At 44.9% G+C, this 70310-nt stretch overlaps 4 protein-coding genes across 9 annotated transcripts; all 4 read left to right on the top strand.

Annotated features, from left to right (window-relative positions):
* Positions 1 to 11655: 11655 nt before the first annotated feature.
* On the top strand, positions 11656 to 18202 carry LOC308676773 (apoptosis-associated speck-like protein containing a CARD; the record flags this gene model as incomplete). Its single annotated transcript, XM_081342794.1, has 3 exons — positions 11656 to 11932; positions 14225 to 14284; positions 15300 to 18202. The coding sequence occupies 3 exons, from the start codon at positions 11656 to 11658 to the stop codon at positions 15569 to 15571; spliced, it is 609 nt and encodes a 202-aa protein (XP_081198920.1). The 3' UTR covers positions 15572 to 18202.
* Positions 18203 to 21667: 3465 nt separating this feature from the next.
* LOC308676719 (apoptosis-associated speck-like protein containing a CARD) lies at positions 21668 to 36122 on the top strand. 5 transcript variants are annotated; one of them, XR_014028354.1, is made up of 5 exons: positions 21668 to 21964; positions 22709 to 22768; positions 33106 to 33191; positions 35077 to 35172; positions 35390 to 36122. XR_014028354.1 is itself a non-coding variant. In XM_081342720.1 (4 exons), exons 1-4 carry the CDS (start codon positions 21688 to 21690, stop codon positions 35536 to 35538), a joined length of 447 nt encoding a protein of 148 aa, XP_081198846.1. In that variant the 5' UTR covers positions 21668 to 21687; the 3' UTR covers positions 35539 to 36122. The 5 variants fall into 5 exon arrangements, 4 of the variants coding, with proteins under 4 accessions (XP_081198846.1, XP_081198845.1, XP_081198843.1 ...); XM_081342720.1 differs by lacking the exon at positions 33106 to 33191 and having other exon boundaries at positions 35525 to 36122; XM_081342719.1 differs by lacking the exon at positions 33106 to 33191.
* A 2992-nt stretch (positions 36123 to 39114) lies between these two features.
* On the top strand, positions 39115 to 45206 carry LOC308675970 (uncharacterized protein). The gene is made up of 2 exons (XM_081341661.1): positions 39115 to 39306; positions 42517 to 45206. The coding sequence occupies exons 1-2, from the start codon at positions 39252 to 39254 to the stop codon at positions 43710 to 43712; spliced, it is 1251 nt and encodes a 416-aa protein (XP_081197787.1). The 5' UTR covers positions 39115 to 39251; the 3' UTR covers positions 43713 to 45206.
* A 5621-nt stretch (positions 45207 to 50827) lies between these two features.
* LOC308676594 (histone acetyltransferase KAT8) lies at positions 50828 to 69039 on the top strand. Of its 2 annotated transcripts, XM_081342488.1 has the most exons (11): positions 50828 to 51323; positions 55110 to 55184; positions 56109 to 56284; positions 57192 to 57245; positions 57588 to 57752; positions 58526 to 58615; positions 61717 to 61857; positions 63298 to 63391; positions 64130 to 64280; positions 64866 to 65020; positions 68629 to 69039. In XM_081342488.1, the coding sequence occupies exons 1-11, from the start codon at positions 51059 to 51061 to the stop codon at positions 68691 to 68693; spliced, it is 1431 nt and encodes a 476-aa protein (XP_081198614.1). In that variant the 5' UTR covers positions 50828 to 51058; the 3' UTR covers positions 68694 to 69039. The 2 variants fall into 2 exon arrangements, with proteins under 2 accessions (XP_081198614.1, XP_081198615.1); XM_081342489.1 differs by lacking the exon at positions 61717 to 61857 and having other exon boundaries at positions 50830 to 51323.
* The last annotated feature ends 1271 nt before the right edge of the window (positions 69040 to 70310 follow it).

Raw genomic sequence — 70310 nt, 5'->3', positions numbered from 1 at the left:
CAACCTTCGCAAGAAAGCGAAGGTTGGAGACTGGACAAAAGTTATTTAACACAGCCGGGTCCAAGGCGGGCTTCTTGAGGAGAGGTCTCACCACCGCCTCTTTCAAGGCGGCGGCGAAACTACCCTCACCCAAAGAGGCAGACATAACCGCCTGGAACCAGCCTCGTGTCCCTTCCCGGGCTGCATAAACCAGCCAGGAAGGGCACGGGTCCAATAAACATGTGGTGGAGCTCAGCCTCCTCATAATCCTGTCCACTTCCTCCGGAGTTACAGGATCGAACTCCTCCCAGGTAACATTGACAAGACCACCCGTGTCCTGATCGTCCGACTCTGCCCAGTCGGAGTCCAAACCGGTCCGAATCCGAGCGATTTTGTCCGACAGATGTTGACTAAACTCCTCGGCATGTCCCTGCAAGGGTTCCTCACTCACCTCCTGATTAAGGAGAGAGCGGGTCACCCTAAACAGGGCGGCCGGGCGATTATCTGTGGACGCGATGAGGGCAGCGAAGTAGTTAGACCTCGCCACCCTCATCGCTGTGAGATAAGACCTAATATGGGTTCTTAGTCACAATCGGTCGGATTCAAATCGGCTGGACCTCCAACCGCTCTCTAGGCCCCGTCTCCGACGCTTCATCTCCCGAAGCTCCGCGGAAAACCATGGAGCCCACTGGGCTCTGCGCCGGGTCAGGGGCCGCAAGGGTACAACTCGGTCAAGTGCCTCCGTGGCCGTCCTTTCCCACGCTTCCACTAAGGCATCTGCCGAGCTGTGAGCAGAGAAGGCAGGTGGGGACCCCAGTGCTGCCTGGAACCTCTCAGGGTCCATTAAGCGCCTGGGGCGGAACCATCTAATTGGCTCAGCACCCCCACGGTGGGGAGTGGCAAAATGGAAGACCAGCCGCAGGAGATGATGATCGGTCCATGACAGGGGCATAACAATTGGAGAGCCCCCACCAAGATCATCTAACCACCATCTAGATAGGAAAACCAAATCCAGGGTGTGACCTCCCACATGAGTCGGTCCATGAATTACTTGCGTCAGGTCCATGGCCATCATGGAAGCCATGAACTCCCGAGCTAACTCAGATGCTCCTCCCAGGGATGGTAGATTGAAGTCACCCAAAACCATAAGTTTGGGGAACTCAATCACCTGCCCCGAGAGGATATCGAGAAGCTCAGGCAGGGCTGCTGCTGTGCGACTAGGCGAAAGGTACACCAGCAGCAGGCCCAACTGCACCCTAGGACCACACCTCAGTAAGAGAGATTCACACCAGACTATCTGAAGAACGGTGGCCTCCTGCGGACATAAGGTCTCCCTCATAACCACAGCCACTCCCCCACCCCTACCCTGAGTCCGAGGCCGGTGTAGCACCCGGAAGCCTGGTGGGCAAAGATCAACCAGGGGGATACCACCCTCTGGGCCCAACCAGGTCTCCGTGATGCAGGCCAGGTCCGCATGCTCACCCTCAACCAGATCCCGGACGAGAGGAGCCTTATTAACGACAGACCTGGCGTTGAGGTACACTAGCCGGAGCTCAGGTGGCTGCATATCCTCGCTCCCGGAGCCTTGGGGTGAAGACAGAGGGTCGGAGCGCCTCACCGCTCGTAAATAGCGGAGATGCCCTCCCGGACATCGATACGGCCCTCTGTTTCTACACCTGCTGCCATTCCCTAACGTCGTGGGAATAGGAAGTCTTATTATAGCTTATTGTTTAATAAGTAATAGCTAAGATAGCAAAGTGTTTCCTTATCTAGAGCTAAAACAGATGCCTCCTTATTTACAGTAAACCATATGTCTTTATCTCTTGGTTAAAACAGATATCCCCTTAAACGAGCATTTATTTTTTATTTACTTGAACACCGGGCCCTATCGAACAAAATGAAATTCAGTATAAAATAAGGTTTTACACTGAGGCAGGAAAAACCAAATGTTAACATTTGTTAACAGCAGTAGCTGAGAGGGATCTTGAAATCCTAGTGGACAATTACTTAAATATGAGCTAGCAGTGTGGAGCAGCAGCCAAAAAAAAAAATGAATGCCATCCAAGGTTGCATTAACAGAGGGATAGAATCAAGATCGTGTGAAGTGTTAGTACCACTTTATAAAGCCTTAGTAAGACCGCATTTAGAATACTGCATCCAGTTTTAGTCACCATTTTATAAAAAAGATGTAGAGATAATTAGGGGGCTGGAGGCCTAAACATATGAAGAACAGTTGCAGGAATTGGGCTTATCTGGTCTAGTGAAAAGAAGGACTAGGAGGGTGACATGATACTAGTGTTCCAATATTTGCACAAAGAAGAGGGGGTCAACCTATTCTCCAAAGCACCAGAAAACAAGACAAAAAGCAAGGGATGGAAACTAATCAAGGAGAGAAGCAAACTAGAACTAAGGAAAAAGTTTCCTAACAGTGAGAACAATTAACCAGTGGAATGATTTGCCCCCAGAAGTTGTGGCACTGGAGGCTTTTAAGAAGAGACTAAACAACCACTTCTCTGGAATGGTATAGGGCAGGGGTGTCAAACTCAATTTCACCGAGGGCCGCATCAGCATTGCGGTTACCCTCAGGGGGCCGGGTGGGTATGGCCAGGGTGGGCGTGGCCTACTGGGTGGGCGTGGCTATAGTGCGTATGGCCTACTGGGTGGGCGTGGCCAGCTCTACATCGTTGGCATCAAGGGTGCCTATGGGGGCCTGGGCAGGAGTGGGACAGATCTGAGGGTCTCTGGCAGGAGGAGGGTCTCTGGGCCCGGGCCAAGGCAGTGGGGGCCGTTCCCTCCCTGTTTCCAGGATGGCTTCGCGGGCCACATGAAACCACTTCGCGGGCCGGATCTGGCCCCCCAGGCCTTGTGTTTGACATGTCTGGTATAGGGTTTCCTGCCTGAGCAGGGGGTTGGACTAGATGACCTCCAAAGTCCCTTCTAACTGTTATTCTGAAATAGTATGTTATAGTAAGATACACGGTTTCTTTTATATAAATTTTGCTATATGAGGTGCTCATTTGTTTATAATGGCTTTATAATTAGTTATTAGGTTCCCCCCCCAATGGGTTTAGAACTCTCCTTGGTGCTCTGTGAACTTGGCTTTGTTGCTTGCAAATGTTTCATTACCAAATTAGGTAACATCATCATTGCTAGTGGGTGTGACTTCCTATTTATTTGCAGTAGCTTTCTCTGCCAGTATCGGTTGGGCTGAGGTTTTCTCCTTGGTAACTCCTAGATTAGGGTATTGTTTTCTGCTTAATTAGAAAATTTCTATTTTATACCTCTATTAAATGAGTCACACTAATAAAATTGTTTTAAAGGCATTCACTGCACCAAGGGACACTTGCTTGCATGATTTTTTTTTCCCCTCCAGGTTTTAAAATTTTTGCAATGAATTGTTCCAAAGACCTTGAAGTTGCAAGTTGGTGCTTTTTCCCATAAAAGAAATAAGATGCATTAAAGCTACTTTATCCAGTCGGATGTATGAAACTACACCTCTTATATTCCATCCTCTACGGCCAGGCAGGATGAGAATTTTATTTAGTTCGTAGTCGTTAAGAGAGGCCCAGAGTGCGTTTTTCCGTGGTGGCCTCACGCGTCTGAAGAGGCAACGCGAGGCCAAACGAGGCGCTAACATTAAATTACGCGCGCTCTCAGACAGCCTGAAAAATTCAAGCGTCGCCCAAATGGCACGTCTGAATCCTTAACTCTGCGGGACACACACACACACAGAGACACACACACACCCCGAAACCTCGAGGATCTGTGTGAGCGGACAGGCAAAGCACGAAGCAAAGTGACGTTCGACCCACGCACTTTGATCGAGTCCTCCCAGTTCCGAAACTTCGCGCTTTGCACCTCCGCCCACGGACACGCAGGACGGACACGGCGCCCTTTTCTTCCGAAATTCAGCCTTTCGGGTTTTCGTTTTGTTTTGTTTTGTTGCAGAAGCAGCGCCATGTCCCTAAGCGTCCGCTCCTACATCAGCAGAGTCCTTCAGGACTTGGCGGACGACGAGTTCCGGAGGTTCAAGGCGAACCTCCGCGACTACCAAATCAGGCCGGGCTACGAAAACCTCCTCCGAGGGCAGCTGGAGAGAGCGGACGCGCTGACACTGAGCGACCTGCTGATCAGTCACTACAACGAGCGCTACGCCACAGAGGTGGCGGCCGCGGTGTTGATGGCCGGCAACTGCATGCCCCAGGCGCAGATGCTTCTCGGCCTTCTAGAAAGGTAACGCGCAGGGGATGGGGCGGTTTCGGCAGGGGAAAGAAGACTGGACCGGTGGCGGTGGAGGGGTGGGGGTGTGTGTGCGGTTCTTCTCTAACCTAGCAAGCCCCGGATGGGTTGTGTGCCTCAGTTCCCCATCCCGAGCTCCTTGGAGTAGTCCAGGAGGACCGTAGCAATAGCACTTAGACTTATATACCGCTTCGTAGCGCTTTCCAGCTCTCGCTCTCTCTAGTCTAGCGAGTCTAAGCGGTTTACAGAGTCAGCATAATCTGGGTCCTTGTTTTACTGACCTTGGAAGGATGGAAGTGTAGCGTTACACCCCCCCATCAGAGGCCGCCAAAGCCCAGGCCCTCCCAGCCCCGCTCTCAAGGGGTTAATTAAGCGTCTTTTCCAGCAAGGAGCTCACGCCAAGTGAGGAGGTGACAGATTCTCATCCTCAAGGGCGGGAGGGGGGAGAACCCGGCTTTCAGGAACAAAGATGAGCAGCCCCTAGCCCTGACAGTCAATGCGTGGCGTTGTTTAACAGCTCCAGGCAGTCGTAGCAGCAATAGTCAAATGATTTTACAGCAACCCCGTTTGGAAACGAGAGGGTGGGGGGGGGAACCCCAGGCTCCAGGCAGCAATGGAAACAAAAAGCGAAAGTAGTCAGCGTCCTGCAGTAACAGGGAAACTCCCTACAACGTCTACAATTTTGCACAAGTAAGAGTAATCAAAGTTCGGGATGGCCGCTGGTCTCCAAAGCAATAGCGACCACCCTCTCCTCTTCTTTCGTCGGCTCGCAATCTCAGCTCTCGTTGATGTCAAAAACCCCTCCTCCCCCACTTTCCTTTATTGTTAAAAAACTGAATTTAGCAACTCCAGCAACTTTCTCTCTCCTCACTCTTTCTCTTGCCTCCGCTCAGGATATCCCCCCCCCCGCCGCCCCCATGAAAGAAGCAATCAAATTCCACCTTCTCACTCTCTCCTTCCCTCTCCTTCTGAGAAAGGGATGAGCTAAAACCTCGAATCCCCCTTCGGCTTCACCGGGTCTCTCCCCGACAATAGCAACAGCAAACCTTCCCCCCCTCCGCCCTTTCTTTCCTCCTTTTTCTTTCTTTCTGCCCGATCCAAGCCCCTGCGCTCAAAACCGGCAGCAGCTGTCCGAGCTTCCCTCTCCTCCGGCGGGCTCCCGCAAAGCCTTTCAGCCAGACCAGCTACAGAAGGCTGAGTCAACCTTGAGCTGATCAGAATTAGCCTGCAACAGCTCAGTCTGGACCCCCACCATAGCTGCCACTGGCTTAAGTCAGTTTGGGGGGGGGGTGTCTTCAAACTTGGCAACTTTTAGACTTGTGGACTTCAACTTCCAGAATTCCTCAGCTGCTGGCTGAGGAATTTTGGGAGTTGAAGTCCGTAAGTCTTAAAGTTGCCAGACCCCTGGTTTACAAGAACACCTCATGTCCCAGTCACCTCCTGTCTTGGCTGCTACAGCATGCTCCGCATGGGGCTGCCCTTGAAAAGAATCCAGAAGCTCTAATTCAGGGTCCCCAACCCCCAGGTTGCAACCCACTACCGGGCCTTGAGATGTTCAAAACTGGGCCAGGGGAGTGGCGGGCAGCAGCAGGCAAGCACATGCATGTGCGCTCCATTTGCACGAGTGACGGACACATGTGCCCGCCGCTCATGCAAGTAGAGGTGCACTTGTGGGCTTGCCTGCTGCTCACACAGAACCATCCCTTCTCTCCACCAGGTTGCAAAGCCAGAAAGCTTGGGGAACTCTGCTCTAATTGGTTCAAAATGCAGTGGCCCGCTGTTGCTAAGTGAGTTTTGCCCCATTTTATGACCTCTCCTGCTGCAGTTCTTAAGTGAATCACTGCAGTGTTAAGTTAGTAACATGGTTGTTAAGTGAATCTGGCTCCCCCATTGACTTTGTTTGTCAGAAGATCGCAAAAGATGATCACATGAGCCCGGGACACTGCAATCGTCATGTTGAAGGAAAAGTCTTCATCATGGTTCAGTCCAAGCCAGGAATAAACAACATGGCAACTGCTTTAGAAAGAAGGTTGTAGTTTGCTGAAGAGGAGAGCCAGACAGAAATATGGCTCTGGAAGAAAAAAGAGAGAGAGCACATGTAGAGAGTGGGTTTTTATATCCTCTTGGGCTTTTGTTTGGAGTTGTTCCCTCTTCCTGTTTGAGGCTTTGTATTTCCTGTGTGTTGCACTTTGACCTGAGTCTGAGTGTGCGCCTTTGGTATCTGTGGGTTAATTCTGTTATGTCCTGTCTTAGAGTTTGGGTGGGGTATGTAGATTTTAGGTATCTTTCTCTCCTAAGCTTCTACCTGAAGGGCTATAACCTTCCTGAATGGGTTATCACATCTGCATTTCTACAGAGCTGGTTTCTGCTTGGGAGAGAGAGACTTGGGGCTATTAAGAAAAACTGGGCATGCTTTTTTACCTCTTTAAGATCCTTTGAGGAAATATAATATTCTGCCCTTTTAATATTTCCTTCTCGGGTGGCGGGGGCTGACTTCCCACAGTCATAAATGTGAATCAGTTGCCAAGCATCCGAGATCACATGACATGGGGATGCTGCAACAGTTGTAAATGTGAAAAATGGTCAGAAGTCACTTTTTCAAATGTTCACTACCCTGACTGTTGTAAGTCAAGGACTACCTGCGCCGTTTTTCTGATGGAAGTAAAATAATTTTGCTTTTTCCCTTTAGGGCCCAAGAATGAAATATAAATCATCCAGAGTCCTTTGGAGTGGAGTGGCTGTAATAAAGCTATAAAATAAAATATAAAGACGTTCTAGTCAACATCACTCTTCCATCAATCAGAGTCTTTGCCTTTTACTAGATAACTCCGTTTCCGAGACTACCGCTTCAACCATGTTCCATTGTTTGGACTCAAAAGCTGCCTACCAAGATGACCTCAAATTCCAAGCCTTTGAAGATCCTCTGCTTCAAGCAACCCAGTCTGGATGGATCCGAAGCCTTCAAATTCTAGCATGGCGTGATTTTGAGTTATGGGTAGTTTGAGTGAGCTTTGTGGCCTTCAAATCCTTAACACAGGAAATACGTTGCAGTTTTCTTCTGTCTCATAATTGAGAGATGAACTGTGTTAAAAACAGGAAATACCGATTTGTAACTACATGCCATGAAGTTGTTATCCACCCTTAATGATCACATAGATCAGGGGTCTTCAAACTTGGCTCTTTTATGACTTGTGGACTTCAACTCCCAGAATTCCTCAGCCAGGCACACTGGCTGAGGAATTCTGGGAGTTGAAGTCCACAAGTCATAAAAAGGCCAGGTTTGAAGACCCCTGACATAGATCTTCTCCAGGAGGTTCCTCCATCTAGCTCCTCCAACAAGGCAGCCACCATCATTCTAACTACATCCATCCATCTTGCTGCTTCTTGTCCTCTTTTTCTCTTCTTCTCTTCTCTGAGCTTGGTTGTTTTCTGGCAGACATTTCGTTATCCAAACTAGGCAACATCATTAGTGCTAATGATGATCATTAGGGCTAGCACTGATGATGTTACCTAATTGGGTAATGGAATGTCTGCAAGAAAACAGCTAGAAGTACGGTACCAAGTATAAGTACCTTATTTCAACCCTGAGCTACAAATACTCTTCTTTATTGATCTTCTTTCCTTCCACCTTTCCCACCCATTAAAGCTTTCTCCATAGAGCTGGGTCTTCTCATTGTGTGACCAAAGTAGGATAATTTGAGCCTAGTCATTTGACTCAAATCACCTATCATGACCAAACTCAACTGCCTTTGGTTGTGCCAGCACTGTAAGATTTCCTCATATGAATCTTCTTGCCAAGACACTTTTTCTTTAACAAAGTGTTCCTTTCCTACTGTTTCTTTGTATTTCCTGAATATTCCGATTCTCAGGGGACCAAACATGAAAAGAGTCACAGCTACCAAAAGTGATTGTTTTTAAAACCATTAATTGCAACAAGAGAACAATTGTTTGCATGACTTTTTTTGTCCAGGTTTTAAAATTTTGTAATGAATTGCTGCAAATACCTTGAAGTTCCAAGCCGGTGCTTTTAATTTTCATATAAAGAATTAGGATACATTAAAACTTCTTTATCCAGTCAGGTATCCTACAGGACTACCTGTATGCTAAAGTATTATGCAAGTGGGACCATTGCTGGAACAAGGAAAGGTAATGTGGTATTTTGCTTAAGCCATGGCCAAGGAAATTTGGGCAAAGGTCCAGAGGTAAAAAGTTTTATCAGTAGCAGGTTACAGAAAACACCCAGAGCTCAAGAGCTTATCAAGTGAAGCTTCCCTTACTTATTATGGGATGTGAGTCATGCATGTTTTCAATAAATCGAACAAGTGATGAAATATCTGGAAATTCTTTATAATGTGGTTTTATGGTATTAAAAACAATTTGTTGAATGTCAACAACTCATGCTTCATTTGGACTTGGGTCCCAAGCATCAATTTTACCTCTGCGCAGAAATAAAACATTAAACCCCATTTTTCTCTCTCAGCGTGATTATTGACTCAAATTGTACCGGATAAAACGAACACAGTATTGGACTGGGCTAATAAATAAACCGGACTTATTTATTCCTGTTTATAGATAAGACTCAATTTGCATTACTGTCTTTTAGCTCCACGCATCTGAAGATGCAATGCGATGGGTACCCGAAATAAAGCATTAAACCCCAGTTTTCTCTTTCAGCATGACGATTGGCTTAAATTGTGCCGGATAAAATGAACACAGTGTTGGATTGGGCTGAAGCAAACAAACTCAACTTATCCCAAAGGTGCTTTTTTTCCACGAGGCAACTGGACTCAAAACGCTTGGTGCAACATAGAAGAAAAAACCCGTCAGGACAAGATGCAGCAGCCCATCTGCATTTAAAAGGCAAAGGCCACTCTTTCGAAGACAGCAAAGTCCACATTTTGGACAGTGAGGACCGCTGGTTTGAAAGAGGGGTCAAAGAGGCCATCTAGATCAAAACTGAACAGTCGTCTCTTAACAGAGGGGGGGGACACTAAACTGTAGGAATAGCCAACACCCCAGAAGAGAAACTCAGGATCCAAAAAGAACTTGACAAACTTGAATAATGGGTCCTATCCACCAAAATGAGTTTCAGTGTGGAGAAGAGCAAAGTTTTACATTTAGGCAGGAAAAATCAAAGGTATAACTACAGATTAGGCAAGACCTGGCTCAAAAACAGTAACTATGAGAGGGACCTTGGAGTCCTAGTGGACGATTACTTGACTGTGAGCCAGCAGTGTGCAGCCGCCGCCAAAAAAAGCTAATACAATCCTGGATTGTATAAACAGAGGCATAAGAATCAAGATCACACAAAGTATTAGTACCGCTTTATAAAACCCTAGTAAGACCACACCTGGAATACTGCAACCAATTTTGGTCACCGTACTACAAAAAAGATGTTGAGATCTTGGAGAAAGTTCAAAGAAGAGCAACTAAAATTATCAAAGGCCTGGAGACTAAAACATAGGAAGAATGCCTGCAGGATTTGGGTTTGGCTAGTAGTCTAAAGCCTAGGGACACGGTGGCTCAGTGGGTTAGGACACTGAGCTTGTCAATCAGATGGTTGGCAGTTTAGCGGGTCGAATCCCAAGTGCCGTGTAACAGAGTGAGCGCCTGTTACTCGTCCCAGCTTCTGCCAACCTAGCAGTTCGAAAGCACGTAAAAATGAAAGTAGAAAAATAGGGACCACTACGGTGGGAAGGTAACAGCGTTCCGTGCACCTTTGGCGTCTAGTCATGCTGGTCACATGACCATGGAGACGTCCTCGGACAAACGCTGGCTCTTCGGCTTTGAAACGGAGATGAGTTGGAAACAACTGGCACGCATGTGCGGGGGAACCTTTACCTTTACCTAGTAATCTAAAGAAAAGAAGAAACAGGGGTGACATGATAGCAGTATTCCAGTATTTGAGGGGGTGCCACAAAGAACAGGGGGGTCAACCTATTCTCCAAAGCAACAGAGGCCAGGACAAGAAACAATGGGTGGAAACTGACCAAAGAGAGAAGCAACCTGGAATTATTTTTTTTATTCCATTTATATCCCGCCCTTCTCTGAAGACTCAGGGCGGCTTACAAGCTTAGCAGTAGCCTTCATTCTATGTATATGCCTGCTTATTAGGGCTTTCACACACACACCCCAAGCGGCATTATTACAAAGTCAGCTTATTGCCCCCAACAATCTGGGTCCTCATTTTACCTACCTCGGAAGGATGGAAGGCTGAGTCAACCTTGAGCCTGGTGGGACTCGAACCTGCACTAATTGCATTAAGGAGAAAGTTTCAGACAGTGAGGACAATCAACCAGTGGAACAGCTTGCCTTCAGAAATCATGGGCACTCCATCCCTGGAGGTTTTTAAGAAGAGACTGGATAGCCACCTGTCTGAAATGGTATAGATTCTCCTGCTCGAGCAGAGGGCTAGACTAGAAGACCTCCAAGGTCCCTTTCAGCTCTATTTTCTATTCTATTCTATTCTATTCTATTCTATTCTATTCTATTCTATTCTATTCTTCTGTTCTAGTTCTAGTTCTATTCTAGCTTCTCAGAGGAGAAGCGAAACGTCTTCAAAAAACCCCGAGAAAGTCCAGTTGCCTCGTGGGAAAAAAAGCACCTTTGGGACAACCGTGATCTGGATGACTGAGAAGCTCCACAAGCCGAATTTATTTGCAGACGGAGCCAATTTGCATTAAGCTCTGTTATAGCTACACGCACCTGAAGAGGCCGTGCGATGCCAAGCATGTGAAATGGTCTCACGAGGTCGATGGATCGTTAAGGTGCTTCCAAGTGAAAAGCAGAACGCAGAGATGCAATCATATGAAGCTTTATTCAATGATAGATTAGAGAGAAAGAATTACTTGGCATGGAGGCATCCATGCCTGCATGTGAGAGAGAACAAAAGAACAGAGAACAAGCTAGCATAGCATAACTGGAACAGAACAAGAACTAGAAGCAGAACAAAGAGCAGCCCCTTGAGCAGAGGTATTTGGGGGGGGTCTCAGCCCCTCCCTAACCATAAAACTCTCTCGCCAATGGGGCTGCAGGGGCCTGGGACCCCTGACTCATCAGTGGAAGCAAAGAAGCCTCTTTGCTCCCATCTGATGACCTTTTTGGGGAACTGCCATGGCTGGCACAAAACATCTAACAAAGCAGGCTACCAGTGCTAATTACACTCTCGCGGCCTCTTCTCAGTCCCTCCCTGAAGAACTCGCGCGTTGCCCGAACTGCGCGTCTGAATCCTTAACAACCCTACCAGACCCTTCCTCCGGAAATCTCCAAGAGGTCTCTGCAGCGAGAAACCAAGCAAGCCCGGAACGGGAAGCCAGAAGCAAAAAACCGAAAGTAACGTGGATCGAGCGCCCGACCCCTCCTACTACTTGCCAACCTTTACCGCGCTTTCCTGGTTGCTTTTTCTTGCCAAGTTCCGTTTTCGGGGAAAGAGGCGCGATGGCCAGGAGCGTCCGCAGCTGCCTGGCGGAAGCCCTGGAGAACTTGGAAGACGTCGAGCTGGAGAGGTTCAAGGCGAACCTCAACGAGTACAGGGTCAACCCGGGCTTCCGAAACATCCCCCGGGGGTCGCTGCAGAAGGCGGGCGCGCTCAAACTCAGCGACCTGCTGGTCGGTTACTACTGCGAGGACTACGCCGTGGAGGTGGCGGCCGCGGTGCTGCTGGAGAGCAACTGCAGACCTCAAGCCGAGGGGCTCCTCAGGGACACCGGGAGAGGTAGCCGCAGGGCTTGGGCGCTTTCAACCGCGGAAAGAAGGAAGAGCGGACCGGGGCTGACCCGGGGTTTTCTCTAACCTAGCATGCCCCAGATGGGTTGGGGGCCGTAGTTCCCAGCCCCGTAGCTTCTTGGGGGAGTTGAGTGCGGCCGGAGAACCGTAAAGCTGTGGGGGGGAGGTTGAGCTGCTTCAACCTCAGTTGACCAGCCAATGGAATGGGAAGAAAAAAGAAAACACGTTTCCGTTTCCAGAGAGAAATTCTTTGCTAGGATTTTGCTTTCTCTTTCCAAACGTTGGGTAGGAAATAGGTCTAACCCCACCCCCCTGGCTCCCTTTCTCATATTTTATAAGTAAAATATATTTTATAATTTCTATGGGAACCAGAGCAAGTTTTATACATGTTTGCTTACCAGTTATTCAGTGCATGCCACCCAGCAAGCGCACGCACGCACACACACACACAAATTTATATATATATATATATATATATATATATATATATATATATATATATATATATATATATATATATATATATATATATATATATATATATATATATATATATATATATATATATATATATATATATATATATATATATATATATATATGTATATATATATATATGTATATGTATATATATATATATATATGTATATATATATATATGTATATATATATATATATATATACATTTATATATGTATATATATATATATATATATATATGTATATATATATATATATATATATGTATATATATATATATATATATATATATATATATGTATATATATATATATATATATATGTATATATATATATATATATATATATATATGTATATATATATATATATAAATGTGTGTGTATATATATATATATATATATATATATATATATATATATATATATATATAAATTAAAATGATCTTTTAGCAGTAAAAACTGTTTTAGTTTTTCTTATTTCATCCCAGTGTTCGCTTAGTTTGTTAATTTTAATATGCTTGGGATTCGCATTTTTAATCTTATCAAGAAATACACACACACACACACACACTTTCTAATATACTTTCATTGTTTAGAATTTATGGCTGTGCTGGTATTTTGTGTGTGTCTGTACTTGCACAGCCATAAAACCCAAGCAATGAAAGCATTGCTAACATTTCATATCTTTTACAAAAGATATGAGACATGAAAACACCATATATAATAAATATAATGCAATAAAGTGTAACCCAGTAACAGAAAATAACAGCAGTACTAAAAAGTTAGAAATATCAGGGCGCCACTAACTTATCACTGTATTAGGAGGCCTGGAAGAAAAATGTGTTTTTCCGATACTGGAGAGGGGACAAAGACCGCTTTGGGTGTTTCTTAGCAGGGTGGGGGTGCCCAGTGGTTTGGAAATTGTTAGGCCTGCGATATTTTGATAGGATCAAACTGTTGTATTTGGTTAGGACAGAGGTAAGAGCAGAAATGAAGGTGGATTTTCTTTAGATGCAGTCATCTCAAGCCACGAAGGGTTTTATACTTTGTGTCTGAAAACAAATGCAGAGTGAATGAAGATGAACTGATGCGATGCACTCATTTCATCCAAATCTAGTCTCTGGTTCTGTTGCAGAAATTGTGCTAACTGGAGTTACAAGTCACCTTCAGGGACAGAACCAAGCTTAAATTTATCATGACATCATTTATCATAGCAAGTTTATTCTTATCCAGGTAGAGCTGTAGCTGATGTCTCCATGCACCGTGGAGACACCTTAATCAGGTTGACCTGAACAGAGCTCCTGGCCAAGGGTCAGAGGACACAATATGAGCAGAGGAACGAAGTATATTTTGCTGTTCTCATCAGCACAGTAATAAAGACTCTTGTCTGTTTCTGGTCAATTTCACTCCTTGTTTTCCTCCAGCAGCATTGTAAGCATCACCTTCTGGAGGCCCTCCAAAAACCAGAGAGTACAGCAGAGTCTTCACATAAAGAGAATCTTCCTACATGCAGTCCAGTCTAACGCTGCCAGCACAGCTTCATTCTAGGTGGAGAATAAGAACTCAATCAAAATGTGTGCGAGAGCCTCAGGTACAATCCCAAACTGAAACCCAATAGGGTCCATCAAGATGATTATACTGTATAGCTCCAGCTTCCATGGGAAGTTCACTTGCTACCATTTTTCCAGCTTCTCAAGCTGATCTATGCACACGCGGTCTCTCAGAGAATATCAGACAAAGTTTTGTGCGTTGTCCATTTATTGGTGGTTTTGCACAGTAACCTTTTTTTCTCTCCTTCCAGATGCCCGCAATGCTGCTCAGAAACCTGTGCCTCGGCTCAACACCCACTCAAGACAAACTGGTGAGTCCCATAACTTCTCCAACAGTAGGCAGGAATCCACTGTTTGGGTGACTGTTTGCTTAGTACAAATTTAAGCAAATTTCAGTTTCACAACAATATCTGATTTCTCTCTAAAACCCCAAAGAACGGTAGGGAGATTATATTAAAACCTTGGTAAAGGCAACGTATTTGCATATATTTATAAAACATGCAAAGAAAGATGGGCACCATTTTCTCTTCAGCAGGCAGTTTGGGAAATCCGTCTCTTCCCATTGTTGAATTAAAAGCCTGATGTGAAAGGTGCTGATTGTGTTGGTCATATTATTTTATAAAGACTCATTTCACCTGTTAGCTTTCACTTCGTACCTTGGATTTATTTTTTTCAAAGTTGTTTGTGTAGAACCGTGGTGAACCTATGGCACGCGTGCCACTGGTGACACGCAGAGCCCTCTCTGTGGGCACGCGCGAGATCACCCCAGTCCCAGGCCTTCAGCTGGGCTTTATAAAACCTTTTCGCTTTAGGCCTCTGCCGCCATTTGCAAAAAAAAAAGGTTCAATCAATCATTTCAACTTCTTGCGGGGGAAAAAAAGATCTCGCAAAGTTGGAATTGATTGATTGAACTTTTTAGTCCCATCCAGTCTGCCGTTACCACTGCAGCCATGCCCACCCAATGGGCCACGCCCACATGGCACACGACGATACATAAGTGGGTTTTGGGTTGCAGTTTGGGCACCCGGTCTCTAAAAGGTTCGCCACCACTGCTATAAAACGATACAAGCTTGACAATATTGAGTCTACTACAACCAAGATGTTTGTTGTTCCCCAAAGTAGTATTCATAGGACCCCACAATTAAATAAAAAATATTTTTGTTTGATAAATTAAATGGTTGTAACCTTGCAATTTATACAAGCCTTTGTATAATCTCCTCCGGAGACCGAGAAGACAGTTGGCTCCTAATGGAGCACACGTTTGTTTTTTTATCAAATATTCTGTGCCTTGAATTGTGAAAAAAAAAAATTATTTTTTTTAAACAGAGGTTCAGGCTCCAGAAGTGCATTTTATTGAATGCCATCGGGAGGCCCTGATTCAGAGAACAACCACAGTGGAAGAAATTCTGGATCAGCTCTACGGAATTCTCCTGAGTAATGAGCAATATCAAGGAATCATGATAAAGGGAACAGAGCAGGCTAAAATGAGGGCGCTCTTCAACCTGATGCCCGGCTGGGATCGCCATGGCAAAGATTTGCTCTATGAGGTTCTGAAGGAAAAAAGAAGATTTCTGATTGAAGACCTTGAAAGGCAGTGAGGCAACAGAAGTGAAACACCACCTCACGGCATAAAATATCCAGTTACACAAGTCATAGGCATCCCACAGAGGTGTATCTCTCTCTCTCTCTCTCTTTCTCTCTCTTTCTCTCTCTCTCTATGTATGTATGTGTGTGTGTGTGTGTGTATACTTTTCTTGCCACATTTCTTAAGTCAATTACTGCACTTGTTAAGCTAGCAACACGGTTGTTAAATGAATCCGGCTTTCCCATTAAGTACGGGCAGTCCTCGACTTACAACCACAATTGAGCCCCAAATTTCTGTCACTAAGCAAGGCAGTTGTTAAACGAGTTTTGCCCTGTTTTATGACCTTTTTGCCACAGTTAAGTGAATCACTGCAGTTGTTAATTGAGATTTCCACATTTCTTTCTGAGGAGCATTTTCACTATGTAATAACAGAGTCGGAAGGGACCTTGGAAGTGATCTGGTCCAATCCTTTGCTCAAGCCTAGACCATTCCAGATAAATGGCCATCCAGTCTCTTCTTAAAAACCTCCAGTGTTGGAGCATTCATCACCTCTGGAGGCAGGTTGTTCCACTGGTTAATTGTTCTCACTGTTAGGAAATTTCTCCTTAGTTCTAGGTCGCTTCTCTCTCTGATTAGTTTCCATCCATTGTTTCTTGTCCTGCCTCCCGGTGCTTTGCAAAATAGATTGACACACACACCCCTCTTCACATTCACATTCTTCTTGCCTACACATAATTTTTGATTGCATTCCAAATCAAACTGCTCTTTATCCAAAGAAGCTTAAGCACTTATGTAACAATAACAAGTTTTGTCTAGATGTTATGGACTGTAATTCCCCCCCCCCAATCCCTTGTCACTGGTTATGCTTGCTGGTGTAATGGGAACCCACAGCTGGTGCCCCCCAAGACACCTATCTCCTCCTTCAAATAATTGGTTCTAGCCTCCAACGAGAGACCAGAGGTAGGGAAGCGGTAGAACAGTTGTGTCTCAATCTCGGACTTCAACTCCCAGAGTTCCCCACCCATTAGGCCCGTGGTGGCGATCCTATCGCACGCGTGCCACAGGTGGCACGCAGAGCCCTCTCTGTGGGCACGCGTGCCGTCGCCCCAGTTCTAGGCCTTCAGCTGGGTTTTATAAAACCTTTTCGCTTTAGGCTTCTGCCACTGTGTGCAAAAAAAAATATGATTCAATCAATGAATTTCAACTCGCGGGGGGAAAAAATGATCTTGCAAAGTTGGAATTGGTTGATTGAACTTTTTAGTCCCACCCAGTCTGCCTTTACCATCGCAGCCACGCCCACCCAGTGGGCCACTCCCACCCAGTGGGCCACGCGTACCCGGCACCCAACGATAAATAAGTGGGTTTTGGGTTGCAGTTTGGGCACTCGGTCTCTAAAAGGTCCGCCATCACTGCATTAGGCAGATGAAGTCCACGCCTCATTGCTGAGGTTGAGAAACACTGCTATAGAGAGCAAGCGAGATGATTTTGATAGAGATATACAGAAGCTGTTCCCTAGTCAAAAGTGGCTGAAGTGTTATGAAGTCCAGAACATCCAGATAACATTCAGAAATATCTCAGAGAGACCGCCTTCTTAATATACTGAACTCTAAGAAGGAGGCGTCTATGGAGATTCTCACGGTCACGGTTGTCCCAAAGGTGCTATTTCCAAAAAAACCAACTGGCCTTTCTTGTTTTTCTTTTTTCTTTGAAAACGTTTCACTTCTCATTCAAGACGCTTGAGCTGAAGAAGCTTCTTGGATGAAAAGTGAAACGTTTTCAAAGGGGGAAAAAAAAAGAAATGGCCTGCGTAGCAGGGCTGACAAAAACTCATGAAATAGCTAGATTCCAAACGTTCCTTTTACTGAACTGGCAGTCCCAAAGCTAGCCCATTATTTTTTATTTAGAAAATTTATATAGCAATAGCACTCAGCCTTATCCTGTATATCTCTTCATATAGCTGCCTACTTGCTCACAGTGACTCTAGGTGGCTTACAAACAATAGAAATAGTAGTCCTTGTTATTCCTGATATGGTATGAGTATCATATGTAACCATGATTTATGATTCTATGACCTATCACTTGTTTTTGTCTGATTGAGAGCTTATGCACCAGAGACAAATTCCTTGTGTGTCCAATCACACTTGGCCAATAAAGAATTCTAGTTTAGTCTAGTCTACTGTAGTCTAGTCCATTCCATTCCATTCCATTCCATCTCCTATTCTATTCTATTCTATTCTATTCTATTCTATTCTATTCTATTCTATTCTATTCTATTCTATTCTATTCTATTCTTTACAAAATGTCTAGTATTTTAAAATCAAGGTAGCCCCAGTGCAATTCTAAAAGAGGTGGAAAGAAGAAAGGTCAGAAAAAGGGGAACAAGCAAACTGAAATACCAATTCCTAAAGTTTCCAGTTATTATATGTCAGGAGGGATGAAAAAAAAATCCATCTTGTCTCAAATAGCCAACCTAGAGGAAAGCATAACCAAAATGGCTGTGAGTTTCAATGGAGTAGCGGATGGACTTCCTTTGATCCTGATCTCTGTCTGAACATTCCCATTGTTGCCTTTTATCAGACAATCTTGACAAAAATCCCAATTCACGCCTAATTGTATCATGACAAAATAAAGCATCTTCTAATCACGTGCTACTTTGTTATTTCAAAAAACAGAATGAGATTAAAACAGGGTTGCAAGCAAAGGAACGTGTATGCATTGTGGAATGTTTTAGTTAATACATGTTCTGTTTTGATTTACAGTTTTGAAATATGCGCATAGATAAACGATGGGATGGAGTAAGTTGGCATATAATCAAAATGTTACTATAGCCAAAGGCCAGCAAGACAATGAGATAATTAACTGATATGGGAGACAATCTTCAAGATGTCCTCATCTGCTGCATTCTTGAGGCTAGATAACAAAATTTAGTGACCTGATAAATCTCAAAGGTTTTTTTAGTAGGAAAACTATGTAATAATCATCTGCCTGCTCTGGCATTACTTACAAAAAAAGGAGAGATTAATATCTAGCACTAGTGTAAAAATTGTATGTATATACACAGATATATAAGTGAAAGTTGTAGCAAGATTAGCAATACAAGACAAAAAAAAGGTCTAAGCAAAGTACAATGCCAATATTTAAAGGAATCAGAGGGGTTGTGTTTTCACAGAAGCTGCAGCAAATGAAAAATTAACCTTGTCTGAAATTTGTGTAAATGTTTATTTAGACAGAACAAACTTACGATGGTAATACAGGTAGCCCTTGATTTATGACCAGTCTCTTAGGAATTGTTCGAAGTTACGACAAAACCCTCAAAAGCTAGTCATGACCCAGTTTCAAGTTTTGACATCACCACCACCCCTCTTTTGTGGTCCTGTGACTGTGTTTTGGTCACTTGGCACCCAGCCTGCATTTACTGCAACGTACGATGTTTTTTGCACAAACCTGAAAAAGCGCCAGGTTATGTTTAATACATTCACCAACGAAAGAAAGAAAAATTGTATCTGGAGAAGAACTAGATGTAGTAGACCACTACCTATACCTTGGCCAATGGATCTCAAGGGAAGGTGATACAATAAAGCAGGGGTGTGAAATTGCCGGCCTGCGCCAGCAATGAAAAAAAAGTCACGATACGTTGTGACACGTCACATGACGTAAGTCGTAAATGAGGCAAAACTCAATGACTGTCCTGCCTAACAGAAATTTTGAGCTCAATTGTGGTCGTAGGTCGAGGACTACCTGTTTAGTCTTTACATCAAGGTAGGTGTATTGTCTGACGGGAGGAACCACCTCTGAGCCTCCACTGCTGCATCTAAAGCAACCTTAACCAAAGGGCCAGCCTTGGAAAAGCGCGTTACATAGCCGTTGATACACTCGCTTATTCGGTTCTGTACGGGTATTCCTCGACTTATGACTACAACCGAGTCCAATATTTCTGTTGCTAAGTGAAACATCTGTTAACTGAGTTTGACCCATTTTACGACCTTACATGACCGGGGGTGGGGGGGGAAGAGCGCTATCATGGTCATGTGAAAAGTGGTTGCAAGTCACTTTTTTCATTGTTTTCACTTTTTTTTAATTTTTTAATTCCATTTATATCCCGCCCTTCTCCGAAGACTCAGGGCGGCTTACAAGCTTAGCAGTAGCCTTCATTCTATTGTATATGCCTGCTTATTAGGGCTTTTACACACACACCCCAAGCGGCATTATTACAAAGTCAGCTTAATTGCCCCCAACAATCTGGGTCCTCATTTTACCTACCTCGGAAGGATGGAAGGCTGAGTCAACCTTGAGCCTGGTGGGACGCGAACCTGCACTAATTGCAGGCAGCTGGTGTTACTTAAGGAGGCATTAGCCCACTGCTCCACCAATGCTCTTTGAATGGTCCCTAAGTGTTGTAAGTCGAGGACTACCCGGTATAAACAGGTGCGATACAAATGTCAACCCAGGGACATTTTCTTAAGGAGGGCTCCCTTGGTGCCCTCTCTCAGCTTGGTTGTTTTCTTGCAGATGTTTCATTTACCCTAACTAGGCAACCTCATCAGTGCTAGCTAGGGTAACGAAACGTCTGCAAGAAAAGAAGCAAGCTCAGAGAGCACCAAGGGAGCCCTCCAAGCACCAAACCCATTTCAGCCCTGAGCTACAAATATTTTCCTTCATTGGCACCATAGCTGGGCAAAATGGGAAAAATTTGCCTGCAGGCACACTTCCACCAAAGAACATTTTTTTCTTCCTGCACAAAATGCCTCAGGCAGCTGTGCCCTACCTACCAGTGTCAGGTACAAACCTCCAAACAGCTGCACAGCTGGATGGAAAATAGCCCAGGAAAGCGGGCGGAAAAACGACCACGGCTCACAATTACAGACGCACACCGGACTAGCCCTGATGATGTTTGTTACCTAGTTAGGGTAATGAAACGTCTGCAAGAGAAACAAGCAAGCTCAGAGCCGCACCTCGTGTCAACCCTGAGCTGCGAATATTCTCCTTCACCGGTAGATTTTTCTTTTTAATAATAATAATAATAATAATAAGTTGGAAGGGACCTTGGAGGTCATCTAGTCCAACCCCCTGCTGAGGCAGGAAACCCTATACCATTTCAGACAAATGGCTGTCCAGTCTCTTCTTAAAAACTTCCAGTGTGGGAGCATTCACCACTTCTGGAGGCTGGTTGTTCCACTGGTTAATTGTTCTAACCGTCAGGAAGTTTCTCCTTAGTTCTAGGTTGCTTCTCTCCTTGACTAGTTTCCATCCGTTGCTTCTTGTCCTGCTTTCAGGTGCTTTGGAGAATAGCTTGACTCCCTCTTCTTTGTGGCAGCCCCTGAGATATTGGAACACTGCTATCATGTCACCCCTCACCCTTCTCTTCATTAAACTACACATACCCAATTCCAGCAACCGTTCCCTATATGTTTTAGCCTCCAGTCCCCCAATCATCTTTGTTGCTCTTCTCTGTACCCTTTCTAGAGTCTCGACATCTTTTTGACATCGTGGTGACCAAAACTGGATGCAGTATTCCAGGTGTGGCCTTACCAAGGCATTGTAAAGTGGTATTAGTACTTCACATGATCTTGATTCTATCCCTCTGTTAATGCAGCCTAGCACTGTGTTGGCTTTTTTGGCAGCTGCAGCACACTGCTGGCTCATATTTAAGTCATTGTCTACTAGGACTCCGAGATCCCTCTCACAGTTGCTACTATTGAGCAAGGTACCACCTATACTATACCTGTGCATTTGGTTTTTCTTGCCTAAATGTAGAACCTTACTTTTTTCACAACTGAATTTCATTTTGTTAGATAGTGCCCAGTGTTCGAGTCTCTCCAGATCCTCCTGTATCTTAAGCCTATCTTAAGCGCCTTTGGGTGAAACGGGGCTCAGTTCTGGCGCCAGCTCCGTTTCTTCAGCAAAGGGGAACAAAACGTTGAAAGAGGCTGATAAACCAGCAGTTCCGAGGCAGCCGTGGGTCCTCCCTTTTCCGGAGACCGGATCAGGAAGACCCGCTGAAAGGAGTGAAATCGAAACGATATTTTTTCTCTCTCTCTCTCTCCCATTTCTAATTTCCTCCCCCCCCCCCACCTTCCACTTCAAACCGGCTGGTGGTTTGGGGCTCATCCCGACGGACGGGGCGCGAACATGGCCAAATCCATCCAGCAATGCCTGGAGGAGACGCTGGAGGATCTGAGGGAGGACGAGCTCCAAGAGTTCAAAGCCAACCTCCACGAATTCCCGGTCAAACCGGCCTACGACAATATCCCCCGCGGACGGCTGCAGAAGGCGGACGCGCTGGATCTGAGCGACCTCCTGCTCGACTTTTACACCGAGGATTACGCCCCGGAGGTGGCAGCCGCGGTGCTGAGAGGCTCCAACTGCAGACGGCAAGCCGAAAACCTTGTGGCTCTTTGTGGAATTGGTAAGAAAGGTGTGTGTGTGTGTGTGTGTGTTTGTGTTTGTGTGTGTGTGTGTGTGTAGGGAGGGGGTGATAGCCAAATCCGGCTTCAAGATGAGGACTTCGGTATGGTTAGACCCCAATTTGTGTGTGTGTGTGTGTGTGTGTGTATGTGTGTAGGGAGGGGGTGATAGCCAAATCCGGCTTCAAGATGAGGACCTCGGTATGGTTAGACCCCAATTTATTCCCGAGACGAGGGAGATCTTTTAAATTACAATTTATTTGAAACGTTTCCACTAAAAAGGATTCTCTTATTGATTGATTGATTGATTGATTGAGAGAGAGAGAGAGAGAGAGAGAGAGAGAGAGAGAGAGAGAGAGAGAGAGAGAGAGAGAGAATACAAAGGGGAGAAATCACACCGTCACTTTTTATAGTTTGCCTAATAAAAAAAGTACATCAAAAGGTTTTGATTGAGTAGGGCAAAGGCATCTGTCTAGTTCAGGGGTAGGCAACCTCGGCTCTTTTATGACTCGTGGACTTCAACTCCCAGAATTCCTGAGCCATCTTGGCTGGCTCAGGAATTCTGGGAGTTGAAGTCCACGAGTCATAAAAGAGCCGAGGTTGCCTACCCCTGGTCTAGTTATATCATAAGAATTAAAAACATCCAATAATGTGTGAGCAACTCAGATTGAAAAGAGCATTGTGCTCTGGATAACAGCAAAAGAAACATTGGCCAAGAACGGAACCTTTTTTCTTTCTCCTTCCAGATGCCCGCAATGCTGCTCAGGAACCTGTGCCTCAGCTCAGCACCCACTCAAGACTAGCTGGTGAGTCCCTTAACTTCTCCAACAGTAGGCAGGAATCCACCCGGGTGACTGTTTGCTTAGTACAAATTTAAGCAATTTTCAGTTTCACAACAATATCTGATTTCTCTCTAAAACCCCAAAGAACGGTAGGGAGATTATACTAAAACCTTGGTAAAGGCAACGTATTTGCATATATTCATAAAACATGCAAAGAAAAATGGGCACCATTTTCTCTTCAGGACCCAGTTTTGGAAATCCGTCTCTTCCCATTGTTGAATTAAAAGCCTGATGTGAAAGGTGCTGATTGTGTTGGTCATATTATTTTATAAAGACTCATTTCACCCGTTAGCTTTCACTTCGTACCTTGGATTTATTTTTTCAAAGTTGTTTGTATAGAACCGTGGTGGTGAACCTATGGCACACGTGCCACTGGTGACATGCAGAGCCCTCTCTGTGGGCACGCGTACTGTCGCCCCAGTCCTAGGCCTTCAGCTGGGTTTTATAAAACCTTTTCGCTTTAGGCCTCTGCTGCCGTGTGCAAAAAAAAAAAAGATTCAATCAATCATTAACTTCTGAGCATGCCCAAGATGGCGGACGTGCTCGGCTGAGCTCCGTGCGGAGCTCCGGCAATGTGGCAACCTTTGGGAGCCTCACAGGATTTTCCCCTGTGATGGACATGGGATGGGGGACGAGGTGAGCTTCTGGATTATTATCTTTTGGCCCCGTGAACCCCCCGCGAGCCCCGCGAGCCCCGGACTCTCCGAGGTTTTCCATCTGAGCCCGGAAGAGTTGCTGGAGGCCCTAGAGGACGCGGAGGAGCTGAGCAGTTCCCCGTGCCGCACGACCAGCTGTTTGTCGGACCGCGGGGGATCGGCGGACTCGGCAAATCTTAGCGGAGGCGGCTGGAGTGCCGGGAAGACCTAGATATTTTTCGGAGCTCTGCTCTACGCGGCGCCGACCAGTGAATGTTGATGCCGGGGGAGTTTGAGAGTTTTGAGAGCCTGACTAAGAACTCGTTGGAGCCGGGCGGAGGATTTTGGAGGCCTGCGCTCCTCCGACCAGCTGATTGTCGGCCCCTGATGGACCAGCTGATTGTCGGCCAGCTGATTGTCGGCCCCTGCTGGAGTCTGCGGATCCTGGTGGTGTTCTGAAGCCTGCGGAGCCCGGGACAACTTTCTAGAGCTTGGTGGTGTTCCGGAGCGCCTTTCAGCTGCTTGGGAGAGCCGCGTGTTGACTGACTAACTATGAATCGCGGCTTGGAGCAGCGTTGGCGTAGAAGTGTCCAAGTGGTGGAGATATTGCCTGGCTGGTGTCTGAGATGGCTGGCGGCGAGGAGAGTGGAGTACCGCGGCCTCTCTGGTATGGCGACCTGGCCTGGTGGGGGAATGCGGACGCTGATGCCTCGGACGTTAATGAGACACAATTTTAACCTCTGCGCCGCCAGAAACTGACTAGACCATGTTTTGTGGTTCGGTTGAACTACCATGGTCTTGGTTTCCCTTCCTGGCCGACTATTATCTGGTCCTCTTACAACATGACTTTGAACTGTAACCGGAGTTCTCCTACCATTCTGTATCTCGACAGGCTTATCAGCCCTGATGTATTTCGCTGACTCCCTTGCTCTAATTCCCTCTTCTCTCCTCCCCTCCCCTATAATTTTGGAAGGTCCGGGGTACAACCACTGTGGGAGAATGGTTGAGAGTTTACATCTGCTGCCCCCAGAGGTGAGAGCTCTGGGCGGTATTGCTTCCCCCCCCCCCCCGGTTGCATGTACCAGGCTGCTCCCCGGCCCTGACCGCCGTGAGAGGGCGGGATTCGATCTGTTCCGGGGTTTCCAGCTCTAGTGGCAGTGGAGCTGGGCTGGCACTCTGGTCATTTGCCTTCGATTTATTTTGAGATCCTCCCGTATCGATCTGGTCTGCCTTGCTGCCTTTTGTCAGACTTAATTAATAACCATCATGCGTCTGACTTATCCTAGCACGGTTTTACTCGCCCTCAGGGGGGCCCCCCCATCCTGGGAGCGACCCGCCTTACTTTTTACACCTCCTCTTGATGAAGGGCCCGATTGTTGGGACCCTGAGAGATGGCTGGGCACAGATAGGGGCCTCCGATATAAACCAATTAAGAGGCCCCTGGTTAGGTTTTTGGCTAAATTTTTTAGGAGGTTAGGGAGGGGGGTGGGAACTTCTTCTGGTTGTTTGGATATGGGGGGTAGTCCAACAACCGTTGTTCAGGCCAGGTCCGGGATTGATCGCGGGGGGGAGGAGCGGGGGTCGGTTGCCCCCGGGGCTCCAGGGCAAGTCGTGGGATTACCCATTCCCACGACGTTAGGGAATGGCAGCAGGTGCAGGAACAGAGGGCCGTACCGATCTCAGGGAAGGCCTCTCCGCTACTTGCAAGCGGTGAGGCGTTCCGACCCTCTGGTTCTGCCCCGAGGTCCCGGGAGTGAGGATGTGCAGCCTCCTGGGCTCCGGCTGGTGTGCTTGAATGCCAGGTCTGTCGTCAATAAAGCTCCTCTCGTCCGTGACTTGGTCGAGTGTGAGCAGGCGGACCTGGCTTGCATCACGGAGACTTGGTTGGGCCCAGAGGGCGGTATTCCTCTGGCTGATCTTTGCCCACCAGGTTTCCGGGTGCTACACCGGCCTCGGGCTCAGGGTAGGGGTGGGGGAGTGGCTGTTGTTATGAGGGAGACCTTAGGTCCGCGGGAGGCCACCGTTCCGCAGATAGTCGGTTGTGAGTCTCTCTTTTTGAGATGCGGCCCTGGTGCGCAGTTGGGCTTGCTGCTGGTGTACCTTTCGCCTAGTCACGCAGCAGCAGCCCTGCCTGAGCTTCTCGATGTCCTCTCTGGGCTGGTGGTTGAGTTCCCGAAACTTATAGTTTTGGGGGACTTCAATCTACCATCTCTGGGAGGATCATCTGAGTTGGCTCGGGAGTTCATGGCTTCCATGACGGCCATGGACCTGACGCAAGTAATTTCAGGACCGACTCATGAGGGAGGCCACACCCTTGACCTAGTTTTCTTATCTGGTCGGTGGTTAGATGATCTTGGTGGGGGCTCTCCAATTATTATGCCCCTGTCATGGACCGATCATCATCTCCTGCGGCTGGTCTTCCGCTTTGCTACCCCCCGCCGTGGGTGTGTGGAACCAGTTAGATGGTACCGCCCCAGACGCTTAATGGATCCCGAGAGATTCCAGGCAGCGCTGGGGTCCCCACCTGCCTCCCCCACTCACAGCTCGGCAGATGCCTTAGTGGAAGCCTGGGAAAGGGCAGCCACTGAGGCTCTTGACCGAGTTGTACCCTTGCGGCCCCTGACCCGATGCAGATCCCGTCGAGCTCCATGGTTCTCCGCGGAGCTCCGGGAGATGAAGCATCGGAGACGGGGCCTAGAGAGCGGTTGGAGGTCCAGCCGATCCGAATCCAACCGATTGCGACTAAGAACCTACATTAAGTCTTGCTGCGATAAGGGTGGCGAGGTCTAATCACTTCGCTACCCTTATCGCGTCCACAGATAATCGCCCGGCCGCCCTGTTTAGGGTGACTCGCTCCCTCCTTAATCAAGAGGTGAGGGAGGAACCCTTGCAGGGTCGTGCCGAGGAGTTTAACAATTATCTGTCGGACAAAATCGCTCGGATTCGGACCGGTCTGGACTCTGACTGGGCAGAGTCTGGCGATCAGGACACGGGCGGTCTTGTCGATATCACCTGGGAGGAGTTTGATTCTGTGACTCCGGAGGAAGTGGACAGGATTATGGGGAGACTGAGCTCCACCGCATGTTTATTGGACCCGTGCCCTTCCTGGCTGGTTTATGCAGCCCGGGAGAGGACACGCAGCTGGTTCCAAGCAGTTATATCAGCTTCTTTGAGTGAGGGTAGCTTCCCTGCCGCCTTGAAAGAGGCGGTGGTGAGGCCTCTCCTCAAGAAGCCTGCCTTGGACCCAGCTGTATTGAACAACTTTCGTCCGGTCTCCAACCTTCACTTTCTTGCGAAGGTTGTTGAGAGTGTGGTGGCGCATCAGCTCCCTTTGGTCCTGGATGAAGCGGATTATCTAGACCCGTACCAATCGGGTTTCAGGCCCGGGCACAGCACGGAGACGGCATTGGTCGCGCTGGTGAATGATCTCTGGAGGGCTCGGGACAGGGGTCATTCCTCTGTTCTAGTCCTATTAGACCTCTCAGCGGCTTTCGATACCATCGACCATGGTATCCTGCTGCGGCGTCTCAGGGGATTGGGAGTGGGAGGCACGGTTTTACAGTGGTTCTCCTCCTATCTCCAGGGACGTTCGCAGTCGGTGTTGACAGGAGGGCAGAGGTCGACCGCGAGGTCTCTCGTTTGTGGAGTTCCTCAGGGGTCGGTCCTCTCGCCTCTCCTGTTCAACATCTACATGAAACCGCTGGGTGAGATCATTCGTGGCTTTGGAGTTGGGTATCATCAGTATGCTGATGATACCCAGCTTTTTCTTTCGACCCCAAACCACCCCAGTGATGCCCTCAACGTGATGTCCCGTTGCCTGGAGGCGGTTCGGGTCTGGATGGGGAGGAACAGACTTCAACTCAACCCCGACAAGACCGAGTGGCTTTGCATACCTTCATCCCGGGTCTATTCGGATATTCCATCTCTTTCTATGGGGGGTGAATTATTACCCCCCGTGGATAGGGCTCGCAACTTGGGAGTCCTCCTAGGTTCACGGCTCACCTTGGAAGATCACATGGTGGCTGTGACTAGGGGGGCTTTCGCCCAGGTTCGCCTGGTGCGCCAGTTGCGGCCCTATCTAAGCCGGGATGATTTATGCACGGTCACTCACGCGCTCGTGACCTCTCGTCTAGACTACTGCAACGCTCTCTACATGGGGCTTCCCTTGAGGACCACCCGGAGGCTCCAACTGGTACAGAATGCAGCCGCGAGAGTTGTGTTGGGAGTCTCCCGATACTCCCATGTCTCACCTCTGCTCCGTGAGCTGCATTGGTTGCCAGTTGTCTTCCGGGTGAGATTCAAGGTGCTAGTAATGGTGTTTAAAGCCCTTCATGGCAGGGGTCCGGAGTACCTTAGGGAACACCTGCTGCCGGCGTCTACTTCCCTCCGCCCTGTGCGTTCCCACAGAGAGGGCCTCCTCAGGGTGCCACCGGTCAGAGAATGTCGACTGGTGGCCCCCAGGGGGAGATCCTTCTCTGTGGGCGCCCCGGAGCTATGGAACCAGTTACCGGTTGAGCTCCGGACGGCGCCCGATCTTCGCTCCTTTCGCCGCGATCTGAAAACATACTTGTTCGAGCAAGCCGGCCTGGCCTGAGGGGGGATTGGTGGGGTTTTTTACTATATTTTTTTTATGTATTACTGTATTTTTAACTGGGCATGTATTTAATTATCTTTTATCTTTTGTAAATCTCTGTGTTTTATTCTTGCCCTGTACACCGCCCTGAGTCCTTCGGGAGAAGGGCGGTATAGAAATATTAATAAATTAAATTAAATTAAATTAAATTTCAACTTCTCACGGGGAAAAAAAAAGATCTCGCAAAGTTGGAATTGATTGATTGAACTTTTTAGTCCCATCCAGTCTGCCATTACCACTGCAGCCACGCCCACCCAATGGGCCACACCCACCTGGCACACGACGATACATAAGTGGGTTTTGGGTTGCAGTTTGGGCACTCGGTCTCTAAAAGGTTCGTCTGGATAACAGCAAAAGAAACATTGGCCAAGAATAATGTCAGAATGGATATACAGTAGATAAGATACATTCTCAACATTTCCCATCCATGAGCTCAATTCAGGTAGTCCTCTACTTACAACGGTTCATTTAGCGACCATTCAAAGTTACGACAACACTGAAAAATGTGGCTTATGACAGTTTTTCACAGTTACGACCTTTGCGGCATCCCCCTAACCATGTGATCAAAATGCAGGTGCTTGGCAACTGGTTCATACTTATGACCGTTGCTGTTGGTCCCAGGGTCATGTGATCCCCTTTTACGACTTTCTAACAAGCAAAGTCAGTGGGGACTTAACAATCAGGCTACTAACTTATCCACTGCAGTGATTCACTTAACTGCAGCAAGAAAGGTCGTAGAAAGGGACAAAACTCAATTAACAAATGTCTCACTTAACAACAGAAATTTGGGGCTCAATTGTGGTTGTAAGTCGAGAATTACCTGCACTCACTTTTGTTCATGGAAGCTTGAGAACAGCTGAAAAATGAAACTCTTATCTAAAAGGGAGGTTTTTCTTCAAGGCTAAAGTTTATGGCAAATCATTTGCTATACATTTTGAAAAGGGCAAATTTAAAATACAAGAAAACCCATGTTAGTTGGCCAGTGTAACAGTACTACAAGAACCATATTGTGAGTATTTCAAAGTCCATGTTGTGTAGCCCTCAGGGGGCGAATTTGGGGCCCGTCAAAGCCTCTTGCTTGATCCAGATCAAGAAGGTGAGCATCTGTTCGAGTTGGTAGTAGAGAAATAATTTGCAGGATCTTATCCCGTGGCCATGTTTGTTGCAAACTGAAGCGCCAGATCTTCCAAAATCACCTTTTGAATTTTTTTCTGGCAAAGCTTCTTCAAAAATGAAACAAGAAAACCTACTAATTTATCAGGCATCCTTTTCCTTTGGTGCCTATGTTAAAAAAAAATCCTGCTGTCTTTCTTTCAATTTCTATAGAAAACATTAAAATCATAGGTATTCAGTAAATTGAATTGAAAAAAGAAACAGCAAGGTGTGCATCTTTTTCCTAAAATACCTTTAAAATGATCATGGCTTCCACTTGCATTTCTTAAAATTTCATGAGCCCTCTTTCTCATTCTCACATATTTTATAATATTCTTCCTTGGATGTTTATGACCCTTGCTATCTTCTGCAGTTCTTACACAATACAGACCTTTGTCACTAACGTATTCAGTATTACTCAACCATTCCCTAACAAGTTTGAAAGAACATTTTTTAAACTTCTTATAAAAGTCTCACCTTTTTACTTTCACTTATTACATCATTTCCTTTCCATTTATGAACTATGGAACTTTATCTGGCTTTTAATTTTATTCTATTCTCTTGAGAAGCTTGCCTGCAAAGTTTTGTGAACAAAATCGCCTTAGAAAGAGCTCCACAAGTTTGAAAGACATTTTTAAACTTCTTTTTTTTTATTGAAAAGTTTTAAAATACATTTTATCTTTGACAATCCCCCCCTCCCCCTCCCCTACCTATTCCTCGGATACATACTTGCAAGCTTTTTAGGATCTAAATGCCATCTATAAAACATTTTATAAAAGTTCTCTCTTAGGTTTTGAGCTTGTGTAAATTTTACGTTCCTCACCCAGATCTTTTCCCACGTGTCCATTGTAATAACTTCTTGGATGTTCTGGGCCCATTTTATCATACAATCCTTAACAAGTTCTGTTTCTGAGTCAATTTCTATCAATGCAAGATATATCCGTTTGATATGTGCTGGACCCTGATTTCTAATTTGCTTTATCAAATTTTCATCAATCATTGCAAAACCAATTTTCTGATCTTCTTTCCACCTGGCCCGTAACTGAGTATATTGAAACCAAGTTTGAACAATCTTCTCATCTCGCAAGAGGTTGTACGGCTTCAAACACCAGACATTTCTTTCCAAGCTTAAAATCTCCTTATATGTAGTCACATCATGTTTGAATCCAACATTTATGTTTTCTATTGCGTGCTTTGGGATTGCCCACAACGGCATCTTGTAATCTAACTTATGTCTATACTTCTTCCAAACTCTCAACAATGCCTGTCTTAAAATATGCACTTTAAACACATTATCTACCTTCTTATCATACAACAAATATGCATGCCAGCCAAATAACAAGTCATGGCCCTCAAGATTTAATAATCTCTCTTGTGTCAAATTAATCCAATCACTTATACCTGCTAACGCAGCAGCTTCATAATATAATTTAAGATTGGGCATTTTAAGACCTCCTCTTTCACGAGTATCCTGCATAATCTTAAATTTAACTCGTGGCCTTTTCCCTGCCCAAACAAATTTATTGATACCCCGTTGCCATTCTTCCAAATTAGAATCTTTCTTAAGAACCGGTATCATTTGAAATAAGAATAAAAATTTAGGCAGGACATTCGTTTTCACTGCTGCGATTCTTCCCAGCAAAGACAATTGCAATTTTTCCCAACTCTCCATTTCTTTTTGAATTTTTCCCCATAATTTTTCATAGTTATTTTTATATAACTTAGTATTAGAGGGTGACAAAAACACCCCCAAATATTTGACCCTTTTAGCAATCTCAAATCCAGTTAATCCTTCTAAAAGAGCCTTTTGTGATACTGTCATATTTTTGGCCAGAATTTTAGTTTTTTGTGCATTAACTTTAAATCCAGAAACCCTCCCATATTGCATTATTATCTCCATCAGGTCCACAACAGAGTTTTCTGGCTGGGTCACTGTAACAACCAGATCGTCTGCAAACGCCCTCAATCTATAATCCTGATCTCTAATTTGTATACCCTTAATTCTTTCCGAATTCCGTATTTTAACTAGTAATATCTCCAATGTTAACACAAATAGTAAAGGCGATAACGGACACCCTTGCCTTGTGCCCTTCTCAATATTACATGCTTCAGTCAAACTATTGTTGACTATTATTCGGGCAGTTTGTTTTTGATATAATGCCCTAATTGGTTGCAAAAATTTATCCCCAAAATTCATTTTATCTAAAACTTTCATCAAAAATTGCCAATTCAACTGATCAAAAGCTTTTTCAGCATCTAAAAAAATTAGCGCCGCAGAAATCTGGTTGTTCCTTTCCAAAAACTCTAACACATCAACTATATGCCTCACATTATTTTGACATTTTTAAACTTCTTATAAAAGTCTCACCTTTTTACTTTCACTTATTATTTATTTATTTATTATTTATTAATTCGGTTTATATACCGCCCTACTCCCAAAGGACTCAGGGCAGTTTACAAGGCAAAATTTAAAAACAATACAATATAAAATTAAAATTAAATTAAATTAAGTCTAGCCACAAAAATTAAAATCACAATTTAAAAACATTAAACCCCTCAGTCCAGACCAGATAGCTCAAAGAGCTATCATATTATTACATCATTTTCTTTCCATTTATGAACTATGGAACTGTATCTGGCTTTTAATTTTATTCTATTCTCTTGGGAAGCTTGCCTGTAAAGTTTGTGAACAAAATCGCTTTAGAAAGAGCTCCCAGAATTCTTGACAATGGCCACTCTGGCTGTGATATTTGGGGTTTTAAAACATTTTTAAAGCATTCTTTTCCTTGTCTGACAATTGTAGTCCAGTTCTGCTCTTTCTAACAATTGGACTACAGTAGAACCAAAATAAACAAAGGGAACAATCTTTGAAAAATGCAGTCTTGAAAAACGTATTGGAATGGCACCCACGTTAAGTCTCACTCTTGTGCAGTCTATATGCACTCCCTGAACAGAAAAGTCCCTATGAAAAATTACATATATACTTGCTGTGTTTGCTATCACTCATTCATAAATAACTGATACAACAGCAATGTGAAATGTACCGGTAATTTGATTTCCTAGAAACTTTAAGAAGTTTCCTGTATGATTTTTTTAAAAATGAGAAGTTTCTCTCCCTTTCAAAAAAAAGGTTTACTGCTGTAATTGTCAACTATAGCAGGGGACAAGAGCTGGCATGCATAGGTAAGAATATCTGGGTTTTTTCCCCAAAGCCATTTTCCATACAACATAAGCTGGCCAAGGCAGGGCAATTCAGATGTGTCTCCACAGGAAGGAAGTGGAACAACCTGTGGAACAACCTGCCTCCAGAAGTGGTGAATGCTCCAACACTAGAAGTTTTTAAGAAGAGACAGGACAGCCATTTGTCTGAAATGGTATAGGGTTTCCTGCCTTAGCAGGGGGTTGGACTAGATGACCTCCAAGGTCCCTTCCGACTTATTATTATTATTATTAAGTCAAACTCAAGCAATTAGCCAGCATAAACAAGGATGCTGTTTTTGCACACTTTGTTTCCCATCCCAGTGACTTCTATCTACCACTTCCTCTAAAACACTTCGTTTTTATGTTAGAATAATAGAATTCTACTATTGGAGAAGGACTCAAAATGCTGTTAGAAACCATAAGCTTGCTCTTTCCCGTTCCCAAGGCCGCGAGAAGTGTTTCTCATTCTGTGCAACTTCCAGATGTGGGGAGTTCAACATCCCAAATGCCGTAGCCAGAGAGGCCATCGCCAAGAATTCTGGGAGTGGATGATCACTCGTCTAAAAGCTGCTCGGGATGGGAAACACTGGCTCTGAGGCAAAGGGAATGAGTTCGCAGCTAATGTAAGACTACCCTGTGAGCATGTACAGAGTTCTTGTCTTCTTGTCGTTTCTTGACAGGGAATCAGCCGTCTAGTTCTTCTCACCAGCATTTCATCGACCGGTTCAGAGAGCAGCTGATTCAGCGAACTACCACAGTGGAACAGGTGTTGGATAAATTGCATGGTTCCATCCTAAACGAAGAACAGTACCAAAAAATCTGCTCGCAGGAAACTAATCAGGCAAAAATGCGAGAGCTCTACAAGTTAGTTCCTGGCTGGAACCGCCTGTGCAAAGATCAAATGTACAATGCACTGGAGGCCATAAATCCATTTCTCATCAAAGACCTAGAAGGGAGATGAAGCAACAAGGAAGATGGAAAATTAAACCATTTTCCTGGAAGCCTGGCATTCTGACGAATTGGCCATTAATGGACTCAGACGCAAATAACATCTACATACAGTGCAAAAGAGATAATCAAAGAGCCAAAAAAAGAACAAAACGACCAAAACAGCTCCCTACCAGCAATCAACATCTAGATGAGCATAGATTAACATCAAGATTAACATCAGATCAACAATCAAGAAGTAAACAATCAGTTCCTAATCAAGGAACTGCCAGACAAGCTAACAGTAAACAGCCCAACCAAAGACATAGCCCCCTCTGCCTTGTGGCAGCCCCTCATATACTGGAACACTGCTATTATGTCTCCCCTATTTCTTCTTTTCTTTAGACTGGCCAAACCCAAGTTCCGTAGCCATTCTTCACACATTTTGGTCTCCAGGCCTTTGATCATCTTAGTTGCTTCTTCTATATAATTATTATATAGATTGTGTATTGTGTTGTATGTTTAAGTTATGTAAGCTGTCTTGAGCGCATTCACTTCTTGGGGGGGGGGGATTCCATTAATTAATAAATAAACAAGCATAGGCTAGAGAAGATATTAGGTGTGTGTCATGTATGTGTTTCACTTTGAGAGTGGGCAGCTAAATTTCATTTTTGATGTGCGTCATCGTGCCCACAGTAAAAAATGACAATAAGGATTATCTTATCTTAAGATATTACTGTGCTGTCGATTGGGCAATTGGATTTTATAAAAGGATGATAACACAACATTAGTTGACATTTTGTGGGGGTGCGATGGCTCAGTGGTTAAAGACGCTGAGCTTGTCAACTGGAAAGCTGACAGTCTGGGTTTGAGTCCCAAGTACCGGGCAATGGTGTGAGCTCCAGTTTCTCGCTCCAATTCCTATCCACCCACCAGTTCGAAGGCATGCAAATGTGACTAGACAAGTACCACTTTAGACTTCCGGAGAAAAAAGGAGGAACCTGCCCCACTTTACATCGGGGAGGACTGTGTGGAGAGAGTTTCCTCCTTTAAATTTCTGGGAGTCTACCTCTGTGAAGATCTGACCTGGAAAGTTAATACAACCCAGGTGGCTAGAAAGGCCCAACAGAGGCTTCACTTCCTCAGGGTCTTGCGGAAGAACAGGGTAGAACAACAGCTTATGACCCTCTTTTACCGGTCTACTATAGAGAGTGTCCTCTCGTACGGTATTGTGGTTTGGTATGCTGGTCTGACAGCCGCGGACAGGAAAGTATTACAGAGGGTGGTGAGCACAGCACAAGACATTGTGGGCTGTCCCCTGACACCACTGGATGACCTCGCCAGGGCTCGCTGCCTTGGAAGAGTGAGGAAAATTCTCAGGGATGACTCACACCCTGGACGGTATCTCTTTACTCTCCTACCATCGGGTAGGAGATATAGGAGTATAGCCAGCCACACCAACAGGCTGAAAAACAGCTTTTATCCGTGGGCTGTTAGGCTTTTGAATGAGAAATAACTTTTGTGAATTTTATGCAGAATTGACTTGGGAGGCCGGTGTGTGGTGTAGTTGGTTCACATGGTGTAGTAAGATGGAGGGTTTGTTGTCAATGTGCGTTGGGGGGTGGGAGCACAAAGGGAGGCTCAGCTAATCTCAATGTACACATAGTTGTACTTTGACAATAAAGGTTCATTTCATTTCATTTCATAATGCAATATGTCTTCAGACAACACTGGCTGCCTTGGCCTAGAAACAGATGAGAACTGTGCCCTAGAGTCGGACATGAATGGACAGAGAAACCGTTACCTGGTTGACATTTTAGGTAAGCATTCAGAAAAATCAGAACCAGCAACAGCTGCTATTTATATTATCCTGTGTTTCCCCTAAGATAAGACAGGGTTTTATATTAATTTTTGCTCCAAAAGATGCATTAGGGCTTATATTCGGGAAACTATGGTACTAAATGTGTCCGTCTGGCTGACAATCTTAACAGGCTTATTTTGGGGTGGGGCTTATACTGTATTACTGTTGTGATTCAGGGTCAGCCTGTGGGTTCGGCAGTTGGGTCGGACGATTCAGAGGAGAAGGAGGGGGGTGTTGGAGAGCCTGCAGAGGACAGTCCTGAGTCTTGGCAGAGCCCTCAGCCAGGCCCCTCTCATCTGGTTACTACGCAGACCCAGCTGTGTGAGCCTGACAGCGTGGATGAAGATGACCCAACATCTGGCCCTGTTCAACGACGCCCAACGCAGGAGGCAGTCAATCAGGAGTAAACAGAGGAAGGCAATGGGGCACCTTGGAAGGAGGCAGAGAGAAGCCACGCCTTGAACTGTTTAAAAGCGGAATGTGTGGGAGGGCTGGTTTGCTGAAGGCAACTGTTTGAATACCTCCTGTTTCATGGTTTGTATTTTGGTTTTGCTCTGTTTGCTCTTTTTTATGTCAATAAATTTGGCAGGCTTAGTTCCAGCCTCTTGCCTTTTTGTAAAGGGGTTGTCCCTGCCTTTTCTGCAGGGCCGGTAGTAGGCTGGAACAGAACAATTACGAGCGTCTGGAAAAAATCATGTTAGGGCTTATTTTCTGGTTGGCTCTTATTTTCTGGGAAACACAGTATTATAATATAAACCAGTGCGTATCAACCTCAACAACTTATGTGGGCTTCATGTCCCAGAAACTGGCTTACAATTAGCCATTCTTTATGTTATCTATTTATGTATTTATTATTTTTAAAAATAACTCCAAGGTGGTGAACGTATCCAAGATATCTTCCTCCTCCTATTTTCCCCATTGGGCTGAGAGAGAGCGACTAGCTTAAAGTTACCCAGCTGAGTTTTGTGATTAAAGCAGGACTAGAACTCACAGTCTCTCATTTTCTAGCCTTGTACCTAAACAGTATAATTTTTGAAGGCATAAAAAAGCTTTTCGGAGCAACCTTTTGCTAAGTACACGTTTCCTTTTTTTGTAATTAAGTGGAGTACAATGCGTTATTATAATACATTGTAATATAATAATACATTGTAACCTGTAAGACTTCAAATGGAATTATTGCTTCATTTATTTATTTGCTTGGGGCAACTCATCGAGGATATCTTTCATCTCCTCTCATTTCACAATGGAACTACTGGGCTATCTTATCGTGCCAATTCTGTGTAGAAAATGGTGGGAGGTCAACATAAATTGTGGTTGTATGTGATGACACATTATATTACATCTTATTGACCAATACAGATATACTATACCAAAACAAATTAACAAGCACTCTGATAAATTGATAGATTTGAGAGCCAGTTACAGGATTTAGTTCTTTTTGGAATCCAGCTTTGATAAATGAAGTAAGAGCCAAAACTTTTTTGCAGCAGCTTCTCTTGGCGTGGAACCCAGACTGAAAAGAAGGGACGACCTTATCAACAAGTTGGCATATGCTATTATAAAGTAATTGTTCCAGAGCTTTATAGCAAACATTATACACTAGGACAAACCTGTACACTAGGGCAATTTTTTTAAAAAAAAATTCATAGCTGAATAAGGGTGATGGGTATTTTGAGCCAGCAGATTGGCAGTTGTATTTTTAAACCCTTTGACCTACTGCAAGAGGAAATGAGCTGTCTACAACTGTAGAATAGCAACTGTTGAAAAAATACTTTAAGAAGAAGAAAACAAACAACAAAAACTCCAGCATTCTTCTTCCTCCATGAGTCTTTGGTGCTTTCTGAGCTTGGTGGCTTTCTTGCAGACATTTCATAATCCGGACTAGGTCACATCATCAGTGCTAATGTTATCTAGTTTGGGTAATGAGATGTCTGCAAAAAAACCCACCAAGCTCAGAGAGCACCAAGGATCCTAAAATAATAATAATAATAATAATAAATAATAATAATAAATAATAATAATAATAATAATAATAATAATAATAATAATAATAATAATTTTATTTATATACCGCCCTTCTCCCGAAGGACTCAGGGCGGTGAACAGGGCAGATATATAAAAAATACAAAAATACAAAAGTTAAAAAGAATTAAACATGTGCCCAACTAAAAACAGTAAATACATATATTAAAAATGACAATAAAAACCCAAGCCATCCCCCATCAGGCCAGGCCGGCTTGTTCAAATAAGAGTGTCTTCAGATCGCGACGGAAGGAGCGAAGGTCGGGCGCCATCCGGAGCTCAACCGGCAACCGATTCCATAGCTCCGGGGCGCCCACAGAGAAGGACCTCCCCCTGGGGGCCACCAATCGACATTCTCTGATTGGTGGCACCCTGAGGAGGCCCTCTCTGTGGGAGCGCACAGGGCGGAGGGAAGTTGATGCCGGCAGCAGGTGCTCCCTAAGGTACTCCGGACCCCTGCCATGTAGGGCCTTGAACACCATTACCAGTACCTTGAATCTCACCCGGAAGACAACAGAAATAGAAATAGAAATACCATAGAAATAGAAATGTTCCTTATTGGCCAAGTGTGATTGGACAGACAAGTAATTTGTCTCCGGCCCATAAGCTCTCAGTGTGCATACAAGCAACAAGTGATAAATCATGATCATAATCATAAAATACAATAATCATAAATCATAAAATACAACACTCAGTGACACATAGGATACTAAATCAAACCAATCAACATAAATCATAATAGGATCCTAAATAAAAGCAATCCTGAGCGACAAATATTCTCCTTTATCCTTCTTCCTTCTTTGCCCTAGGGTACTGAGATTTGGGTCCATTCCTCTATTCATTCCTCTAGTCCAGGGGTAGGCAACCTCGGCTCTTTTATGACTCATGGACTTCAACTCCCAGAATTCCTGAGTCAGCTGCTAACTCAGGAATTCTGGGAGTTGAAGTCCATGAGTCATAAAAGAGCCGAGGTTGCCTACCCCTGCTCTAGACTATACATTAAAAGTCTCCAAAAATTTATTAAGATTCTGCAGACAACTTAAAATTCCCCCATTCTAAAAGGACACATTTAGTTTTTTTGGCAGCTGCAAAATAGGTAGGGAATCAAGATAAGCAGATTTCCTCCACGAAGCTGTGCCCTCTAAATACTTCTCCTGTCGAATTTCTGCCGGTTGTATATTTTATATATGTATATATATAAAAGGCTGTTCTCATTCTTCGTAATGCATCCGAAGCAAACTCCTCATTTCCCCCGAACCCCGGTCTGTGGGAACGGCCAGAATTTGGCCTCCCAAGAATTTGGTTTCTCAGCCTTCAGCTTTCCCAACCCCCCTTAACTGGCCTTCACGTGGATTACGGTGCAGAGCATACTCTCCTGGCTCACGGGCAGGCTGGCATGTGGGAGGTTTGGGAAACGCTATGATAAAGCTTTCACATATATCTGTTAGTATCTTGTTTTTGTATGATCTCATGGGCTCCTGAGAAGTTCTCACTATGTATGTATCCAATTATCTATGTATCCAATTATGTATCCTATGTTGTATGAGACTGATGGAGTTTTTTGTAATGTTGGAGGTGAATAAAAGTTCAGCAGGCAGTGCTCAAGGAGGTTTTTTGTGGAGACTAGGCTGCCTGGCTGGTTCAGAGCAACCCTATCGACCCGGGCCTGAATTCTTTTCCCTTCGTCTGAATTCCTTTCCCTTCATCTGAATTCCTTTCCCCTTCAACGGTCCTTATCTAGAGTGTTTCCTTTGGTTTCCTAGCAACCGTCCCCAAAATTCTCTCCCGCCCCTCTCTAATTCGCCCCCCCCCCCGCATCATGTGAACTTCAAGGATATGACGTCATCACTGGGTTCCCTCTATCATTCTGTAGGCATTACCTATTTGCAAAGCCGCAGGATTGTTATAACTGTCTGGTGTTTTGCAACTGCTCTTTGATTGTGCCTTAGGAAAAGAAAAAGAAAAGTGTGAGGATTTCGCAAAATCCATTTCCCAGGATACGAGGACGATCTTGAGATGGAAAGGGAGCATTTAGGAGGGACGCAAGAAAGGGAGAAATCCAGAGACAAAGGTAAGAAGAAAGAGCCCATCTAATGAGCCTGAAGCCATTGGAAGCGGAGCGGAGAAAACAGACAGACGCTGCCGATTTCTTTTATGCGAGGTTATAACCTCTGAAAATAAGGGATCAGTTTTAAGAGCTCCATACTGTCTACGCAAGGCAAAATCACCGAGCAAGCTGGTGCAATTTATTAGTATCCAAATTATGCAAGATTTTTTTTTAGTTATATGGGACTCTTCTGCAGGCTCGTTGTGTACAGCTTGAAAACTTGATGTAGTCTTGAAAAAGCCAAGAAAGTGGAAATCAGAATAATATTTGGCTCTGTATATCAGAACTAGGTTTTAAGCTGTATAACTGGCAGGAAGGCATTTGGGGGAGTTGAGAAATGAGGAAGTGAGACAGACAGTGGAGATGGAAGGGATATTTTAAAACAGGAGTGTTTTAAACAAAGATGACAGGCAGCGCATTAATTTATTCATATATTATGTTTTTTTAAAAAATTTATGCTCTCCATATGGGGTTACAATTCTTTCTTTCTACTGATTCTGTACCACAATGGAAGAACAATTGGCCGGTTAGAAAAGCTGAACCATAGGAAAACATTTAAGTAGATTATTTAGTTGCCCAAGGCTCCAGCATGCCAGGAATTGCAAAGATGCAGCTGTTTGAAATCTGCAAATTTTTCTGTTTCCTCTTTTGAAACCTGCCCGTTTGCTGCACTATGCTAAAAAGATTCAGGATTGGGAATGGTTCTTAGCATCTGCTTGTTTAATTGCTACACTAAAGGCTCCCCCCCACCCCCCAAGCCCTATAAATTAAATTCTGCAGGCTGAGTGCTTAACTTGCATTCAGCTTCCAACCAGCCCAATGAACATCTCAAGGCCAGGTAGCAGCTGTCTTCAGCCACAGATGAATTGAATTTCATAGCTAGTGATAGCATGATGCACTGGGCCACAAGCTGGTATATCACGTTAGCCTGGCATGCAATGTAGCGGTTCACTCTGTTGTGCAGACCCAGAAAATTAGACTGGGCCAATCTAAGTTGTGTTACTGCCTGCCTTCTGATTACTGTAAAAAGAATCTGCCATGTTGAGATGCGCTTTCTGCAGTTCTATTTTCTGTTATTTGGATTTATGTTCTCAATGAAGGATTCCTAGTTACAAGATTCCCTGTCTGCCTTGTGCTTTCTACAAGTGAAAAACAATATATGGATTTGTAGAAAGATTATGGGAGTGGTTAGAATATTTGTAGCTCAGGGTTGAATTGTGAGGTCCTTGGTGCTCTCTGAGCTGAGTGGTTTTCTTGCAGATGTTTCATTACCTAAGTAGATAACATCCTCAGTGCAGAATCACAGAATAACACAATTGGAAGGGATCTTGGAGGTTTTCTAATCCAAGCAGGAAACCCCTATACCTGGGGTAGGCAACCTTGGCTCTTTTATGACTCGTGGACTTCAACTCCCAGAATTCCTGAGCCACCCATGTTGAGGGGAAAGGGAGAGGTTTCCAAGCTGAGCCATGTTGGCTCAGGAATTCTGGGAGTTGAAGTCCATGAGTCATAAAAGAGCTAAGGTTGCCTACCCCTGGACTATACCATTTCAGGCAAATGGTTGTCTAGTGTCTTCTTAAAAGCCTCCAGTGTTGGAGCAACCACAACTTCTGGAGGCAAGTTGTTCCACGGATTAATTGTCAAGATATTTCATCTTAGTTTTAGGTTCTCTCCTTGATGAATTTCCATCCATGGCTTCTTGTCCTGCCTTCAGGTGCTTTAGAGAATTCCTTGATTCCCCTCTTCTGTGTGGCAGTCCCTTAGATATTGGGACACTGCTATCAGTGCACTGATAATGAAACAAAATTTCATTGATTTTAATGAAATTGGTAATGAAATGTCTGCAAGAAAGCCACCAAGCTCAAAGAGCACTAAGGACTCCACAAGGTCATGGGAGCTACAACATCTATAATCCCCAGTGATCTGAGCCAGTAGACGTACTGGCTGGTGTTGTGGAAAGTGCAGCCCATCATATCTGGAGAAGGTTGTTTTAGCATTCCTTGCTTATTAAAAAGAGAGGCATCAGACTGACCTCCTCCCAAATATGCCCCACATTTAGGACAACATGGGATTTGGGCCACTGAAAACTGGGGTGGAAGGTTTGAGTGAAAAGATCCCAGGGTGTCAAGGGAGCAAGTGTGTCACTGACAGCTGTTTTGGATACGAGATTACTTTCCATGCAGAAAATGGCTCCAGTTAGGAGAAAGTGATATCTGTATACAGCTACTCCTTGACTTATGACAACAAGGCAGTTGTGATTTTTTTGCCCCATTTTACAACCTTTTTTGCAGCAGTTGTTAGAATGACTGCAGCTGTTAAGAGAATCATGCGGTCACTAAGCCAATCTGGCTTCCCCCATTGACTTTGCTTGTCGGAAGCCAGCAGAATAGAATAGAATAGAATAGAAACTTTACTGTCACTTTAAATGTACACTAATCAGCATACATTAAAATGAAATTTCGTTCCATTCAGCTATCAAAAAAACCCATTACGCATATACCCATATACATACGCGTATATGACACAGAGAAACATCACAGTCCACTTCGAATGTATAAATATACATGGCAAAAAAAAAGAATCCTGCAAATTTACAAGATGGATGGCATAAGGAGCAAAGCTGTTACAGAATCTAGTAGCTTTGCTATAAATACTTAGAAACCTCCTCCCAGAGGGAACTAACAGGAACAGACTGTGAAGTGGGTATGTGGTGTCCCTAACAATGCTTTGAGCTCTAAGCACATAACACTTATAAGCAGTATCCTGAATAACGGGAAGTGAGTGTTCTATAATCTTTTCAGCTGTCCTTACCACCCTCTGTATGGACTGTCTATCTGAGGCACTGCTACCACCAAACCAAACAGTGATGCAGTTGGTTAAAACACTCTCAGTTGTACCTCTGTAAAAAGTGGCCAGGACAGAAGGAAGAAGATGTGCTGGGAGGGTTACAAATGGGATTGCATGACCCCGGGATAGTGCAACTGTCATCAATTCATGCCAGTTGCCAAGCATTCGAATGTTGATCACGTGACCATGGGGTTGCCGCAATGTTTGTTAAGTGTGAAAACTGGTCGTAAGTCACTTTGTTCAGTGCCTTTGTAACCTCGCACGGTCGCTAACTGAGTGGCTGTAAGCTGAGAACTATTTGTACTCTTTTTTTCCTACTCTCTGCAGGTGTTGAGATTGGAAGTCTTCTTGAGATGGAAGATCTCCAGATGGAAGCCCCAGAGGGAGGACTAGAGAAGCAGGGCCTAGAAGCCACTCTGAGCCTGGAGCAGAGAGGATTAATGCTGGGGAGTATGGAGAGAGAAGAAAGACCAAGAGGGGTCCTTGATGCAGGCTGGAAAGAGCAGGCAGAGCTTGAAGACCCCGATAACTTTTCAAGAGCTGAGGATTGCCAAAACCAGGCCAAAGTAGAAGACCAGAGGTGGAGAAGCCAGGTGAGAAGACGCCGGATGAAAGAGGTTTCCCAGGATCCTCCAGGTTTCATCAACCTCCTGGGGATCCTGGAACCCCCACCTGCTCTTCCACCCACCGCACCCCACAGAGTAGTGAACAAGCCCTTCCATTGCACGGAGTGTGGGAAGAGTTTCTCGCAGAGCTCCGTGCTCATCGAGCACCAGAGAATCCACACAGGCGAGAGGCCCTTCGTGTGCAACGTGTGCGGAAAACGGTTCTCCCAGAGCTCCACCCTGATGGGCCACCAGAGGATCCACACAGGCGAGAAGCCGTTCGCTTGCCCTGAGTGCGGACGGGGCTTCAGCCGCAGCTCCGCTCTGACTGAGCACCAGCGCACCCACACGGGAGAGACCCCCTTCCCCTGCCGGGAGTGCGGAAAGGCCTTCAGCCGCACCTCCAACCTGGTGAAGCACTTGCGCACCCACTCGGGCGAGAAGCCGTACAGCTGCGCCCTCTGCGGGAAGCGCTTCTCGCTCAGCTCCAACCTGCTCAAGCACGAGCGCACCCACTCAGGGGAGAAGCCCTTCCCCTGCCCCCTCTGCGGGAAGCGCTTCAAGAAGAAGACCCATCTCGTCTCGCACAACCGGGTCCACACCGGAGAACGGCCCTACCGGTGTGAGCAGTGCGGGAAGTGCTTCTCCCAAAGCTCGTCTCTGATCGAGCACCAGAGGATCCACACTGGGGAGAAGCCCTACAAGTGCCCCCAGTGTGGCCGAGGCTTCTATGTCAACTCCAAACTGGTCAAACACCAGAGAATCCACACGGGGGAGAAGCCCTACGCCTGCTCGGCCTGTGGGAAAACTTTCCGATACAAGCAGCAGTTTCCTCGTCACCTGGCCCACGTCCACCCAGGGGAAGAGCAGGTTTCTGTCCTTAACTTGGGGACCAGTGTTAATATGCTACTCTCCTAGGGTGTGCCCCAGGGCCCGGCAGCTGGCCTTTAAGTACCAGGGCTCCAGTCCCAGTCAGAGGCAGAATCGTTGCCAAGTACGGTGGATTCCCTAGAATAGCATCTTATGCTGAACGGTTAAAGCTGTTTCTGAGATGGTGCCAACTACATCGAGGTAGTCCTCGATGTGTGACCACGATTGGGCCCAGGTCCTCTGCCGCTAAGCAAGACAGCCGTTAAATGAATTTTGCCCCATTTAATGACCTTCCTTGCCACGGTTATTAAATGAATCACTGCAGTTTTTACATTAGTAACACATTTATTAAGTGCATCTGGCTTCCCCATGGACTTTGCTTTGTCGGAAAGTTTCAAGAGGTGATCACATGACCCCGGAACACTGCAACCGTCATAAATGTGAACCAGCTGCCAAGCATCTGAATTTCGATCATGTGACCCGTGGGGGATGCCACAATGGTCGTAATGGTGAAAAACGGGTCACAGGTCACCTTTTTCACGTAACTTCAGATGGTCAGTAAGCACATGGTTGTAAGTCAAGGACTTACAAGCCATATTTCTACCTTAGTAAATGTCACTAAGTGAATGGGTGGTCCGCTTCATGATTCCACCTGCATGCTCGTTTAAAGGAGCCACTTCCCTAAATTACAGAGTTTTCTTGGGGGGGATTTATGCAGTATGTCCCTAAGACAAAGGCCAGGCAGCTTCAGAGGGTTTCCATTATAGACAATTCACAATAGTGTCAAGAGCTATCAACTTGACATCTTGTTGCAGGTAGTCCTCAAAGTTACGATAGTGCCCAATAAGAGATGACTGATCGCAGCATTCCAATAATGGTCATGTGATTACAATTCAGTTGCTTGGCAACCAGCCTGTATTTTAAGACGGTTGCTGTGTCCCGGAATTGCATGATTGCCATTTGCAACCTTCCCAGCTGGCTTCCGACAAAGTTAATGGAGGAAGCCAGATTTGCTTAATGACTGCATGAGTTGCCTAAACAGTCTGGCAAAAAAAGGTTGTAAAATGGGGTGTGGTCATGTGATTCACTTAACGACCTCATCAGTTAATAAAAGAACTTCCAGTCCCAATTGTGGCTGCACGTCAAGGACTACCTGTATGTTAACTAACACAATGTAAGTATTCTATTCTGCTACTGGATCAAACTTGTTTTATGTGGTATATGAAACCCAAAGCTAATTACTTTGCTTAACTTTGCTTTTTTGTTACCATACTGGTCAGGACATAGGCAGGTTTTAGTTTTCCATCTGCTCTGAGAAAAAGTAAAAGGATTTTCTTAGGATCTTATTTTTTTTGTTGTTCATATTTTGTAGGGAAAGCATAGTAGGATTTTATTTTCTGGGGTTTTTGGTTTTTTTGTAACCTGAAGTAAAGGTAAAATTGTACTCTGAACTTCTTTTATTGAGCTAATTACAGTATTATCTAGAAAATATTCATTAACCCTTTAAAGAAGTTTCATTAATATTTACATTATTCAGATGGCATATTTATGATAACTACAGACAACACACACACACACAAACACACACACCACAAACTGACATAAAACTCCATACTGATCTTCCAGCAGTTCTCATTCAAAGTAATTCCTTTCATTGCCAGACTGTAAAATTATGTCTGAGAGCTGAGACATTTTGACTATTGATTGGATTTTAGAATAACTATAAAAACTTATAAATGCCCTTTTATCATTATGGAACAGACCAATCTTTCTAGAGGTGTGACTGTTCGGAATCTATAGGATTGCTCACTTTTTCTGCTGATGACTCGTACAAGATCCATTTCAGGCTCTGTGTACCCTTTACTACAAAAACCATGGGCGGGAGGAACCATCATTAGTGGTGAGCCTGTGACATCTCATGGACTCATCTCAAGAAGCGAGCAATTAGACAAGGTGGTGATCTCCAAAAGTCACATATGAGCTTCTCAGTAATTAAGTCAATCATCAGATCGTTGACAAATTTGGGGGGGGGTTGTTAGTCAATGCTCTTGAATTAGCTTCAGAACTTCGTAAGAGCCAGGATGAAACCAAAATGAAATCAAATGCATCCTACTTAACACACATACCTGTAACTTAGTCATTTCCACAGAAACTAGTGTTTCAGTCATTGAGACTGAACTTCCTGTATCAGGTAACATGTTTGAAATAGGCTGTGGTCTGGTCCTAGTATTACGTGACAACATTGGAATAGATAAGTTCTCAACTTGATTGCTTCATTGTGGCAGTTGCGTGTTTGGATAGGGGAGTCGTACAATGGCGAAGTCACTTTCCTTTTTGAAACAAAACTAGCTAGAGAAATAATCACAAGGTAGTAAGAACTGTGAGTTTTATGGATTCCCTCTTTAGTTAGGGCAGAAAGAATGCAGGTAGACCTCAATTTATGATGGGTCACTTAGCAATGGACAAAGAGCCTCCCCAGGGCTGCTTATGACCCAGATCTGAAATTCTGATAGGCCCTTCATTGCTGTCACAGGATTGCATTTGGGTTGCTCAGCAACTAGAGCCTATTTACAGCGATTTGCATGGTCCCACGGTCACATGACCAGGATTATTCAGTGGGTTTTTATGCTAGAAACTGGTGGTTACTTCCAGATTTCAGCAAAAAAAAAAAACTCCCATTGTGGGCAATGGATTCACTTAACAACCACAGCATTTAATGATGGCGGCATTTGCTTTGCAACCGCCATATCCACTGAACGACCACCACACAAAAGATCACAAAATTGGGCGCGGTCTTGTGATCTGTTTAACGACCAGCAGGACTCAACAATCATAAGTCGAGAACTTTCTACAATAGAACAAAAGTCTTGAAATTCCTAGTGTTCCTGGGATAGGACAATAATTGCAGAATAGCCTGGCATGTTCGGTGTTGCACCCACTTCTGTCCCAGGTATTTTGCAAGATTAAATATATGTGCTTCGGTGCACAAAAAGTCCCTATCATCGTTTCTGCCTGTTGTCTCACTGCTGTGTTATGTCTCCATTTCTCACTCAGACGTCGTAAAGAATCACTTTGCTAAAAATAACAACTTTCCAATCAGTTGCTAAAATAATTTAGTCACGGACATAATGTACAGGCCTGTTGAATTTCACTTCCAGATAATTAACAGGGTACAGAAACACAAATCCTGTATCAGTTACATACTGGGTCTGTACTGGAGTAACTATATCAGCTCACTAATAAAGTCAGGGTTACAAGGAAATGCAGGCAGTCCTCAACTTATGACGACAACTGACCACAAAATTTCCAATGCTAAGCAAGACAGTTAAGTGAGTTTTGCCCCATTTCATGATCTTTCTTCCCACTGTTGTTAAGTGAATCACTGCAGTTTTTAAGTTAGTAATATTGTGGTTAGGTGAATCTGGCTTCTCTATTGATTTTGCTTGTCAAAAAGGTCACGAGGTGATCACATGACCCTGGGACACTGCAAAAGTCATAAGTACATGCCAGTTACCAAATGTCTGAATTTTAATCACATGATTATGGGAATGCTGTAGTGGTTGTAAGTGTGAAAAAAAGATCATAACTCACTTTTTTTTCAGTGTTGTAACTTTCAACAGTCGCTAAATGAATTGTTGTAAGTCGAGAACTACCTGTAGATATCTTTGGCTGGTTTCAAAGCCTTAACTAATTCCTACCGCATTCTACTGATTCGTGACTTAATCACACATATTGCATAATTCTGAGAAATCATCCATTTTTTTCTATGTCAATCCATCCTCCTCCAATTTTTAAGAAAATGTAGTTGCCAGCAGGGTCAAAACAATTAAGTTGCTGTAACCCAGTTATCCCAAAACCGTAAATTTACAAAAATACTTCTTTTTTTTCATTCAGTTAGTACCGATTCTCAGAGACTGGTCAATTCCCTACAGTTTTCTTGGCAAGGGTTTTGCCAAGTGATTTGCCGTTGCCTCCTTGCTAGGGTTGAGAAAAGGTGTCTGGCCCAAGATCATAACCAGCTGGCTTTGTGTCTAAAGCGAGAGCCGTGGAACTAGAACTCAACTGATGCTTTCATTACATCACCAAACTGGCACTCATGGGGAAATATGATACCAAACAATGGGGTGTTAGAATATAAAGGTTCCCCCGCACATGCGTGCTAGTCGTTTCCGACTCTTAAGGGCCGGTGCTCATCTCCATTTCAAAGCCCAAGAGCCAGCGCTTGTCCGAGGACGTCTCCGTGGTCATGTGGCCGGCATGACTAGACGCCAAAGGCGCACAGAACGCTGTTACCTTCCCACCGTAGTGGTCCCTATTTTTCTACTTGCATTTTTACATGCTTTCGAACTGCTAGGTTGGCAGAAGCTGGGACGAGTAACAGGCGCTCACTTTGTTATGCGGCACTCGGGATTCGATCGGCCAAACTGCCGACCTTCTGACTGACAAGCTCAGCGTCCTAACCCACTGAGCCACCGCGTTAGAATATAAGATAGAGCAATTCCTACAACGAATTTGAGGAGCAATGTGAAATTTAAAACATTGCTTTACTTACCATGATAGCACTTAAGTTAAAACTCACAAAATAGGGCAAAAAATGTGTCTGAAATCAAAAATTATGTTTTAACAATGTAACAAAAGCCTTGTTTCCATTTCTGCTGCCCCTTCTCATAGAGAGCAATAGAAACATCCCTATCCTTTGTATGTTAAGTAAGCTTATTAGTGTTACTCTTGAATAACAAGTGAGTAAAAAGGCTGTGTATAGAATATTTGCCCCAGTGCAGTTTATTAATTTTGTACTGATGGTGTTTCAGATTTATTGTAACCATATGCTTTCACCAATGTTTCTCAGTAATGGCTCATTAAAAATGTAATTTCCTACAACCCACAAGCTTTGTCTGCAGTGCATCATGTTTATAAAAGTAAAAAAAATTCTTCCTGTTCTCATCAGATAAAAGTGTCAGTGAAAAAATACATCAGATAATCGCATACATTACATTCTACACAAGATATCATGAGCCTTATCTCCTTTTAATCAACCTTTGTCAGATCTTGGTACGTGATGTATTTTGATGAGTCACTTCAAGTTTAATTATCTGAAATACTTGCAGTATAAGAGAATAGCAGAGTTGGAAAAGGGACCTTGGAGGTCTTCTAGAGCAAACCCCTGTTTAAACAGGAGATCTTATAGCAGGGCTCCCCAAACCCCGGTCTGTGGACCAGTACTGGGCTGTGGCATGCCAGCACCCAGTCTGCACAAACAAGCAAAGCCCCATCTGCAGGATGCAGGCAGCACACAAAACCACGTCCCCTCTGGTCCATGGAAAAACCTGTCTCCTCATAACTGGTCCCTGGTGCCCAAAAGATTGGGGACCTCTGCCCTATACCCAGTGCTTTTTTTGTAAAAGAAAAAGGTGCCAGAACTCACACGTCATACAACCCACCTTGCCTATCCTACAAGGTTCCATCCAAAAAAGGTGCCGGAACTCCGTTCTGAGCGTTCTATGAGAAAAAAAGCCCTACCTATACCATTTCAGACCAATGGCTGTCCAGTCTCTTCTTAAAAACCTCCAGTGATGGAGCACCCATAATTTCTGAAGGCAAGTTGTTGCACTGGTTAATTGTTCCTGCTGTTGAGAAATTCCTCCTTAGTTCTAAGTTGGTTCTCTCCTTCATTAATTTCCATCCATTGCTTCTTGTCCTGTCAGGTGCTTTGGAGAACCCCTCGTCTATGTGTCAGTCCCTCAAATATTGGAATGCTGCTATAATGTTGCCCCTGGCCCTTCTGGGTGTGATGCATAATAATAACTAATGATGAAGGGTAAAATTAATAGTACTTGCTTTATTCTTTATCCAGCAGTTTTCACTAAAAATAATTCCCATGGGGAGCAAAAGGGCGTTCAACTGAATTTGACTTACAGCTGGAAAGAACAACCTTCACCAGGCTAAACAGTGCCCTAGCGATGTTCCTGAACTACAACTCCCAGCATTCCTCCTCATAGGCTAGAGTGGTTGGAATTTCTGGGAATTGTAAATTAATATCTGAAGGACCATCCGGTGTCTGGCGTGGTATCCTTGGGGGGGAAAAAGCTCAGGCTTCAGCTTAATATCACCGTTCACCCTGAATCAAATAATAATAATAATAATAATAAGTTGGAAGGGACCGTGGAGGTCATCTAGTCCAACCCCCTGCTCAGGCAGGAAACCCTATACCATTTCAGACAAATGGCTGTCCAGTCTCTTCTTAAAAACTTCCAGTGTTGGAGCATTCACCACTTCTGGAGGCAGGTTGTTCCACTGGTTAGTTCAAGGGTCTTCAAACTTGGCCCTTTTATGACTTGTGGACTTCAACTCCCAGAATTCCTCAGCCAGCCAGCCTTTTATGAAGTCCACAAGTCATAAAAGGGCCAAGTTTGAAGACCCCTGGGTTAGTTGTTCTAACTGTCAGGAAGTTTCTCCTTAGTTCTAGTTTGCTTCTCTCCTTGACTAGTTTCCATCCGTTGCTTCTTGTCCTCCCTTCAGGCACTTTGGAGAATAGCTTGACTCCCTCTTCTTTGTGTCAGGGAACTCATCCCCAAAGTGCTTTTGTTTTTCAGAAGGCAACAATGTCCAGGTGCCTTTTTGAGAAGGGGAGTGGAAGTGGGGGAGGGAAGCACCTTTGGGACAACCATGACCTGGATGACTGCGAATCTCCATAGGGCAGGGGTAGGCAACCTTGGCTCTTTTTTTAATGACACCTGGACTTCAACTCCCAGAATTCCTGAGGCTGCCTTGGTGGAGCAGTGGGCTAATGCCTCCTTAAGTAACACCAGCTGCCTGCAATTAGTGCAGGTTCGCATCCCACCAGGCTCAAGGTTGACTCAGCCTTCCATCCTTCCCAGGTAGGTAAAATGAGGACCCAGATTGTTGGGGGCAATTAAGCTGACTTTGTAATAATGCCGCTTGGGGTGTGTGTGTGTGTGTGTGTGAAAGCCCTAATAAGCAGGCATATACATAGAATGAAGGCTACTGCTAAGCTTGTAAGCCGCCCTGAGTCTTCGGAGAAGGGCGGGATATAAATGGAATTAAAAAAAAAATCTGGGAGTCGAAGTCCACGAGTTATTAAAAAGAGCCAAGCTTACCTACCCCTGCCATAAGGCAGTCGTCAGGGAACTCAGTTTCCCAGCAACACGGGGCAGAGCGAGCGAGTAACGTCACGTGACCGAGGCTCGGTGGCGTCACTCGTCCGCGCCTCGGCAGGGAACTTTTTATCTCCATCATGACCCAGAGAAAGCACTTCCGGTTTGGGCCTGGAAGGTGGGAAGAGGGTGGGGGAAAGAAAGGAAAAAAAAAGAGAGAGCCGTCGGATGCGAACGGGGCGTCTTCAGCGCGCCTGAGTTGTCGCGGTGGCGGTTGTCATGGCAGCGGCGGCCGGGCCCGGAGGAGGCGAAACGGCCTCCTCTGCAGACGAAGGCGGAGGAGGGGGCCGGGGGAGCCCCCCCGGCTCGGACCCACGACGCCTGGGGCCGGGGGGGCGAGAGGAAGAGGAGGCGCCGCGGCAAGGCAGCGCGGGAGGCCTGGGCAACCAGAGCCGCCCGTCCTCGTCGCCGCCCTCTCGCGAGGCTGAAGTCAGCGTGGAGATCGGAGAGACCTACCTGTGTCGGCGAGGGGACGGCACGTGGCGTAAGTGGACACCCCCCCCTCTCTCGCCCCGACCCCGGGTTATTCGGCGCCGTGTCCGTACTCGGCGTCGGAAAGGGGCTCCCCGTTCGTCGTTGAAACGCGCGCGCCTTGCTCGACCGTCAGGACCAGGGGAAGGCCACATTCAAGTACTGATACCACTTTACAATGCTTTGGTAAGGCCACACCTGGAATACTGCATCCAGTTTTGGTCACCACGATGTAAAAGATGTCGAGACTCTAGAAAGGGTACAGAGAAGAGCAACAAAGATGATTGGGGGACTGGAGGCTAAAACATATAGGGAACGGTTGCTGGAATTGGGTATGTGTAGTTTAATGAAGAGAAGGGTGAGGGGTGACATGATAGCAGTCTTCCAATATCTCAGGGGCTGCCCCAAAGAAGAGGGAGTCAAGCTATTCTCCAAAGCACCTGGAAGCAGAACAAGAAGCAACGGATGGAAACTAGTCAAGGAGAGAAGCAACCTAGAACTAAGGAGAAACTTCCTGACAGTTAGAACAATTAACCGGAAGAACAACCGGCCTCCAGAGGTGGTGAAGGCTCCAACACTGGAGGTTTTTAAGAAGAGACTGGACAGCCATTTGTCTGAAATGGTATAGGGTTTCCTGCCTGAGCAGGGGGTTGGACTAGATGACCTCCAAGGTCCCTTCCAACTTTATATTATTATTATTATTATTATTATTATTATTATTATTATTATTATTAAGTCCACCCTCGTCCATGGAAGCGTCTTGGAGCCGGCCGTTCTGTCGGAGCCCGACCTCCTCGGCAGGGTTGTTGTGGAAGAAAGAAAGAAAAGAAAAAAAAACCCAAGGGGGGGGAATTGTTAATTCTGGGGTGTTACTTGCCAGGCGCTTGCCTGTTTGGAGTTCTGAAATTATCGTGATGGTTGGTTGCCCGGCCAGCCAGATGTTTATTTATTTATTTATTTTTTATTTTAATCCCATTTATATCCCGCCCTTCTCCGAAGACTCAGGGCAGCTTACAATCTAAGAAGCACAAATCAAATGTGCTTAGCAATATTTATTTATTTTATTACATTTATATACCGCCCTTTCCCAAAGGAATCAGGGCGGTTTACAAGGGTGATTAAAAAACAAAGATACAAAAGTTAAAAACAGATTTTAAAAAATTATATTCGTCCCTGCATAAGTAAAACCCCAGTTAAAATTAAGATTAAAGCTAAAATTAGAATTCTCAGCCTGGGCCAGAGAGCTCGAAGAGCCAGGTCTTCAGGTCCTGGCGGAATGAACGGAGGTCGGGGGCAGTCCTAAGCTCCACTGGCAGCTGGTTCCAAAGGGCAGGCGCCCCCACTGAGAAGACCCTATCCCTGGGTGTCGTCCGCCGGCAATCTCTTACCGGTGGCACCCTGAGAAGACCCTCCCTGTGGGAGCGCACTGGACGAAGGGAGCTTGATGCCGGCAGCAGGTGTTCCCTCAGATATCCCGGACCCATGCCATTTAGGGCTTTATAGGTCATCACCAGCACCTTGAATCTCACCCGGAGGGCAACCGGGAGCCAATGCAGCTTGCGGAGTAGAGGTGTTACATGGGAGTATCGGGAAACCCCCATCACAACTCGCGCGGCCGCATTCTGCACCAGCTGAAGCCTCCGAGTGGTCCTCAAGGGCAGCCCCATGTAGAGAGCGTTGCAGTAGTCTAAACGGGAGGTCACGAGCGCGTGAGTGGCTGTGCGTAGGGCATCTCGGTCCAGATAGGGCCGCAACTGGCGCACCAGGCGAACCTGGGCAAAAGCCCCCCTGGTCACGGCTCCTATATGGTCTTCAAAATTGAGTCGTGAATCCAGGAGGACGCCCAAGTTGCGAGCCTTCATTCTATGTATATGCCTGCTTATTAGGGCTTTCGCCCCCCCCCCCCCCCAAGCGGCATTTTTACAAAGTCAGCTTATTGCCCCCAACAATCTGGGTCCTCATGTTGATTTGATTTGATTTGATTAAATTTCTATGCCGCCCTTCTCCCTGAGGACTCAGGGCGGCTCACAACCGTAAAAATTTAAAAAACGTAAAGTAAATTTTTTTTAAAAAAATCGAACAATAGATGCAATAGTTACGAGACAATTTAACCCAGTAAAAAGCCTAATTAAAAAACATAGTCAGTCCAGGCCCGCTTGTTGGAACAGCCAGGTCTTCAGGACACGGCAGAAGGACCGAAGGTCAGGGGCCGTCCGCAGCTCCGGGAGGCAATTCATTCCAGAGGGTCGGTTGAAGCCTCCGGGTGCTCTTCAAGGGCAGCCCCATGTAAAGAGCATTACAGTAATCCTAAATACATTGATTTGTGCTTTAAATTGTAAGCCACCCTGAGTCTTCCGAGAAGGGCGGGATTTTTTTTTTTTTAATTCCATTTATACCCCGCCCTTCTCCGAAGACTCAGGGCGGCTTTACAAACTTAGCAGTAGCCTTCATTCTATGTATATGCCTGCTTATTAGGGCTTTCACACACACACACACACACACACACCCCAAGCGGCATTATTACAAAGTCAGCTTAATTGCCCCCAACAATCTGGGTCCTCGTTTTACCTACCTCGGAAGGATGGAAGGCTGAGTCAACCTTGAGCCTGGTGGGATGCGAACCTGCACTAATTGCAGGCAGCTGGTGTTACTTAAGGAGGCATTAGCCCACTGCTCCACCAAGGCAGTGGGATTTTTAAAAAAAGTGACAAGGGCGTGGGTAACCGTGCATAGGGCATCTCGGTCCAAAAAGGGGCGCAACCAGCACACTAGGCGAACCTGTGCGAAGCCCCCCCCCCTGGGATTAGGCAGGTGATGTTGTTCGATGGTACTAAAAGTTATCATCGCAGGGTGCAAGCTGCTGTGAGTAATGTTGCCTTTTGCAATGGACTGGTGGTGATTTTGTCTTTTATTTCTCTGTTTTCAGTCTTTGCATATTTGTGACGGGTAGATAGATACCTTTTCTTTCATTAGTCCTGCAGCTGCTGGTTCTGGTTGCTGAGCCAACGGTCCTGAATCCTGTAGTAGCCCGTTTGTCACTAGATGTCCTGAAACTCCAACACTTGCGCTGTATAATTATTATTTGTACAGACAATTATAGATTTACAACTTTTCATCTCAAATTATTTTCATTATTGCTAAAAGGCCGTAAAACAGCTAAAGCCAAATTCATCCTGTGTAGCGTAATACACAGCATTAATACGAACCACACATAATTGTGAAATGCTTGGGTGTCTTCATTTCATTCATTTCCCCATGGAGAAGAAGGAAGCTATCATATATCATATCTGAAGCAGGTAACACTTTTTTTTTGAGCCACACTGGACGGATCTTTTTCTTATAAACTATTACATGATAACCCAAAGCTAGATTGATACAGTAGCCTGATGATTATCCTTCTAGCTTCAGGCCTCAATACAGTCATTTAAGACTGTAATTCTTAGCATGTCTGACAGTAATCCATTGAATATCATATAATTTAATTGTAACCAAACATTCATGGAGTAACTGTGTGCATTCTCATTATTCTTCTGTTACACTTATCTAAAGTATCCTTGTACATATTATAGAAATAAATGGAAACTTCTATATGTTCATACTCCTGAACTTAGTTACACAAGACCCACATCTGTGGTTCAAGCCTCACTGGTAAGAATGAACTAAACTTTCATAGGTTACTTCCATGCTAGCTTGTTTACCTTTTGAAAGAAGAAAGTGTTTCGTAGTCTTTTTACTTACATTTCTCACTTTTCATCACTGAAATGCCCTTTAACTAGATTAATGGTTGCTTCCCCTTCAGATTCTGCAGAGGTGATTCAGTCTCGGCTCAACGAACAAGAAGCCAGAGAGGAATTTTATGTTCACTATGTAGGATGTAAGTGCCGTTTTGAGATTCTGATCTGTATAATGAAGAGAAAGTTTGAGGTGTCTTAACTAGTTCAGTCTTCCCTAATCTCATGCCCTGCAGATAAACTGGAATGATAATTCCTTGAATTCCTAACCAGCTAAATTAATCTAATTAAATATAACTATGCTTTTTTTTCCCCTGCAGTCTTCCATAAATTGTTTCATCAGGTCATTTTGAGATCAGATGAGCATAGAGAGATTTAGTTTAGATGTAGCTTTAAATAAGCTGCTAAGTAAGATTGTATTTTTTTCTGCACACTAATGATAAAGTGTTAGGTAAAGAACCATCATAGCGTGCCTTAGCACAGTGTGTTGTAACCCAAACTGCCAATTATCCCAGTGTGTAGAAAAAAAGGAAAAAGAAGCAGAACAAAAATTATATGCCTTTAGTTCAATATTGAGCTCTGGGAAGAAGCTGAAAGAGTGTTTATTGGTGACAATCAGGATGAAGACTGTGCTTAATGTTGATTCAGGGTTTTAGTTTTTTTCTAGTACTAGGATGGAAGCTGCTGTATGCAACTTGGGACGCAGTCAAAGCTTTGTTTGGGGTGGTGATTTTTGTTTGCAATTGATAAACCACTGGCAGTCAGAAATCTTTGCTGATCATCTAGATCAGGGATGTCCAACCTTTAATGCTGACTGAGGACTTCTGTGCATTGAAGTCCACAAGCTTTAAAAGGTTGCCGAGGTTGAACGTCACTGATCTAGAAGTCTGTCGGTAGATTTCAATCTATCTTCTGTTTACCACAGAGTAGAGCAAGGCAGAGTGGATTGACTTTCTTGTTTCCATATTTCAATTTCTAGCTAAAGAACATTTTATGTGGGATGGCTGAGGGGAGGGGGGGGAAATGGTGAAATTTCTGTGATCCTAACTCTCCTTTGGCTCTCACAGTCAACCGACGTCTGGATGAGTGGGTGGATAAGAACCGCCTGGCCCTCACCAAGACAGTCAAAGATGCTGTGCAGAAGAACACCGATCAATACATGAATGAACTTTCCGAGCAGCCCGAGCGCAAAATCACGCGCAATCAGAAGCGCAAACATGATGAAATCAACCATGTCCAAAAGGTGATGCAAGGGACGGGGCTGGGAAGGCAGAATTGTTCTATGCCGCCAAACACAGGTAGTCCTGAACTCACAACCATAGTTGAGCCCATTATTACCCTCATTAAATTGTTGCTCTCACTAAGCAAGGCACACTTGCAATCCCAGCTCTCCATGTTGCAGTCATTGTGTGAGCATGGGGTGCCTCAGGCAGTGGAGAAGCGGTGGTTGCCGAATGAATGGTCGTATCTTGAGGACAGCCTGTATCCATTCCAGAGGTGGGGAGGGAAAAAACCCAACAATAACAGTATAGGTAGTCCTCAACTTATGAGCACAATTGAGCCCAAAATTTCTGTTGCCGAGACAGTTAAATGAACGTTGCTTCATTTTACGACCTTTCCTGTCACAGTTGTTAAGTGAACCACTGCAGTTCTTAAGTTAGTAACACGGCTATTAAGTGAATCTGGCTTCTGCCTTGGCTTTGCTGGTCAGTTGCTAAGCGTCTTTTGATCACACGACTCCGGAGATGCTTCAATGGTGGCAAAGGTGAAGAATAATCATAAATTATTGAATGCCGTTGTAACTTTGAGCAATCATTAAATGAACTGCTGTAAGTGAATTTGAATTTGAATTTTATTGAATTTATATACCTCCCTTTCCCGTAGGACTCGGGGCGGTTTACAGGGTACTTAAAACAACAATACAAAAATTAAAAACAATTAAAAAGATTAAATTAAATCCCTGAAGAAATAAAAAAAACCCAGTTAAAACTCTCAGCCTGGGCCGGAAAGCTCGAAGAGCTAGGTAAGGACTGCCAGTATCCTATTGCATTTTTGGTGCTATTGCTACCCTTGACGCTGGCAGGAGAAGGTGGCTTTTCCAGGAAATGCTTGCCGTTACTCACACGATTGGGCTTTTTCCCCCACCACAGACGTATGCTGAGATGGATCCTACCACAGCAGCGTTGGAGAAGGAACATGAAGCAGTGAGTGTTTATCCATACCTGGCCTAGCTGTGTCTGGCTTAAAATCTGAAGAGTTTTGGAAAAGGGAGTATTACGAGCCGTAGTGGTACAGCGGTCGGAATGTAGTATTGCAGGCTAACTCTGCCGACTGCCAGCAGTTTGATCCTGACTGGCTCAAGGTTGACTCAGCCTTCCATCCTTCCGAGGTCGGTGAAATGAGGACCCAGATTGTTTGGGGGCAATAGGCTGACTCTGTAAAACCGCTTAGAGATGGCTGTAAAAACGATGAAGCGGTATATAAGTCTAAGTGCTATTGCTATTACTGTGCTTGTAGGACACCGCTTACTTTCGTCTCCCTCTCAGATCACCAAAGTGAAATATGTGGACAAAATCCATATCGGGAACTATGAGATTGATGCTTGGTATTTCTCACCATTCCCAGAAGACTACGGGAAGCAGCCCAAGTTGTGGATCTGCGAATACTGCCTCAAGTATATGAAGTTTGAGAAGACTTACCGCTATCACCTTGTACGCAAGGGGGAGGATAGTTGCCAGGGGGCCGGGCTAGGGAAGGTTGGGGTGGGAGAGAATTAAGCGCCAGAGAGCCTGTAGGTGGAATGAAACACTTATCAAAAAGAGAAAATGGCATCTGGGGATCAGTGCATATCAGTATATTTGAACTTGTATACAGATACTCGACTTACAATCGCAGTGGAGACCAAAATTTCTGTCACTAAGCGAGACTTTTGTTCAATGAATTTTGCCCCATTTTACGACCTTTCCAAGTTGTTAAGTGAACCACTGCAGTTGTTGCAGTAGCAATTGGTTGTTAACAAATCCCGCTTCCCCATTGACTGCTTGCCAGAAAGTTGCAAAAGGTGATCATGGGATGCCAGGACACAGCAACTGTCATAAATATGAGCCAGTTGCCAAGTGGCTGAATTTTGGACCACATGACCATGGGGATGCTGCAGTGATCGTAAATGTGAAGAATAATCTTGAAGTCACTTTTTCCTAGTGCCTTTGTAACTTTGAGCAGTCACTAAGTGAACTTGATGAAGTTGAGGATTACTAAATGAAGTTGAGGAATACCTGTATTTAATTTCGGTATTTTCAATGTTGCCAACTGGAAAAATCTAAACAAACAATGCTAAAATGAAACTGGAGAAAAATAATCAGGTCAAAGGCAAATAGATGCAAAAGGTGCATTGAACAGGTTCGTAGGTGGAATTCCTCAGAGGAAGAAAAAAAAAGATGCCTGTCATTTTTGGTACCCATCAATCTTCTTATCGTTGCTCCAGGGCCAGTGTCAGTGGCGACAACCACCAGGGAAAGAAATCTACCGCAAAAACAACATCTCGGTATATGAGGTGGATGGCAAAGATCATAAGGTAAGAGCCCACATCAGCTCCGGGCTTTCTAGCACTAGCTGTTCCTGTGTCCATTTTTTGTGGTCTAGGCAGCAAGTTTGCTATTTTGGGAACCTGGCATTTGCCAACTTCACTGTTTGGAAAATCTGGTTCTTCAGATAGAAAGTCAGTCACTCAGCATAGTCATAAACAGTCATTACCTACTATATAATTTTACTTCTCCCCACATTTGCAAGTTGCTTTTGAATAAGCCGACCTATACAGGTAGTACTCAGCTTACGACCACAGTTGAGCCCAACGTTTCTGCTGCTGAATGACAGTTGTGAAAGTGAATTTTATACCTTGCTTGCTCCAGTTAGTAAGTGAATCGCAGTTGTTAACAACTTGGTCTTTAAGTGAATCTGGTTTCTCCCTTGACTTGGCTTGTCAGAAGGTTGCAAAAGTTGACCCGGAGGGACACTGCAATTGTCCTAAATATGAATCAGTTACCAAACATCTGAATTTTGATCATGTGACCACAGGGTTGCTGCAATGGTCGTTAAGTGTGAAAAATGGTAATAAATCAATCTTTAATTGTAACTTTGAATGGTCACTAAATGAGCTGTTGTAAGTTGAAGACTACCTCTGTGCAGATAAAGTTTGTGTGGGCCAAGAGCCTCGAATCTTCAATCTTTTGATATAGAAATAGCTATATCAAAGAAGGTAAATTACACGGAACACGGTGCCAACAAGTCTATAGAGATTCTCAATCATCCAGGTCAGGGGTCCTCAAGCTTGGCAACTTTAAGACTTCTGGACTTCAATTCCCAGAATTCCTCAGCCAGCAAAGCTGGAATTCTGGGACTTGAAGTCCACAAGTCTTAAAGTTGCCAAGCTTGAGGACCCCTGATCCAGGTCATACCGTGTTTCCCTGAAAAATAAGCCCTAGCTTGATTTTTATGTTTGCGCCTAATATAAGCCCTATCCCCAAAATAAGCCCTAGTTTTGGGGCGAGGCGCACACATAAAAATCAAGCTAGGGCAGGGGTGGGGGGCGGTGCTGCCCCACGCACACGGCACCCACTTAGGACCGCTGCAGCCAGGCCTCTCATGCCCCAACACCTGTTGCATTACAGCCCGAGTTCCGCTGCTCATGGCTGGACACAGACATTACACCAGTCCCGCCACTCGTGGCAGGAGGCCGCGTGGCGCATCGCGCCAGTGCCACTGCTCACACACCACGGTGCGATGCGCCACAAAGCTTGCCGCAAGCAGTGCCACGTGGCATCTGGCCACAAGCTTACAAGCGGCCTGGCTGCCGCAGTCCTAAAGTAAGGGGTGCGTGGCGCGCACTCAACTCTCCAACCCCGCCCCAGCTTTTTTTTTTTACACGTGCTGAAGCTTCCTGGATGAGAAGGAAAACATCTTCGAAGGAAAACAAAAATTCAGTTGTCTGGTGAAAAGGCATCTTTAGGATGGTACTAACAAAAACATTTTTGGGGAGTTGTCCAGAATGTCTAAAGGATGTATCTAAAAGACAAGCAAATGACTCATTGAGCAAATAAACCCAGAGTTGTCACTCAAAATGGCCAAGCTCAAATTACCCTGCTTCAGACATATTATGTAAACGACGACAATGTGGAGAAGGCTCTGACGCTGGGAAAGATGGAAGGCAAGAGAGAGAGACGAACTTCAGGAAGATGGAGGGTCTGTTACGGTGGTGATATCTGCACCATTGGAAGTCCTGAAGGACCAGTCGGGGGACAGATGGAAAAGGTCCATGTAGGTGCTAAGAGTTGATACAAATTTGGCAACATGTACTAGCTAAAGGGTGACAGGTTAGGGAAGGGCAATCTTAAGCGTGAACAGTAATATGGAGTTTTAAGGTATTTCATTTTAATAGCTGGAACAGTAAAGTGTATAATGGGCCAGAACACACAGTTGCAGTTGATTGATTGGAGAGTGCGGGCTCCTGCATGAGGCAATCTATGTTATGATTGGTTGCTGCGTGAGAAGGGAGTGTTTCCCTTTTTCTTCTGTGTGCTCTGTATGCTGTTCTGTGATTTACCTCATGATTTACCTCACCATCTTAGTGTGTACCTGTCTTATCTTGTCTGCTGTAAATATAAATGTAAAATATATTTATTTATATAACATTACAAACCAGCGTCTTTGACTCCATTTGCACACCGGCTGCTTAATTCCCTGACATGAAGGCTCTTCTATTGAACTATTACTGCAGAAAAAAGTCATAAGAACTGGTTGCATCTAAATTTTGAGAAGACCAATCAGGAAGTTATGGAATGTATGAGACACTGTAAAACAGGGGTCTTCAAACTTGGCCCTTTTATGACTTGTGGACTTCAACTCCCAGAATTCCTAAGCCAGGCACACTAGCTGAGGAATTCTGGGAGTTGAAGTCCACAAGTCATAAAAGGGCCAAGTTTGAAGACCCCTGCTGTAGATCAATGTTTCTCAACCTTGGCAAGTTGAAGATGTGTGGACTTCAACTCCCAGAATTCCCCAAAGCTGGCTGAGGAATTCTGGGAGTTGAAGTCCATACATCTTCAACTTGCCAAGGTTGAGAAACACTGCTGTAGAATATGGAACGCAACCAGAGAATTCGTTTTCTTTTCATAGAATCAACTTCAGGATGATTGCAAATTGAAGTAGGCCAAGTGATAATTCTGGGACACAGACCAGGCCTGTGTCATCTAGAATTGCTTTGGAAGGTTAACTTCCAGAAGACTGTCAGGCTGCTCACAGAATGGCCCAGATAGGCCTGGCTCAAATTGAGTTTACAGATACCTATTTGTGAGGTTCCAAAGAAGGAATCTTACATAAAAGTTTCATTTTTCTTACATGCATTCTTGGCTTTTTGAACAAGTTGGAGATACCTGTATTTTTTTAACCAGCAAAATCTCAGAACCTGCACATCACACTCTAGAAAGCCAAATTTTAATTTTAGATAAGCTGTAGGCGTGAATGAAATTCTCTTCTTTTAGAAAGTTTATCTCAGAGACACTTTTTTGTTTGTTTGTTTCAATAAGGAATGAGCCAACACTCATCTTTCTCCTCTTTGCTCCTGGATTTCACTTTTTTTTGTCTGAAGCCTATGTCCTTATTGCTCCTTTTTCTCCCCAGATTTATTGCCAGAATTTGTGTCTTTTGGCCAAACTATTCCTGGATCATAAGACCCTCTACTTTGACGTGGAGCCCTTTGTCTTCTACATCCTTACCGAGGTGGACAGGCAAGGAGCCCATATCGTTGGCTACTTTTCCAAGGTACTGACTGCTGGTGTTCACGGGATAGAGAATGAATTGTAACTAGCTTTGTGATCTAACAAGTGGATGAATTCTACGGCTGTGCAAAATATTTTGCGCGCTTCTGGTTTTAGGTGCTTCGTGTCTACGTTTGTGTCAGCGTCTTTGACTCCATTTGCTGCTCAGTTCCCTGACATGGGGGCTCTTTGTGGTCTTTTGTCCTGTGGACTAAAACACAGTTGCTTTAAGCACAGGTGCTTTGGGATAGATGTGAACAAGGGGAAAAAGTCAAGGAGAACAGTGGTGATGGTTGAGAGAAGGCCCTAGGAAGATTGGGAGGGACAAGAAGTCCACAGGAACATCAGAGGTGGTTATGGGGAAGGAGAGAAGGAAAGGGTCTAGAACAGGGATAGGCAACCTTGGCTCTTTTATGACTCATGGACTTCAACTCCCAGAATTCCTGAGTCAGCAGGAATGCCTACCCCTGCTCTAGAAGATCAGGGCCATATGAAGATCAGAGGTTTTTACAAGAGAGGCCATGTATACTGGTCCTATTCACTCCATCTATGTCTTATTTTGTATTCAATTATCCGAGTGTTCTGGCTTTCAGTTCTACGGAACCACGGCTGATCCAAATAATTCAGCACATCTTCCAAATTAAGAGTTTTAGTTTTATGAGCATCCCAGGTGAGCACTTAGAATCTTATTTCTGTGTGTTTAAAATTAGTGCCTGGTAAGAAAAAACTTAGGAAAAAATATAGTTTAAGAAACATGACAGGGAAAGATAGAAAACGAAATTAATCTGTGTGTGTGTGTGTGTGTGTGTGTGAGAGAGAGAGAGAGAGAGAGGGAGGGAGGGAGGGAGGGAGGGAGGGAGGGAGGGAGAGATCTTGGCATGTCTGGTTTCCTCTGAAATCTGCAATACCGCACTTGGAAAACTTTAACCACAGACATAAGGGGAATTTTATTGCAGTGAAAATTCAGCGTAATATAAAAAGCAGACTCCGTAACAAAAATCTGTGTGAAGAATTGGACACACAATCCTGGAATTATGCAGGGTCAGTCACTGTGAGTCTGAAAAGCCCGATGGCCATAGCTTGCTCTTAGAATTAAATTGAAAAAGAACTTGATAGGCCGACTACCTTGAGCTTTTGGAGGATCAATGGAGTGTGCATGTAATAAGTAATTTAAAAAGATATATTGAGGAAGGAAGGTGATAAATAAATCGGTATCGAGATCAGCTTAGAGAGTTTGCAGCAGGAGAGAGCAAGCATGGATTTTAATCCATGACAGCGGAACATGCTTTTCTCCAAAGTTATCCTTAGGGTTGCCAGATATAATGGGTACAATTGGTGACTATTTTTTAAAGAAATATGATTTTTCTGGAGGTTGATTTCTCTGCTTAAGGCTAGATTTCATAACATCGTTTACCTGACTCCTGTGATTTCTCTTCCCTTCTAGGAAAAGGAATCCCCAGACGGAAATAACGTCGCTTGTATTCTAACCTTGCCCCCTTACCAGAGACGGGGTTATGGGAAATTCCTCATTGCATTCAGTAAGCTTGTTTTCTTAGCCGTGAACGATAAAAACGAGTTGCAGAGTTGATTAGGTAAAGGTAAAGGTTCCCCCGCACATGCGTGCTAGTCGTTTCCAACTCTAGGGGCCGGTGCTCATCTCTGTTTCAAAGCTGAAGAGCCAGCGCTTGTCTGAGGATGTCTCAGTGGTCATGTGGCCAACATGACTAGAAGCCAAAGGCGCACAGAATGCTGTTACCTTCCCACCGTAGTGGTCCCTATTTTTCTACTTGCATTTTTACGTGCTTTCAAACTGCTAGGTGGGTAGAAGCTGGGATGAGTAACAGGCGCTCACTCTGTTACGCGGCACTTGGGATTCGACCCGCCAAACTGCCGACCTTCTGATCGACAAGCTCATCAGTCTCTTAATTGCTTCCCAGTGTTGGATTTGTAGGTAGATCTATTGTGCCCCCTGGTGACAAGTTAACTTCTGTTGCATCTGCCCTACCTCCTCCTCCCCTTTGTAACACCCCTGCTATCCTGATCGCTTTAGGGCAGGGGGTCTTCAGACCTGGCCCTTTTATGACTTGTGGACTTCAACTCCCAGAATTCCTCAGCCAGAGTCACGGTGCTAAATATTTAGTCCTTCCGTTTTGAAGTCACTTTATTTTTAAAAAGTGTGAGTTTGATTGGGCCTGAGCGTTTCCTTGCCCTCGAAATGCCTGGATTCTGAACCGAGATGCTTTTGAGGCCTTGACTTCGGATCTCTTCTTCCCCAGGCTATGAGCTCTCCAAACTTGAAAGCACAGTGGGATCCCCCGAGAAGCCCCTTTCGGACCTCGGCAAGCTGAGCTACCGTAGCTATTGGTCGTGGGTGTTACTAGAGATCCTTCGGGATTTCCGAGGCACACTTTCCATCAAGGATCTCAGGTAAGAAGAGATCTGACTACTAGTCAGTTTAGAACTCTTTGTAAAATGTAAATAAAAAGCCCTTGCGGCATAGTAGTTAAGGTGCAGTATTGCAGGCTAACTGCTCACAGCCTGGAGTTCGATCCTGAAAAGGGGGGGGAGGCCTCAAGGTTGACTCAACCTTCCTTCCTTCCGAGGTCGGTAAAATGAGATCCTAGATTGTTGGGGGGGGCAATATACTGACATTGTAAACATTCCAGCCAGCAAAGTCAATGGGGAAAAGCCAGATTCGCTTAACGACCACGTGGTTCACTTACCCGTTGCAGTGATTCACTTAACCGCCACGGTAAAAGTCACAAAATTGGGCACGGCTCACTTAACCGCTGCCTTGCTTAGCAATGGAAATGCTGGTCGCAAGCCGAGGACGCCGTACAGTAAGCGAGGCTGGTGCCGAGGGAGGACTGTGTTTGCCCTTCTGTGGCATTTGACGGTGGAGCAGCCTTGATTGAGCGCAGTGAGGCCTATTTGAAAGGACTCCTGACCTCCCCCCTTATCTTGTACTTGTTCCAGCTGATGTTGCGCATGTTGTTGTTTCCCTTGGCACAGCCAGATGACGAGCATCACGCAGAATGACATCATCAGCACCTTGCAGTCCCTGAACATGGTCAAGTATTGGAAGGGGCAGCATGTCATCTGTGTCACTCCCAAGTTGGTGGAGGAGCATCTCAAAAGCGCTCAGTATAAGAAGCCGCCTATCACAGGTACCGCTGAACGGGGGGAAATGGTGGGTGGGACGCACTAGTGGTTAATCCTGCTCTCAAAAAGTCTGATTTGCAGCTTTAGTTCTGCATGGGCTTGTTTAACGTGGTGCTCCTCCTCCTCCCTCTCCCTTTGCCCGTGTACAATTTCCAGATTTGCAGTGACAGCAGAACTGAAATCAACTCCCGCCAGATTGTTAAATTTGCTAGGTTTAGCTCCTTGGCCCGCAGTCCCCAACCTTTTTTTTCTTCCTTTTTTCTATGCAGTTCTTAACAATAACTGCATTGTCTCTAGCTGACTTCCTTTTTAATGCCACAGGTCACCATCTGTTGTTTCCCAGTTTTAACTATTCTCATGCATGATGTTTTCTGTCTTTTAGCTTTCTGGCATGGGTGTGGATACGTCGTGTTTTTCTCTGAGACATATACGTGTAGTCCTCACCAACAGTTCATTTAGTGACCATTCAAAGTTACAACGGCACTGAAAAATGTGATTTATGACCATTTTTCACAGTAACCACCTTTGCAGCATTCCCCCTGGTCACATGATCAAAATTCATGTTTATGACCATTCTGTGTCCCAAGGTCACTTTTGGTAACCTTCCAACAAGCAAAGTCAGTGGGGAAGCCAGAGTCACTTAACAGCCTGGTTGCTAACTTATCAACTGCAGTGATTTCACTTAACAACTCTGGCAAAAAAGGGGCAAAACTCACCCTAACAAATGTCTTGCAGAAATTTTGGGCTCAATTGTGGTCGTCGGTCGAGGGCTGCCTGTAGTTTTTCCTGATCTTAGGGTGCTCTAAAGTTTTTGAGAGTGATCTCTTTAAGCCCCAAACTTATGATCATTCATTTAATGCCCATTCATAGTTACCACAGTGCTGAAAAAAGTGACTAATGACCAGTCCTCACACTTGTGACCATTGCAGTCTCCCTGTGGTCCCTGTAATCAAAATTTGGGCACTTGGCAACCAGTATGTATTCATGAGAGTTGCAACGTCCAAGGGTTGTGTGATTGCCATTTGTGACTTTGCCCTGGTGGTTTCCAAAATCTAAGTCAATGGAGGAAGCTGGTTATGGTTAATGTCCATGTGATTTGCTTAATGGCTGTGGTAGAACGGTCGTAAAAATGGGCACAACTCACTTAATGATTGCATTGCTTAGCAGTAGTAGTTCCTGACACCCCCTTGTCTGGAATGGTATAGGGCAGGGGTAGGCAACCTTGGCTCTTTTATGACTCGTGGACTTCAACTCCCAGAATTCCTGAGCCAGCATGGCTCAGCTTGGAAACCTCTCCCTTTCCCCTCAGCATGGCTGGCTCAGGAATTCTGGGAATTGAAGTCCATAAAAGAGCCGAGGTTGCCTACCCCTGGTATAGGGTCTCCTGCTTGAGCAGGCAGTTGGATTGGAAGACCTCCAAGGTCCCTTCCAACTCTGCAGTTCTATGTTTTATTCTTCACCTGCGTGTCTAATGGGGACTCTCCTCAAGGTATTGCCTACTACGCTGAAGGCTGCTCGCTCCTAATCGTGTCCTTTTAGTTTTCCCGATCCGTGGAACTGCTTTCCAGTCTTTGCTGTGCCCTTTAATCCCAACTAAACTGACATTCTTGGATTAATTCCAAGGAATGGACTTCAAACTGTTAAAAGTCTCCTAAGCAACTGGTTTCATTTCCCCTCTAGTAGCCCGGGCAGTTAATACTTAACTCCCATAAGATAGCCGGGGTTAGGGTTATTCAGTTTACCGTATCGGAATTGCAGAAGAGGTGCTGAAAGAATGCTAAGCTTTCATGTGAAGCGCATTGCAAGCGATGTTCATTCACAGAGTGAGATTGTTTTCGGCAGAAAGCGTTTGCCCCCACCCATCCTCCCCAAGGAAAACCACAGTGGCCTAGAAAAAAGCGTACCTTTGGATATTTGGTGGGACATAACTCATTCAGCAGATGGCATGTACTCATTGCATGCAGTTCTTGTGAAAAGTTTCCAGCCATGGCTGGATGTTTATCTAACCTTGTCTCGCTTTATACCACTGCAGTTTGTGCAGACTGGATCTTTCCTGTTTGGCAGCACCAAGCTGCAGTATAATATAAACACCAAATAAACTGAAATCTCTGCATAATACAAGTAAAGGTAAAGTTTCCCCCGCACACGCGTGCTAGTCGTTTCCGACTCTAGGGGCCGGTGCTCATCTCCGTTTCAAAGCCGAAGAGCCAGCGCTTGTCCGAGGACGTCTCCATGGTCATGTGGCTGGCATGACTAGACGCCAAAGGCGCACGGAACGCTGTTACCTTCCCACCGTAGTTGTCCCTATTTTTCTACTTGCATTTTTAACGTGCTTTCGAACTGCTAGGTGGGCAGAAGCTGGGACGAGTAACAGGCACTCACTCTGTTACGCGGCACTCGGGATTCGACCCGCCAAACTGCCGACCTTCTGATCGACAAGCTCAGCGTCCTAACCCACTGAGCCACTGCGAAATGGCTCTTCGCCGTGCTATAAAGCCGTTTCCTCATTTAAGCCAAATAACTTGCTTACCATTTATTGGCAACCGTGCCCGGTATCTACTAAGAGTGGGAAGAAGTCAGATTTTGCAGATTTTTGCTGAAAGAGGCATTGTTATTTTCTCCCCAGGGAGCGGATGACATTGCGGTATATGTCATTTGTGTAACAGGAGCTGCAGGGAGATTATTTGGACCCCCTCCCAGTTCTCTTTCCTTTTCCAAGAAGCAGCTCAGTCAGGAGCTGCCTGTTGGGAGGAGCACAAGGGTGGTGAAGCTGGTACAAACAAGGCACAAACTCTTGTACGGTGGGCTGAATGGCCAGGAGGGCCTCTTAAATCTAAAATGAATCTGCCATGGCACTTGCAGGTAGTCCTCAACTTATGACCATAATTGAGCCCGAGACAAGTTAAGTGGGTTTTGCTTCATTTTGCAACTTTTCTTGCCGCAGCTGTTAAGCGAATCTGTCTTCCTCGTTGACTTTGCTTGTTAGAAGGTCGCAAAAGGTATATACCACAACCGTCGTAAATATGAACCAGTTGCCAGGCACCCAAATTTTGTTCCCGTGACCTTGTGGGATGCTGCAACGCTTGTACATGTGAAAATTAAGTAAGTCAGTCTTTTTTTTTAATGTTGTTGTAACTTCAAACAGTCCCTAAATCAGGGGTAGGCAACCTCGGCTCTTTTATGACTCATGGACTTCAACTCCCAGAATTCCTGTATGGCAGACATGTCAAACACAAGGCCCGGATCCGGCTCGTGAAGTGGTTTCATGTGGCCTGCGAAGCCATCCTGGAAACAGTGAGGGAACGGCCCCCACTGCCTTGGCCCAGAGACCCTCCTCCTGCCAGAGACTCTCAGATCTGTCCCACTCCTGCCCAGGCCCCCATAGGCACCCTTGATGCGAACGATGTAGAGCTGGCCACGCCCACCCAGTAGGCCTTACGCACTCTAGCCACGCCCACCCAGTAGGCCACGCCCACCCTGGCCATACCCACCTGTTCCCCTGAGGGCAACCGCAATGCTGATGCGGCCCTCAATGAAATGTGAGTTTGACACCCCTGCATTAAGTTTTCTTATTTCCTTTCTTTCCCCCCCCCCCCTCTTTTTTTTCCTCCAGTGGATTCTCTCTGCCTGAGATGGGCACCTCCTAAACACAAGCAAGCCAAGATTTCCAAGAAGTGAAGGAAAAACTGACTTGAAAAACCGAAAGGGTTTGTCTTCACGTCTGCTTTTTTATTTTGGAAGATGTTCACTAATTTAACATGGCAGTCGGTCTTGTACTGAAAAGGCATACGTGGAACAGGTGGCTTGGGGTTATGAGAAAAACCTGAAAACAGGTGTTTTTGAGTTTGCAGCAACTCTGCCCGGGTGGGTTCATTTGAATGAAGACTACTTATTTATCCCCGCCCCGCCCCCTTTTTTTTTCATTCTGTTGTTCGATGTAGAACTTTCTTTCTTTCCAAACTTGGTGTCTTCGTAAGTCAGAACTGGTGTCTTCATTCGTATCATAAAAGGAGCAGATAAATCATTTTATTATTTCTAATTGACAGTTCTGACTGACTTTGGGATATTACTAATCCCAGAATCAAGCAGGCCATTAAAAATGGGAGAATTGTGGTAGAACAAGATCCGAGCGGTAAATAAAACACAGGGATTGGCTATTTGAGGAGCGCATAGTCAACAAAAGTTGGAGGCAACGATTTACTATCAGTAATACTGAAAACTAGATTATTGATTATCGTAAGAAGGAAGATTGACGTCTCCAAGAGAGATCTCCAACTTATTAAAATATTGAACAGTCAGCCTTGTTCAGAATTTTGAAGAAGAAGAAAAAAATCTCTTTGTCTTCTGTAATTCTTGAGAAAAATTCTCTCTTGGTAGATCTGTTGTCGCTCTCAATATCTTCAAAGGGAGGCAAGTAGTTTGTACATTCTGTCAAAGCTCATACGTGTTTTTAGTTATACTAGATAAGTAGCTTGAATCCTTCCACTGTCGCATGGCTATTAGCTAAGTGGGGAAAGAGGGAGAGAACGATTTCAAGTAGTATCACTTGCTCCACAGTCAACATTAAGGTCAATGCCGACAAAAAAATATAAGATGTATTAAGAGTTACAATGCTTGGTAGCCAGTAGCACGAGAGTCAGGATTTGGGTGTTAAGACTCAGGAAAAAGAAAAAAATGGAAATAGGCACATATAAAAGTCCTATGAATCACTTCCAAGGCTGTCCCATAGTGCAATGTTGGCTTATTTGATGTAACTAAAAGGAATTTACCAAATCCTTTTACAGTGCCTCAAAGCAAATGGTTCTTTCTAGGAACAAAACACTGAACAAGAATAGGGGGGGGGGGGAGAAACATGCTTTTAACTTAGTTGCCCTTCTACAAGACAGCCTTTACCCAGATGAATCGACGAGCTCCAGATTGGAGAAAACGTGACTACAAGGATATTGTAGAATTGCTTGATATTTCCCCATCCGTTGCGTGAACCGCGTTTGGTGGTGATCAAATGAGAAGGGACTTTTGCAGGAGAGTCAAAAGTCTCTTGAAGCGACCAAGCGGGCCGAAGAGAAAAACCTGTTGCCATTTATGCCTCCGGTTTCCGCCAAGGTCCTTGCATACTTTCATCGTTGGGGAGAGTGATTTCAGGAGGGACCCTGAATCTTGCGGTGGATGTCTTGGGTAGAAACATCTATTCACAGAGTTGCTGTAGTTTTTAATGTGTATACTATATATATATATATATATATATATATATGTATATATATATGTATATATATATATATATATATGTATATACAT

The sequence above is a fragment of the Vipera berus genome (assembly GCF_964194415.1).
Source record: "Vipera berus genome assembly, chromosome: W".
NCBI lineage: Eukaryota > Metazoa > Chordata > Lepidosauria > Squamata > Viperidae > Vipera > Vipera berus.
The sequence above is the reverse complement of the archived record's forward strand: the minus strand, read 5'-3'. Positions and strand labels throughout refer to the sequence as shown.

What these genes read in the sequence shown, in the direction of transcription:
- LOC308676719 (XM_081342717.1), top strand. Translation starts at nt 21,688, where the DNA reads ATGGCCAAATCCATCCAGCAATGCCTGGAGGAGACGCTGGAGGATCTG. An exon ending in TGTGGCTCTTTGTGGAATTG is followed by an intron (nt 21,965 to 22,708) that starts GTAAGAAAGGTG and finishes TTCTCCTTCCAG; the next exon opens with ATGCCCGCAATGCTGCTCAG. An exon ending in CACCCACTCAAGACTAGCTG is followed by an intron (nt 22,769 to 33,105) that starts GTGAGTCCCTTA and finishes GTTTCTTGACAG; the next exon opens with GGAATCAGCCGTCTAGTTCT.
- LOC308675970 (XM_081341661.1), top strand. Translation starts at nt 39,252, where the DNA reads ATGGAAAGGGAGCATTTAGGAGGGACGCAAGAAAGGGAGAAATCCAGA. An exon ending in GGAGAAATCCAGAGACAAAG is followed by an intron (nt 39,307 to 42,516) that starts GTAAGAAGAAAG and finishes TACTCTCTGCAG; the next exon opens with GTGTTGAGATTGGAAGTCTT.
- LOC308676594 (XM_081342488.1), top strand. Translation starts at nt 51,059, where the DNA reads ATGGCAGCGGCGGCCGGGCCCGGAGGAGGCGAAACGGCCTCCTCTGCA. An exon ending in TCGTTGGCTACTTTTCCAAG is followed by an intron (nt 61,858 to 63,297) that starts GTACTGACTGCT and finishes CTTCCCTTCTAG; the next exon opens with GAAAAGGAATCCCCAGACGG. An exon ending in TAAGAAGCCGCCTATCACAG is followed by an intron (nt 65,021 to 68,628) that starts GTACCGCTGAAC and finishes TTTTTCCTCCAG; the next exon opens with TGGATTCTCTCTGCCTGAGA.